The sequence below is a fragment of the Hetaerina americana genome, unplaced genomic scaffold (genome assembly GCF_022747635.1).
Source record: "Hetaerina americana unplaced genomic scaffold, ioHetAmer1.1.p SCAF_8, whole genome shotgun sequence".
In the NCBI taxonomy this organism is placed as follows: Eukaryota; Metazoa; Arthropoda; class Insecta; order Odonata; family Calopterygidae; genus Hetaerina; species Hetaerina americana.
In genome coordinates, this window is record NW_027287427.1 from 64,109,431 (window position 1) to 64,181,519 (window position 72,089).

The following is a 72,089-nucleotide window of genomic DNA, read 5'->3' on the forward strand; positions in this document are numbered from 1 at the left end:
TCACTAACTAGCAAAAAGAACATGGGTTCGATCCTCTCTACAGGCACGAATGTCATGCTCTCGCAGAATGGGTTGCTTTATTCGTATAAAGTGCAAGTTGCGTTATATACCTACTCAGCCGTGGGAACATTTTAATGTTACCACGATTTATTCTATTGAAAATGGTTCATTGATAAGTATTGATCGTAAATTTACGATTTTAAATGGTCCCTTTATATAGTTACAATTAATAGACCTTAAATAGTTTCCTTATGGAGTCTAAATTTATTAATAACGCATTGATGCATTTAATTGTCAATTCTCTTTAATTGAAGGATCAAATATGGCGGTCCTTCATTATTAAGAAGGTGTAATGAATTGAAATATCTCAATCAAAGGAATTAAGAGAAAACTGTCCGTGCGATTACGAAATAACCTTTCTATCTATAAAGGTGTTTAACAAGATGTTTATGGGTTTGAAATCACGGACAAAAAAGGATACCTAACGTTACGAGACGGTTAATCGGCTCAAGTCGAGACGTGCAGACGCCAATAACTTGTTTCTGCCGCCTTATTTACCCCAACCTCATCCCTGACCTTCTCAATAATGAGTCACTTTCCTACGAAGGGTAGTGCGCCTGTGGCGCCTGTTTTGGTTGACTAAGGAGCTCGAGTTTGGGGCAAGGAGAGAAAAAAATGACGCAGCCCTCGCGAATCGCCCACCCTAAATGCTCTAGTCAAAAAAAAATGCGTATTGATTTTTTCACCTGTTATTTCTGAATATTTTTTTTCAATTTTTAAGAAATTGCACATTAACCAAGTATATACGAGCGCCCAAATTGTAAAATGAAAAAAGGTATTTATGAGGCCATAGAAATATTAACTCAAGCATGACATACCTACTCTGAGATTTAACGATATTAGCCCTAAGGATCACGAACGGACACCAAGTAAGATATGGGCACCTAGTCACAAGTCCTTAGGTCATAGCGGGGCCTCATTTTTATTAATTAGCCAACTAAGGTTTAGCCGTGGGAGGGTGGATGAGTTTTCTAAGGTTGCGGTTAGAGGCCTTCGGCGGGAACCTGTTGACTCTCCCACCGACTTGGTGTTTTGACTGCGTACAGATCAATTGAGACATTACCTATTCGGGGTAACGGCGTACGTCCTCATATATACTATATATATAAATATATACTATATATATAAATATATACTATATATAAATATATACTATATATATAAATATATACTATGTATATATAAATATATACTATATATATAAATATATACTATATATATAAGTATATATATATATATATATATATATACTTATTTATCATTGCATCTTTTAAACTTAAAATAAGCATTATTATTACCTTTAAAAAACTGTATTAATCACATGAAGAGGAACTATCCAATTTTGTTATTCGTGGGGATAAACATTTCTAAAGGCGTTTCAAAACCTTTTAACTTTAAGACGAATGGAAGGAACCATAAGTAATTAATTAAGGAAGAAATGAGTGACAATTCTAATGGGGAGTGTAGTTTTATATGACTCGGAAACGTGATCGCTGAGGCATGAGTAAAAGCGCTAATTGGAAGCTTTTTAGACACTGGCGTGGAGAATAAAAAAGAAAAGAGTAACTTAAAGAGACGGCTGCTGTCTAAGTTCAAAGAAGGCACGACAGAGAGTGCAAGAGTAAATGATGCTGAAGGGAGAAATAGGGGGGAGACTCCCGGGAAAGCGAAGTAGTGGGAGGAAATCAATAATCATTTTAGATTTAGGGTCGTAATTCGGTAGACTACTGCTATTAACAGTACTAATTTTGAAAGGATTTTCCAGAGGCTCAAATATTTAGATCATATTTTCACTTACCTTGGGATTGAGAAGCAATTCAAAGCTGCAACCACCAGTAGTTATCCCACGAGAGCTGCCGAGCAAAGTGTCACGGGAGTTATTCCTCCTCAGCTGAATACAATCCTTCTCAGAAAACAGCAACATTGAGAAATGGCACAGCCTGACACGTTCCTGTCACCCACTGAGAATACAACTCTTTCCTCCATCCTTGAGAAGAGAACCGGGAAGTAGACTGGACTGGAATAGTGACAGAAAAGATATGTTCATCTAGCGTCTGGTACTACCCTCAACGCTAGAGAATACAAAAACGACTTGAAGGCTCTATTGAGCAGCAAGGAAGAGAGTTTTTTCAAAACTCGCAATGATTCACCAGGTTATCCACTACAGAACTTTCTGGTCTGTGCTTTTTTGGCGAAAACGAGGTTTGGTTGTCAAATATTGCCTCCTGAGTCCTTTGGCATAAAAGAGCCGGTCGGTATTTTCGGTAGAAATGCAGGTGTAACTGGTGAAAATTATCGGATGAAACTGAGGTAAGCAGCGTATTGGGTTCACCAGGCGGCAACTGAACGAAGGGGTTGGTTTCAAATGCGGGTGACTGCGCGTACCCTAGGCTTCACAGAAACTGTACGATTTAAGAGTGTCTACTCTCCCTTGGAAACCCTAGACGGCACTGGAAAAGAAACTTGCCCCATTTTACCCTGGTGTGTGGTTGCCATACACTTTCGGGCTTGATGCGAGGTACATTCAACCTTCACCAGTAAAATCACTATTCGGGTTCATTTCCGTGACTGATTTCAAACGTAATGAGAAAATAATATAAAATACAAAAATAATAATAATAATCCATGGGGATCGGTAAAGTGCGGTAGCTAATGTACTGACTTCCCACCCAGAAGGCCCGGGTATGATTCCTGTAGACGGCAGATTTGTTCAATCGTATCCCGACCCGACCGTTGAGGGGTTTTGTGGAGAGCACTTTGAGTGAGTACGCCGTCCGTCGGATGGGACGTTAGGATGCGGACCCCTTGGCGCCTTTCGTTAAGAGTAGGCTCAGGTTCTAAGTTTCTCTCCACCTTTATTTCTTTCCCATCCATCCCTAATGGCGCAAATGATCAAAACTATCGATCACTTCCACTAAAGCTACTAAAACTACTAATCCGCATCCATTAGAGATGTGTTCGAGTACTGATGTGTTGTATTTTTTTCTTGCAAACTAATCAAACCAGAAAGCTGAAACTTCTGTTTCCTCTCAACATTACATGTATCTCGCCTTACACATTTTTCAAAACATCGACGGCATGAATCCTTGATCGCTGAGATTGCTCCTGTGGGGGTATTATTTGTCCACTGGGAAAATCACTGACGGTCCATGAACATCTTGGGTTCGTTGTCACACGAGGCTCGGCCTTCTTTGACGTATCACACCCACGAACACATTTTTCACATCCATAGTACCATGACCGCATGTCTCACTCAATTAATGATGACTTTGAATGGGTTTTAAACCATGCAATTGGAGAATATCGAATACTACATTCTGTCCTTTCACACTAAGACACCATTCTATGTAAACGCTTCTCACTCCAGCGGCAGTCATACGAACCCTATGCGCTGTACGGTACAGCCATCTATGCCTTGTGTTCTTAGAATGATCACACACTTCAAGCTAATCTCATTTATCTATCAACTCTCAGTCCCAAGAAAAAACAACTGGGTGACCTTAAAACTTTCCTCGTAAAATTTTGTAATAAATGTTCTACGGTAGAAGTAATAGCACCAAGAGAAATTCTTCCAGTCTAGAGATTCTTCAACTGAACCAAAGGGAAAACTCATCAGGTGTCATCGTTATTCAACGTTTAATGGGTACTAACGGCTTAACGTTACATATGAAAAGGATTACGCTGAAATGCGATACCAGAATCACCAACCGTTAAATTGTCCGGCTCGAACATATAAACCCATTTTATGTGGTCGTTATTTCAAATGGCTATTTAAATGTACAAAATATTTCACAGGAAGCTCTATCAAACTAACAGTATACTTAAAACTTTGCATTGAGCTATGTGTGGATGTCGACCACAAATATGTAATTCAAATTTACGTGGATTTAAACACCTGACCTCTCAATAATTGGTCAGTTGTGTTAAGTTAATCAGTTATGCCACCAATCCGTCTTGTAAAGTGAAGGGAAAGAAATTGTTGTGAAAAGGATATGAGCGTACTTTCCGAAGGAAGCCCGACCAAACCTAATGCCGTATTTTGTCCTCGCATTCCTAGCAGTGAACACATCTTCCACTAGAGCCGAACGATATGAGGGTAAAATATTTGACGAGAAAATTGCCTTTTTTGTCAAAAAACTGAACACGTCATAAAGTTGGTAATCAAATCCACAGATCATTTATGTTAATCACGTATACACGCCGGTCGAAATAGTATAGTTTTAGGGGAGGCGAACAACAGCTGAGGTCATTTGCGTCATTAGGGATAGACAGGAAATGATGAATTGTGGAGAGAAACCCGGCGTCGGCATTAGCCTGCTCTTAACAAAAGGCGCCAAGGGGTCCGCAGCTTAACGTCCCATCCGACGGACGGCGTACACACTCAAAGTGCTCTCCATAAAGCACATCAAGTAGGGATCGGGATACCACTGAAAAATATCAGCCGGAATTCGAAACCGGGCCCTCTAGGTGGGAAGCAAGAACCTGTACGTTAGCCACCGCACTATCCCGATCCCCAAGCCGGTCGATTCCTTCTCAACGGGGAACTCCCATTTTTACCCTTAATATTTTAATCCTCTGAGAGTGATGGCAAAACTATAGCGTTTCTCTCTGAATTAATTGTTGTTTCTCTGACTGGTTATGAATTAACTCTCCAGTCAATCGACTTGAAAACCCGGTTGAGTGTTCACATTGTTAGTTGGAGACTGCGTAAATTAGGATACAAGATTGGAGGAAAAGTTGTTGAATGGCAGAGAGAATGATGGTGGAAAAATTTAGCAGGTATTAGTTGATACATTGGAAAAGGGTTAATAGGATAAGATAAGATAGTGTGGCTTCGTATGGAAAATATTTGATATTTTCTCTGTAAATACCGCAGTGTTTATCCTGAAAATTTACCCTGTTTGACCAATCATCCATCGTCGAATCTAAAACACGACTATGACCCATCCTTTCGTTCGTCTGGAAAACATAAAAACTCCTCACCTTATCTGCGTTCCCCATGATATTCTTCCCTATAACTTCTTGTTTCCTTCCATCACCCATTTTGATCTGGGGTAATGAAAAAAAACACAAAGAAGTTTTGTATTTATAGCATTTAGAGGTTTTTTCAAGTTCCTCTAAAAATATTCCAATTGTTTCCTCGAAACTAGGAAGTCGGGGATAATATATCCATAAAAGTACTCTAAAATCCACTGGCACTCTTTACGAATACAATACAAATGGCCGCATCGTATGTACAGCGCAAAAGGTTTGTGTAGCTGCCACCAAAGTGAGAAAAGTTTTCATTATTTAAATTACGTTCTTTAGTATAGAAGAACGTCTCATCCGTTTTCTCCGCTTGCGTGGTTTTACGTCCATCAAAATTAATCATTAATTGGATGAAGCGTGCGTTGATGGTGTTATTGATGTAAAAAATGTGCGCTCGTGGGTATGCACACCAGTTCAAAGAAAGCCAAATGTCGTCCGTTTGACAATGTATTTCGTAATTTAAAACGTGGTTGATGAGCATTAAAACTCTATAAATATCAAAACTTGTCTTCTTCCTCTTTTTGCATTGATGCCATCCGGAATTTTACAGGATGTTTACAGAATAACCGCGTTCATTCTCGATTTTGAACACAATTTCTCACTTACGTCTGGTCAGGTGCCAAACAAAATGGTCCAAAGCGTTTCATGAACAAACAATTTTTAATGGCTTAATAAAATGTATATTTGGTTTTAAGTTAATTAAAATATTTTAATTTCTTAATCTGTAATTAGTGAATTCAAATTGTATTAAACTGCTTCCCATACACGTTCCTCAGCCTAGTTGAACGTAAGGTTGGAAACGTCGTGAAAATCAATCATAAACAAGAAATTAAAAAAATGATTTTCGTGCCCATAGAATAGATGTTTTTTTTACATTCAAAGATACAAAAACCACTAAATCAATTAAGGGTAAATAATTTTATATTTCATTGTTCGCTCAGTTTGATGAGTAAGGAGATATTTGAGAAAAAGTTAAATGATTAAATATTTTATCAATACGATTGATTTTTTGGAAAACTTATCTGTAAAAAAAATTTCAAAAAATTTCATTGTCTGAATTTTGTATTGTTGCCATTCCAATTTACAATTTGAAACAATAAATATCGATGAAAAAGATAGAAAAACTACCTTTGCGCATCTTTTACGTCGATTTCAGCAAAGAGTCCACCAGATCTTCCATTAATAACTGAAATAATAAATATCCAGAAATGTGTTACTTTGAGTAAGTTTTATCTAACTGTTACGCCCATAAAAATTCCAATTGTTTACACGCAAACACATGAGAATACAAACGACAAAATGATCAAAGTTGTCTTGGACTCAAAAATGTGGATTCATAAGTTTATTTTTTTATTAAAACTGTTTTTTCCCCTTAATAAATACTTGTGAATACGAAATGGCAAAAAATTAAATTAAGTATGTATGATGCGAAAAGTTAGGTTTAATACCCATAGCCAATGATAAAAAGTTAAAATAAAACAAAATTTCTTTTAATTGGCTACAGGAATTAACCTAACTTTGTATTCACGGCCAATTGCTCACAAGTCTTCTTTCTTCATATGAGGTGATTTGCGTATTTTCTTTTTAGTATATTCAACCAGAAAAATATTGACGGAAGTGTCCTCAGCTCTACGTTACGCGGAGCGTTGGACGCGCAGCGGGCAGAGGTGACTAGGTGAGATGTGTACGCAGCGACCGTGGGACGGGAAATTCGGGAGGAATGTGCCGCGGCGAGGCGGGCCCCACCGACTCGCGCGAATGTTGCCCGAAACCGATTCAACCTTCCTCTCCCTCCACAAGAACGCAGGCGTTCGCCTTGAAGCTCGCCAAAGGCCACCCGGAAGAAGGCGTCCGGAAGGCACGAGAGGAAGACATAAGGTCCGTCCACCTTATCTTCAGCTGCATCATCTCCAGGTCCCTCCCCCCACCCCACTCCTTCCCTCCTCACACACCCGTCTGGGATTAAGCTCTTCCGTGTCCCTCCACGGCTCACCCCTGTCCCCACCCCCTATCGTGGTAACCCCACAAGGAGATACCCGATCGAAAACGTGGTTCGAGTGGGTGCGCTGGAGATTCCGGCTCAACCCGGGTTCGATATCCCGAGATTGTGTGCTTTTTTGTTTAGTATTGACGAATCCCTGAAATGTGTTGATGCCAACTTGGCCCTGGCACCCTGGCTTTCGGTTTGAACTCGTAGTAAGTAGGGTTGTCACATCCCCGGAAAAAGCAGGATTGTCCGAGTCTGAGTATTTTTGGGTTCCATAGGCCGCTTGGGGGATAAGAAGAATTGTTTTGGACCACATTGAAAATGTAAACATTGGTGACAGCTGCGAAAAGGACAAGATATGGTGAAAAAGGAGAGTGCGATGATTGCTGGCAGAGATCCATGGAGACACGAAAGGTGGATTTTGATTGGCTATGGAATAATGAAGACCGCGATAGAGGGAAGAACGTTGGGTAAGCAAGAGAGAGAGTAGGATAGGTTTATTGGACGGGGTGAAGATAGGAAGGAAGTATGAAGAATTGGGGAGGGGTTTATCGCATTATCGGATATCAAGTTTTTCCCTGTAAGGAGAGGCTGGAAAATGCACGTTTGTTCAGTTTTTGTCCATTTAAAAGCTATCTTAAATTGTAGATTACCCAATGATAATAAGCGATAGCTGATGAGATGAATATCGCCCGCCATGGGGCTTAGTTTGTGGTGAGCTTCACCCTCAACAAATGTAAACCAAGTAATGGGTTGATAACTTTTGAAATACCAATGTGCAAAGGAATCTTGTGGTTTATGACCAAACGAGAATAGGATTAGGTGGACGGATTGCTAGCACAATAATGAAACACACAATTACGTCGCAAAATTTTCGACAAGTAGTCCACCTAATTTGAACCGCAGTAATTAAAGTTAAGACATGATATTTAAAAATACGAAAACGGAAAATCAGTCATCAAAATTACCACAGTAATTGAATTGGCTCGAAAACTTTTGGCAAGCTCGGGAAAAAAAACTAAAATCAGTTTTTAATTTAATTTAATCAAAAGTACACAGGTCGTAGGTATCTGTTCTCTACCATCTAAAATATTTGGAAAGTCAATAAGCGTGTAACGTCCTGTATTCTTTGATCTCACAGACTACGGTAGGAATTAATTTAACTTGATTTACAAATTGAACCGGATTTCGTAGAGGATATGGAATCGCTGAAACAGCGATTCGGATTCAGGCCCAGGATCATTAAGTATTTTTTGATGTCGTTTTTTCGAGTCAGGTTCGATTAGAAACTTAAAAAAAAATTCCCCTGCCGCATACCCAACTGCGTGAAGCCGTGAACTTCATTCTCGGCAAGGTCAAGTCCCTCGGCAATTTTGTTCGGACCGTTCTCAAGTCCGGCTCGATCTTCGAAGTTGAATAAAAATGTTAGCCTGTGTCACGTATCAGCCAAATGCGGAAACCACGCCAGGGAATAGGGCATTGTCGCCAATTTGCTTTAGTGTTTATAGCTTCAATGTACACCACGCTGCACCGTATCAATATACATATCTTCGTAATAAATACATTTATATCACTCTATGCGAGTAGTTTCAAGGTTTTTGATAATTTGTTCAAAGGCCTTGGCGAAACAATTGAACGGATAATATATGCCTAGTGATTTTCACCAATTTTATACCATTAGCTGAATCTTATTGCTGGAATAATTTGTGATGACATTAATAGTTCACACTGTCAATTCTGACCATTTTATTTTTTTACATTGGCTCATACAAAATGAATAACAAACATTTTCGCATGATACAAGCATACTTAACATAAAATCAAAATATCACTTTAATACGGTTATCACATTGAAATTCAAAGCGCAAAATGTGGCACTTGATAAACCAGCAAAAACGATATGAATACAAATACTATTAATTTCAATCATTGAGAAATATTATCCTTAAATTAATAATATGTTGTTCATCCAGTTTTTCCTGAACCTCATTTCGAGTTCCACAAACATTGCCTTGAGATGAAGATATATTTCTACCCAAAATTTACATAACGATCTCAGGTAACCACAATTATAGCATTTCTTTCCTAAATCCTCGTACATGCAATACTTAGGGGGATCGATATGGTGCGGGGGCTAACGTACTGGCTTCCCACCCTGAGGGCGCGGGTTCAAATCCCGGCGGTGTTGAATATTCTTCAGAGGTATCTCGATCCCTACTTGAGGTGCTTTGTGGAGGGCACTTTGAGTGAGTACGCCGTCCGTCGGATGGGACGTTACACTGCGGACCCCTTGGCGCCTTTCGTTAAGAGTAGGCTAATGCCGACGCCGGGTTTCTCTCCACCCTCCTCTGTTTTCCTGTCCATCCCCTATGGTGCAAATGACCTTAGCTTTCGGTCGCCTCCCCTAAAAACTACTACTACTGCAATACTTAAATTCATTAAATGGTCGTGGGTAATGGAATAAGAATCAAAGCAAAGTATTCCGTAAAACTGATAAAATAACCTTCCAGGTCCTTTATCTAACGTTCTCAATGATTAAAAAGAGTTGACGTGACACGAAAATTGTGTAGATTTTTTGATAAATGGGAGAAGGTTGACGAAAAAGTAGTACACATGACCTGTTTCTTTCAAAGCATTTGGGCAATGAGGACCATTATTCATCTATGGAGGAGAGAGTGACGAAGAAAGCTTTCGGAGGGTATCCCTATACTATTGGAATTTTTCAAAATCCTTCGTCGAGTTCCATGAGTTTTATTTTCTACGATACGAAACGTTTTATCTTCAACTGCGTAACGGAGGAAGACAGTACCGTGCAGAGAGCTTTCGATTTGACAAAGACTGCCATAATTCCCGTGACTCTACCTTCGAACTAGACAGTATTTTAGGTGCCTATTGGTTAACTCTATGGCGTCCTCTTCGACTCATGAGAAATTCATGTATTCTCCATTTCATTATGTTGGTTTTATTTAAATGAGGTAACAGTACGAATTGTTTGTGGAAGTTCTTCAATCGCTATAGACTGCGCCAGTGACAACATATGAATAAATGAGGGTGGGGTGATCTCTAAAATCTAAATAATAGACGAGCATATTAATTAGGAGTTAAAGTAGCTATAATTAAAAAGAATTTTCTGCCGATACCCTTATATGGCATAAGGATAGTCATATTTCCGGACACCAATTCCAAACCGGTAATGGAAGACAAAATAAAATAATAACAGGATAGAGTAAGCGACTGTGGCTTCCGATTCGTATATTTATATTTCCTATTTTTTTATTATTATTGTTTTTATGTATTTGACGAAGGTTTGAATGGAAGAAGGGACCTTGTGGTCTCAATTTCGCTCGAATAAAGACGTTTATCTATCTATCTATCCGTCCAGCAACGGCTGTTTTAAATTTACACTTCCTTGGGCGTTAGGAAATTGCTAAAGCAATGATAACTGGATTTTAATCGGCAGAGTCTTTAAGTGCACACATTAACAGAAAGACTTGTAAGAAGATTATGGCCAATGGACCTGAGGTGTTATACACATATGATAATAGTGATGAAAAATACAAGTACGAACAGTGTTTTTAAATAAGAGTTCCATCGTGGAGTGAAGGGACTATAACAGTTTCCAGTACATTAAAAAAGCCAGCCTATTAATCGTCCAGCTGGTCAGATTTCACTCGAGAGAAAATTAGAGCTGCCAACAACACCTCTTTTGTAGAGTTCTGCAGAAACTTCATTAGTCGTTCCGCACTTTGACTAGAGTGTCCCATCCTAAGTTTTAGCTCCGATTCTGATATTTCAGAAGAGCATCATGTTTTGCATCAGCACCAGACATAATCATTTTGATCAGCATCAAGTTTGGCTTCATAAATTCGGTGTGTCATGGTCTCGCCATCCATCCTTCATAACTCCAGCATTCCCAATTCTCTTTCATTTAAGCCTTTCAGTTAAATCTGTCCGGAAATGATTAGATGGACGCGCCAGAGAACATTCTCTTGAAAATGTCCTCTAAATTGAATATCACTTCATATTGTTTCGCTCAACAAAATGTCTGCGATGCGGCATTTCATTCTGTGCACGTCCACATTGTCGCTGCTGTATAACTCTTCCAGCGTTACGTCAACCTTGGTGATATACTGCAAACCTTGCCGCGAAGATTTTACAATGCCCAATTTTAAGTATGCCAGACCCAATTCTAGCATGACCTCAAGTGTTTCCATACTTTCCTCCCCATACGACTCCTCGAATGCTCCCTGCACGTATGTCAAAACGTTGATCGCGTCGGTTGCCTTTCCCAAATTTACCAGCCTCTTTGCTTGCATAAATAGAGTCCGAAAGTATTGCCGCTTCTTTAGAGCTGATACGGGTTCTAAAAAGTTCATAGCTTTGTCCGTCCTACCCAATAGAAGCAATTCTATACAAATGTAAGCGTTTAGGTTCAATGTCAGCTGGTGAAACTTTCCCAAAGCTCTACGGTAATAATTGTATGATTCTTTATAGTATTGAAGCGCCTTGACATGCTTACCCAAGTAAGACAAGGAGAGTGCAAGGAGTCGAGTTATTGTTAAGAAATATACATTGCTAGCATCCAAAAATTTTGATAGACTGCAGCGCACTTCCTCCAATACATTCACTGATCGCTCAATATCATTCATACGCAAAAGGATTAGAGCGAAATCCTTTTTGATCCACTGGGAAGCAATCGCTCCTTCACCTAATGCGCTTCTGCATAAATCATAATTACGCTTAATTATCTGATATGCGTCACGGTATCTCCGCTGTTTTTTCATTATTTCGGTTATTACAAAGTGGTAAAACAATACTTTCTGAATATTTTTCACATCATTCTCGTAATCCATATTTTCTGGACCCATTCTTTCAAGAATATTTTTTAAAAACTTTTCCAACTCTTTTGATGTTTCAGTTGGTTCATATTGCATGTGTACTGATTCTCTAAGTATGATGATGTAAAGTTTTGCTAGGTTTATGATAAATTCGACATTATCTCCAAGAATTTTATGCCTATTGCTAACAATTGACTCAAAATCTTGCATAGCCTCATGGTACTTACGCATCAGAATAAGTACTAGGCCCTTTCTCATTAAATACTTAATGTCAGCAGTGTTATCCTGCCAAAAATGCTCCGCATCAAAAAGTAGCCTATTTCTTAACACATCTACCATGCCTCTATTCCTAGAGTTTTTCTTCAGCTGTTTTTCGGTGAAAATGTCTCCTAAACCAATAGCCATTTTATACAGTATTGAGATGACTGAAAAATGATCAATATTGACACAAAGAGACAAAACTTCTACTGATTTTGTCCCGAATGCAAAGGCTCTTCGATCCAAACCGTTGCGTACGAGGGCGTCCATTATTTTCATAGGAATGTGAGAAAAATCCTTCACCAGCTCTGTGTATTGCACGGAATTTGACCAAATGGTATGTAAATGGCCAACATTTATCACCAAACTCATCTCTAAAAGCTCCCGTAGGATGCTTTCCTCTCTCAATTTCTTCCTTAAAAATGTCCGTATCACCAAAGCGACTGAGCGATCAACAGTCAGTTTAGAATTTCTCAAATATATAAAAGAACATGCCTTCAAACAATCCAAGCAGGCACGACAATTCCTATTCCAAATTTTTTTCACAACGCCGACGTCAGCATTACCCGGTGACATGTAAACTATCATGTTTAAAATTTTTAACGCATCCATTCCGTGTTCCAGATTTGCAAGAAAATCTCTAGTAATTAAAATTGTCACGTATTCGGGATGAGAAGAGAAATTCTCTAGCTCATCTTCTTCATAACAATCCGCTGACTCCGACGTTTTTATTTTCAGCATATCCAAATAATCAGCAATGCTGAATTGTCCTCTTGGCTGAGTCAGATTCATCCCTTGAATGTAATAAGCTGCATGCTGCATTGCTAAAGGAATATAACGGAGTGTTTCTGCCATTTTTCTAACCTGGTTGTAGCTAAAAATCGGCGTATGACCAATGGTACTCCTGAAGAATGCTATGGATTCCTCTAGCGTAAATTTATCCAGAGCCAGTATCTCAGATCCATCATCCAAGTATTTATTTCGGGATGTTATGATCATGGAGAGGCGGGATGCCATCGAAGTCTTTGGTAAAAATCTTACCAGATCGCTGTCTCTTTCCACGCCATCGAACACAAAGAGGCAAGTCTTGCCGATAAAATAGTCATACACTTCTCTCACAGTGGACTTGAGGTCTTTGACATTTCCATCCGCGTCCTCTTTGGACACACCCAAGGTATCGAAGGCCAGCCTTTCAAACGACTCCTCTAGATGCTCCCGGAATCCCACATCAATCCACACCACGGACTTGTAATACGACAGATTTTCCTGAGCGTGTTTCCTAGCTAACTCGCTCTTGCCAACACCAGCAGGTCCCACGATGTTGACATACTTGAAGTTCCCACTATTACCACCAGAAATATCGTCCCCAACGAACATGTTTCTCAGACGGGAGAGTTCTCTCTTCCTGCCGGTGAAAGAAGACACCGGTTCTCCCAATTCGAACATAAGACAGCCTTCTATCTCCGCCCTGAGACCATCGAAGAACGTCAGGAAGTCTTCCCTATCCAAAACTCTGCCTTCCTTCTCCATCAACCAGTTTTGAATCATAGACATAAACCTGGAGAACACATTCTTCTTGTGTGCGGGGTTGAATAACTTCGATATCTCGCTCATTATCATGTCTTCCAATGAAGGGACACCAGAGTACTTAACAGCAAATACTAGTTTGTCAAGGAAAGAATCCACTTCTTCTTCCAGCGTAGCACTTTCTTCATCTAAGCGAGCAAGCAGGGACGGTATGGTGACATCAAAAACATAACCCCTGAGATCCACAATGTCCATTTTGAAAATTCTAAGCTGTTCGACAAGGCTTTTTCTGAATTCATTCATCTCCTCCGACCCTGGTGTCCCTGTAAGGAATTCTTCTCGAAATTGAAACTCGCTCCCATACCTTTCCAAGGCCCAAGCGTTCAACGCCCTTATGCTCCTGGCCATCAAACTTCCTTCATCATCCACACTGATGCGTTTACTTTGCTCGTTTCTCCTAGCAAGCTCTGCAAGTCTCTTGCCTAATTTTTTCGGATTAATGAGACAGTCCTCGGGTTTTATCGATTCCCAGTTTCCTATCACCTCTTCACTCGCCAGAAAAGAGCGTAGTGCCTCCTCACCCGCTTGCTTTTCGCCCAGATGACTCTTCAATAATCCTGTAATTACTTCACGGAAGTGCTCGGCGGTTGATGACAGATTTTTCCCATGCACGAAATCAGCTCTGAACTTGCCGCATGATGGGTCGATAACTTCCTCAACCAAGGCTCTTTCGTACCTATCATACAGCAACGGATCCAGCCCTTCACATCTCTTGTGTACGTACCTCCTTCGTTTCAGCAAGCTTAAGGCGAATTCCCGTGGAATATCGATCGAATTCTTCTTTAAGAAATGAACAATTTCCTCCCTTCCATCGAATTCCTTCTTAAACTTAACCAAAACCGTTTTCAAAATGTCATCCTCCAATTCTTCCCCACATTCTGTCGTCACCATTTCGAAAATATCCTCTTTCAATTTCAATCCACCTAATTCACTGTGGTACTTAAAGTCCATATTGGTGCATATTATCAAATCTTCAACCCTACCGTCTTCTCCCAAGAGGTTCTTATTCCTACTGATGCTTCGGAACGATTGGAAGTATTTTTTCAAGCTCATGCTGCCATTTCCTTCATCTAGCAAATTCGCGGCACTGATCTTCTTCTTCTCCGGTTCGTTGGCGTGCTTGGCTTGGAGGAAACGGAAATGCCTCCTGGTCGACGTTCTCACCTTCCCGTAAGAAAACACAGTGTCATCAACCTTGTGCGCATCACACATTTCTGTTGCTAACGAAAAATTGGAATAACCGAGGTTGAAAGCTCGAACGGCGAAGAGCATGAGCAGTTGAAATTGATAATCCATCCCATGGAAGGAGCATTTTGCCCCCCCGGCTTTGTAAACACCCCGTGGAGGAGCTTGACACGCCGACTCCTCCAATGGATGAACGCGGTCTTTGGCCATATCGCCTTCTCCCCGATCACCTTCTGCCATGCCGTTTCCCACACCTCACGCTGCGGATTACTTCGGCTGACTTCTGAAATGGTTCACAGTAAAAATAACACATGAATAATAAATAGGTTATTATGGAACAAAGAGCTTTATGAATCCGAAGTATGATATTTGAAGCAAGATAATGAGTGTAGGAAGAAATATTTTGAGCTCCTTTGCGTGTGCAATGGAGAAATTACGTAGTCAGACAAAGAGGAAAACAAACGCTGAAGTATGAGATACGGTTTTAGAGAGAGTTATTAGCGACGGGAAATACTGAAAAAACATGGAAGGTGGCTGGAGAAAATAATGATGGTAGTGGAATGTTAAGAGACATGATAGAAAGGAGATTGTTAAGTGAGGGGGTAGAGGAAGGTAGGGAAAAGGGTTTTTAGACAGCACAAATGTAGGTGGAAGTTTTTATTTATTTATTTTATTTTTATTTATTTTATTTATTCAGTATAAGTCCGAAAACAGCACATTTTTGGCCTTTACATCGAACTATTAACAACGGTCACATTTACAAACACCCAAACCCTAGGTGGAGAAAAACTCACCCAGGCGGGAATCGAACCCGCGACCCTTGGAATGGCAGACGAGGACGTTACCCCGCCGCCACCGGGGCCGGCAAGTTGAAAGAAATGAGAGACGAAGAGATGAAAGAAATAATTCAGAGTAAACCAAAAAACTTTCTCATGATATTTAAAGAAAAATACCTGTGAGGGACTATCCAAAAATTAATTTTAATGGGTAGAATACCTTGAATAAAAGAAGATTAAAAATATTTGCTGTTATGAGGCCCAGAGGTTGGCGTTTCTCTTAAATACAGGTTCTATTGACCAAGGTCATTGACCTTGCTAAACCTTTTGCTTTCTGCGACCCTTACCACGACATCCACATCATGAAATCAATCGACGAGCCAAGTTTGAAAATAAATATTACCATGGTATTAATCATCACTTGCTATGCTCTATCCTATTTTTTAATTGCGCCGCTCCCAAGAGTCGGGCGGGTGACGTGATCGTCTAATAAACCAAAGAATGCAGTTTCAAATACCATAGTGAAACATTTTTTTACAGGTAATCTACCGGTTAAGACAGGTTTTGAACGGACACACACCACCAAATATTTCTCTAGTTTCTCCTAACAAATCACAACCCAACAACCTACGCTACAAACAAACCCCACTTCATTTACGCATACTTCCTTTTTTCTCCCTTCGTTCCGTCCCGAATCCCCATCCTATTCCTGACCCTTACTCATTTGCCTAACATACTCCTCTTTATCACAGTCTTCTACATCCCACTGCTAATCAAAATACTCTCCATCCATTTTTCCTGTCTCCATATGATTTCTCCCAACAATACCCTCCCCCCCATCATGCCTACCACCTATTCATTTGCTTGTCTTTCGGTCCACTTCTCCTTCTCCATCGTTCTCCAAAACAACATTTCAAAAGCCTCCAATCTACACCTATCATCGTACTTCAGTGGACCATGCTTCCGAGCCGTACATAACTACGCTCCATATCAAGATTTTGTCAAGCCTTTTCTTAGCATCCTTACTTGAAGTCCCTGTCATGAAATCCCTCCTCCTCGTGAAAGCTACTTTACCTAACGCAATTCTTCGGCTTACGTCTCTGCTACATTTACCATTCTGGTCGTAAACACTTCCGATATACGTAAACTATTCTAACTGCTCTAGTTTTTACCTTCCTCTTTTAACTTTCAGGAAGAGGCATTTTCTAAATAATTAACTACAAGGAATGTAACTTTCTGAACTTTATATATTAACCAATGACGTTTAAGTAATACCTATCCGCTACATATTAACAAAAACAAGTCATGGTGAAACTTTCTCATACTGACTTCCTTGCACTTCTTACAAAAAGATGATCTCTAGTCCGAGTCTCCGGAGCTATGCCTTTTACAACGACCATTAAAAATTAAAACATCAATTATCCTGCGATTAAAACAAGGAAGCTGAGGGGACATTGTCCCTAGCCAATCAGTGAACAACTTTCACTGTGTTCGAGCCTAAACAAATAAATGAGCCTTTGCGAGCATCCTAACTCGCAATGTTCGCTTTTGAAACAATCATTTATGCATTAGTGCTGATTTGCTTTCTAAAATTTTCAGTTCATGTTTTCATCAGTCATCAATCATCAGTAGTTGCTATTCAATGACGCATGAAACTAAAGAAATAATATAAAATAGGCACTCTTACTGCCGTTCAAGGTAGAGCTTTTTTATCAAACATGTGTTTTAATTTTTCCGCGTTAATTGAATCTTTCAGATAGATGTGAAATCCGGGTATGAGATGACTGCAGAAATGTGTACTTTAACATTTATTATCTATCTATTACGCATTAGATCAATCAAATTTTAAAATATAACTACTGACTACTCGAGTCTCCAACATATATCCAATATATCGGTAATAAAATTACGACGAAACTGTGCCATGAGAATTAGCTTTAGAATCAGATTTCTGAGTATTCAGTATATGCCCTCTTTGAATCTATTGATATAAGTCATAGGATATATTTGAACGCCCTTTATTTTGAAAATATTAGGATCTAAAGATCTTGCCTATCAGCGATACCTTTTAGTGTAATATACAAGTATTTGCAAAAGGAATGTCCCTGGTCTTATTCGTTGATGTGGCCCTAAACGTATTGTCAATCTCAGGCATCTTCAATGATATTCATCCATATTTTTTTAAATACAGTTGAACTTGTCATGTCGGAACTCCTATGGGCAAAAGTCATTTGATCCTTGATTTCACGTTTTCTCGTGGGTCAATGATACTAATGGCTCTTTCAAAATTGTTTTCAAGTCAACATGCGTGGTATATATCTCATGCTTACTCTCAGTTGTGGGATGAAACCGTCTTCAAGAGAGAATAATGTTCATATGAACAATAAGATATCATGAATTCAATTTAGAAAGTGCTATAAAATTATTGTGTAGTACTCATGCAACTAGCGGGAAATGTAATAAATTATTCGGAAATCAACGATTTGGTAAAAAGTTTACATGTCAATTTGAGATAAACAAGATGTCATAGAGTAAATCTGAGTAAAAATTATGAGACGGCATTGATGCACCCTATGTTGTATGCCTTTCTCGTGCATTATTACTGATACTCGATCAGTAAAGCAAACTTTAAGAGATTTACCTCAGGCCAAACTAATTTTATCGGTCAAATCAATGAGATTAAAGCATAAAGAATTGTACCTGTACGTGTATCGCTTATGATTAAAGACATAATCGATTTCAATAATAACACAGGCATTAGTTGATTTTAGGTCTTTGAAATAATTTAAATGGTGGATGAGCAACTGATCACATAAAGAGGCGCGCATAAAAAAATGTAAGGGACAAAGCGCTTCAAATTCATTGAAGTCGGTGAGGAAAAATGATCTATTTTCCGTAATAATATTATCATATCGCCATAGCAGGACGTTCGACAAAATGTTAAGCCAACGAATAAGTCATGGAAATCGTAAATAATTTATCGAAAGTTTCCCTAAGTTAGGCTTTCGTTACTACTGTTTACAAAGGGTTGTGACCTAGGTCACCAATATCGAAGGGATTTCATCACGGCGGTAGCATATGCACTAATTACATTCAATTGTTGCATCCCTGATCACCGATTACTTATAATTGTAGCGGAAAATGAATTCACAGCTAGAAAAAATGAAAGGATAAGCTAAACTTTACATCTAAATAAACTAATGGATTAAGATTACACCACACCGCGTGTTCATACCCACTCATTGATGTTATAATCTTTAAGGCTGGACTTAAGATCACGTGTGACTATTTTTTTTAATTTTCATGTTAAGTGACACTCCCATCAGCTTTCAACAATCCAATTAAAACTAACTTTAAGTTTATTTTATCTTCAGAAGAATAAATAATTGGGCATTTACTTACTAATGGGTCTTCACACTGCATTCATAAAAAATATAATCCACCAACTTCCTTCACCGTCAGTTCTTCGAGCTTTGAAAAATCTCAAATTATCTGTAAAAACATTTCTTTTAGCTTTTTTTACCTCATTCTTCCTTCAAAGAAAAAGGCTCCCTTGCAAATATTTTGTGCAGTGATGTACAGACAACCTGGTAATTTTTCTTGACACGCCAATTGACTGCACATAATTATCACCTACCTAACCATTTGCTAGCTGGACGTTTGGGTAATTGACTCACCTAAAGCTGGCAAATCCTGGCACTCGGACCATTTGCCTCCAACGGTCAAAACATCGCAAAAATCGATCGTGTGCGCCGTTTATCTACTGCAAAAAGCAATCACTGCACTCTAAATGAAGGTAACTTGTATTTCATTGCCAGTGACCGCGTCGATGCCATCCGTTAGCAGTAAAAGTCGGTCCAGGTTCGGTAACATCAAGAGGGAACGGTTCCACAGTACCTCACTTAAACAAACTTCACGAACTTCGCCTATTTTAGACCAAATTCCTCAAAATCAAAAGCATTCTCGCAGAATGATGCGTCAAACAGTTAAATCCGGCAAAAACAACATGCAAGCGAGAAGCGAGTTTAATGATAAGCCAAAGACGTGTTCGGTATCCTTCTGTTGGCTACACTGCTTGTTACGCGGAACACCAAGCGTGATATCATTCCCTCGTCACTCGATGAAGGATTGACCTTGACCAGTAAGTACGATAAATTTTCCGCGAAGATAACATAGCCACCTCTCTTTACTTATGATCCACAGAAGAGTGGAAAACCGATTTTTTGCTGGATTATTTCAGCACAACATGGGAGCTGTCTCTCATTTCCCGCAGAGGAATATAAACGAATGGATTGAAGCTTTTAAAAAAAAATAAACTATCTCAGATATTTTATGCATGAATAGAGATCAGGAAATCCGTCGACGTCCTTTGCTGGTGATTAATAACTGGGAGGGAGTCAGTTTCTTGGAAAGAATCCGCATGAGTCTGCGACGACAGATGAGACCGACTTTAAGATAAACCGAAGCGCGAGTTAACCACAGACCCGCCTCGCATATCGTTCCCCACAGACTGGCCGCCCCTTTTATTCTGTGCATGATGGGTATCCGATAGTCATTGTTGATAATTATGGATCCGTACTCTCGCAAGTCGCAATTGAATCAGTTGTCGTCGGGTTAGACTTATAAATAAATATTAGTAGCTTGCTTGAATTAAAAGAATAAAAGCAAATTCCTCAAATTATATAATTTTGACACCATTTTGTTTCGAATTCAATGATATGCACCGTAAAAATTTGAAAAAAACAAAAATTTTTCTCACAGGATTTATTAATTTTATGCTTCTTGGCTGAATAATGCCCCAACTTTCGGACGCACAATCCGGCTGGGGGAAGTTAACTCTTCAAGTTAACTCAATTATGATAAGTTAGATGTTTTTTTAACTGAGCTAAGTTAAAAATTACATCTAAATTTCATTAATTACCTACAAGTTGTATAAGAATGGTTTATTATACCGTATTATCTTAACTCCCTCATGTCAAAAAATTTCCCCTGATTTGTCCATTTATTCAATTATACTACAATTAAATAAACTGATAATGTTACTTTTCTCTAAATAAGGTAGAATCATCAATTTTTTGACTGAAAGCAATTACGCTTAATCTGACTAATCACAACGTGTAAAACCCAACAATACTCGCTCGGGGATCCGCTGGATATGGTACCTAGTGAAATTTCAATATCACGGATTTATTTAGTATTTATCGAGGGGTTTACAAAAAGTAATTCACCTTAGGCGAAGTCGCAGGTGCCCAGAGACTTCACTGGAAATCAAATCCTGATCCCGGCCCGGCTCAAATCAGTAGCCAAATGCTCTATCCCGCTGGACTGCCATGTCTGAATTCTTCGCATAGGAGATTTGATAAATGCACTAATTCAAGGTTAGTCCTAATGAATCTCAATACTTAAATGCATCTTATGGACTGGGGGCACATGTGAGAAGTCAAAGGGAATCGAGGAAGTCGGACGCTACGGCCTCACACACATGAGGATATTAGACAAATGTGTTTTCAACAGTTAATATTAACATCATTTCCTTAATTTCACTAGATGTCTATGACTCAAAATTTTACCCAAGAGATAATTATTATTTCATATTTTAATTTTTTAAGTTGTCTTTTGGGACAAAATATTCGGGTATAACTCGCGTTGTTTGTTCCTCCTGCCCATTCATTTCCCTCAGTGAGAGTCCGATGTACGTGAGTACGTATGCACGTGATCATAAAAACACCCATATGTACGTGATCATAAAAAATCATAACCTAAGCGTTACTTGGAGGAAAAACAGTAACGAATTATCTCTGGTACACTTGAACGTTCACTGCTCCAATGCACAACGGAAAGGAAATCAAAACTGCATGTATGACATTGATTGAAGTACTTACGATAAATACGTAGTTTAACACGCGCTTAAAATACGTAGGTGCTTCAATAATGCCATAGTAAATCCAAAAGATGGCGCTAGAGTAACGGAAAAGGTTTTCTTTTAGTAATAATCATCTCACACTTGACTGCTGTTTAAGTTTCAGCTATATCCATCGCGGGGCTTCACTTTCATCGATTGAAGCGAGAAACTATTTTTTATTGAGAAAAATGGAAAAAAGTGAGTTTGTGCGGTGATTAAACAATTTCATTCAAGAAGTCTACCACCGAAAGAGATCAAATCCGAGTTGGATGAAGTTCAGGGCACATTTGCTTCTGTGTTTGCGACTGTTTACAATGCGGCAAATGAGTTTACATATGGCCGTACATCAAAAAATGATGAACATCTTTCGAGACGTCCAGTTGAAGTGACTTCCTCCGAAACGATTTACAAAATTCAAGATATAATTTTGAGTTATCAACGAATCAAAGTTCGCGAAGTTGTTGGGACCATATGAATATCACGAAGTACAGTGATTTCAATTTTGAACGCAAAGTGGGAATGAAAAAAATCTCTGCGGGATGAGTGCCGCGTTTGTTCTCGGAGAATAAACGCAATCACGTGGTCGATAGTGTCCGCGGCGATAAACAACTGCAGACGAAATCAGAAAAAAAGTCCTAATTTGACTAAGAAAAAAATTCTCTATCAAGACAATGCAGGGGTGAACACCAGTGCAGTTACGATGGCGAAGATTAAAATTTGAAGCATTACAACATCCTACGTATTCACCAACTTTGTCTTCCAGTGACATTCACAAACTTGAAAAAATGGTTCGAAGGAAAAAGATTACGAATTTCTACTTTTTGGACGGTTTAAAAAAGTCAGAGAAACGCTGGGAGAAGTGTATCGAGATAAATGAAAATGATTTTAAAAACAAAAAATCTAAAACCGAATATTTTTTTTCTATTTATTCCTTACGAGTTATTGAACGACCCACGCTTAAGGTGATCCAGCGCTTTCTCTGAGAAAATTTAATTTACGTTTCATTTCACACCAAGATTCAAATGGCCAGTTTTGCATTTATTACGGTCCATTACAAACTTGACCATTGCTTGCACAAATTCTGTACGGAATTTCTGCTTCATAGACACCGCAAAATATTTGCTTCAATTATATTTCACGCCTTAAAATGCTGGTTATTATGAACATAGATAAAATAATTGCACCTGCAGGGAAGTTTTCGCAAATATTATTCTCAGATAAGATATAATGTTTTAAGTTTTGTATGACTGGTTAGGCGTTTTCACTCGCCTGCACACGGACATGTTATTAATTTCGATTGCTTGGACGATTAATTTAGACATATATAAAGGAAGAGTGGTGGATTAAATCACATTTAAACGACAGTAATTTTCGTTTTAACTGATACATTACCACAAGGAAAAAGCGAGAGATCACCACACTAAGACAAATCCCCGAATTCGTATTCGGGGTTGTGGCAGAGATTTTGCAGTGAGTATGAAGATATGTCCCTCCCGTGTTGATACAACGTTTTCCATGAGTCCAACAGCTAAAACCAATTTAAAAGACCATTCACCCCGCGGCAGCCATTAACTCCCAACACCTTTTGCAGTCGTTATGGAATCGCCACTTGTTTGATGCTTGGAAAGCGTTTCAATTCCAGCAATATGCCTGTTTGATGGAATGTTAAGCAACCAGTTTTTCCGTTCCTTCCCTCGGGCATATCCAAATGTCCTTCCTCTTCCCCCGAATCCCTGCCTAACCTCAATCACTTACCCATCCCTATGGCGAATACGACAGTCTACCTCCATCCTATACATACTATAGGCGAAGCCAAAGATCACTAGCGAGTGATGAAAGTACGGGAGAGTGAACACCGAAAGAGTGAAAGAAGAGAGTTAAGGATTGATTAGGGTATTAAGGCTTGGACCTAAATGGGACGCACTCAAGACGGGAGTAGAAAATTCTGAATGGATATCGGCGAGTACTGAATCCATAAAGGAAACATACTTTATTACCATAAGTATATATTAACCTCCGTAGTATCTATGAGGAAGGAAACTGGCCAAAAGACTACGTGAGATCAGTGTTAGTTCATATTCCGAAAAAGGTAAAGGCTGCATCATGTGCGGACTACAGAACAATAAGTCCCACGCACCTAAAGTTGTTCTCACGATCATCAACACAAGGATGGAGAGCAAGGCAAATGATTACTTAGGGGATGATCAGTTTGGGTTTAGGAAGGGGAGAGGTACGCGTGATGCCGTTGCAGTAATGAGATCACTAATCGAGAGGAATATAGAATACAACCAGGACATATTTGCCTGTTTCGTAGATTTCTAAAAGGCGTTTGATAGAGTGAATTGAGAAAAACTAATGAGTATATTGCAGAAAATAGGAATAGATTGGAGAGAAAGGAGGCTAATCCGCAACCTGTACATGTCTCAGACTGCGCAGGTACGAGTGGGGAACGGGGAGTCCGGTTGGGCAGTGCTAGGAAGAGGTGTAAGGCAGGGTTGCCCATTATCACCGTTGCTGTTCAATCTGTATGCAGAGGAAATGATTAAAGAGGCATGGGAAGAACTGCAGGTAGGAATGAAAGTGGGCGGGGAATTCGTAAAATCAGTTAGGTTTGCTGATGACCAAGCTTTAGTTTGTCAGTCAGCCAAGGGGTTGCAAGCATTGCTTAGTGAATTGGAAATTCAGTGCGACAGGTACGGGATGAGAATCAATATTAATAAAACAAAGGTTATGCGATTTTCTAGAAAGAAAAAGGCTAAGCTTAAAATTAAAATAGGAGGGCAAAAACTAGAGCAGGTGGAACAGTTTACGTATCTCGGAAGTGTTCTGGACCAACACGGTCAAAGTAGTAGGGACGTAAGGAGAAGAATTGCGCTAGGCAAAGAGGCTTTCACAAGGAGGAGGGAGTTGATGACGGGGACGTTGAGTAAGGATGTTAAGAAAAGACTCGCAAAAACTTTGATATGGAGCGTAGCTATGTACGGCGCGGAAACGTGGTCATTGAAGCAGGAGGATAGACGTAGACTGGAGGCTTTTGAAATGTGGGTGTGGAGAAGAATGGAGAAGGTGAAATGGACAGAGAAGAAAACAAATGAGGAAGTACTTGGTATGGTGAGCGAAGAGAGGGGTTTTTGGGAGAAATCCTATGGAGGCAGGAAAAGTGGATGAAGGGGGTATTGACCGGCAGCAGGATGTTTAAGACTGTAACTGAGGGGAGAATGTTAGGCAAACGAGGAAAGGATAGGAACAGATTGGGATGTTGGACGGGATGAAGGGAGGAAGGAAGTGCACCGAGATGAAGACGGACTTGATGTAGAGAAGGGTGCTGGATTGCGTTTTGTTAAAGAGTCGCAAAATATTTATTTGGTAGTTGTGTCCATCCAAAACCTGCCTTAACTGGTAGATTACTATTAAAAAAATACTAACCTCCGGATATATTAATTTTCAGCCCATTTGGGAAATTTACTCCGGTTCCTCGAATAGCACTGTAATAGTCCTTACCTAGCAAAAACCATGCAATTCGGAAAGAATACGCAGGATGCCATGGTAGTTATTTTAAAGCAGCTATCATGCCTCGTAAACGACCAGTTTTATCCACAGTACGCATAGGTACTTATTCTTGTCAAAACGCCATTTCTGCAGAAAATAATTAGTGTGCCAAAGCGACGTGGGATTTTTTCTCCACTACTAGATATTAAGCACAAGATCATATTCGCCCGTCCAGGGCTGACTTAATGCATTTTCCGCCAGATCCCATTAATGGTAATTTCATTATTATGCGGATATGACTAACGGATTAGCTAAAACGACTACTTAAGTCTTACGAATATCTCAGCACTAATTTATGAAATAATAACAATGGTCTCGGGAGAAAATTTCGGTCAATGAAATCACAACAAATTATGCGCGCGTGAGGCAACGTCGAAAAAAACAAATTGCATCGCCTACGGTGATAAAGGGGTGTTATGCCCATTGTATATCTGTATGCTACCCTCAGTGGAAAAATAAACAGACGCCGGAGGGACAGTTAGTCAAATGTGTCATATAAATTAATAATATGATCTAATTTTTCATGCATGACAATTGCGGTCCTTGAAATACACCCGCGTACACACTATTCATCTTTTTCATACTACATACATTTTCCAAACATTTCAAAAGACCATGTATGCATTGATATGAAATCTTCGAAGACTAGATCGTGATCATTTTTAATTACCCAAATATATGCAAAACATGAACAAACTGCAAAAACAGAATTTTGAAAAGGCATTACGGAATCTTAGAGAAAGGACTTCGCGCCATATTTGACACATTTGAGGTAACAATTACATTTCTTGTCATTGTGCTATGGGAAGTACGAGGTATAAAAACCACGGAAAATTATTGATAAATTCATTGCATTACCAAATGAACGTTATAACTAATCTTGTTTCCCACTAACATGGATAGCAAGAGTCGCAGTTATTAGCCATTTCTGGGATTGCCCATTCCAAAAACCAAATTTCTCATACATTCATATGCAGAAAAATGCCCTGAGCCAAATTCCTTTGTTGCAGCTTAAACTTAGACGAACATGAAAAATTGCCCTACCTGACGTTCTCTGAAAATAAATATGAAGGTATGAGGCACTCAATTTGGAATAAAATTTTGCTTACCCCATCATGCTGAAAATTTAATATTTGAAATGAATGAGATGAAAAGTTAATGAAACTGAAAGCATCAAAATCCATAAGAATTGATAAGAGAATGGTAATTAAATGAGCTGGATAACATTTACTTTACTTGCCATATCAGAAAAAAACATCCTACACCAAGCCCTGACACATAAATTTCTCATTAAATAAAAATTATATCAGTGGTTCAAGGATTACATAATCTCACTACAAATGAACTTCACACTATACCTAACCCCTATTTTTTTGTGCTACCATTAATATGTATTCTGTTATAGAAACCCAGCTATATCGGAAATGATCAGGACCAAAATGGTCACAGTAGTTGGGACCTAGGACGGATAATTTCATTAGGCAAATTTCACAAGGAGGGGGAAATTGACAGGAAAATTGAGTAAAGATGTTAAGAAAAGGCTCATCAAAACCTTGATATGAGGTGTGGTTTAGGATGGTGGAGAAGCATTGTCATAGAGTTTCTTGAAATGTGTGTTAATGGAAAAGGTGAAACAGACAGATGGGAAAATAAATGAGGAAGCACTAGGCATGGCAAGGGAGGAGAGAGAATTGTTGGGAGAAATTCAAAGGAATTTGATTGTTCAAGGTTCTACTTTTTGAAAATTCATGATCACTGAATCAATAAACTTGGTATTTTTCAACAGAAAAAACTTAATAATACTAATGATTTTGATGCATAGCCATCACATCATCAGGTATGACATACCAGTAGTAATATAGCTTTTTGTGTGAAAAAATGCGAAGTTCATTTATTCAGTGAAATTCAGAGGCTGGAAAGATGGATGTAGAGTATTCCGATTGGCAATGGGGTGTTGAAGACTATGATAGAGGGGAGAATGTTGGGCAAACAAGGAAGGGGTACGAACAGGATAGGGATTTTGGATGGAATGAAAGCAGAAATAGAGTATTCAGAATTGAAGTGGGGTCTATTGCAAGGTTAAAAAGAATGAAATGAGGGTAATTTATATTTGTGAGATGCCAAAATCTTGATAAGTTCTGGTGCCATTCAAGGATTAATACATGCAATTAGAAAAATTCACAAATCAAGTTAACCTAGCATGTTAATAAATATATATAAGGCATGTAATATAAATAAGAAAAGCTTATTTTGGTGAAAAATGGAAATTACTTCACATATGAAACTGTGGCCAGAGCAGAGTGACTGTCAGTGAAATGAGCCATAATAAACAATACATCCAAGATATATGCATTTGAGATTACAAGTATACTGTCCTGGATATAAGAAAATGCTTCAAAATCCCCCCAAACAAAACTAGTCCTGTTCAGTTCTTCATTTTTTCTGTACAAGCAGTGTTTTCCTCAAAAGGGAAAACCTCTCACAGGTGAATAATCAATGAAAATCATTTGCCAACACAAAAATACTGAAAAATGTAAGGTTTTTTGAATACATTGAAAATTCCATTGCATCCACAGTTCACCCAGGTAAATAAAAATCTCCCATCAATCAGTAAGGATCCTGACAATTGTGGCTTTGTATACATAGTTGAAACAATAGTGAAAGTGATTTATTGGCAGTTGCAGTTTTAACTAAATGGCAAATTAGGTTGGCAGTGCCAACTTCAAAGGATAGGTCAATCATACAACAATACAAATGTCGTTTATGCTTTAATTATTTTTCAACTAATTTCTCTACGAAGTGAGAATTATAATTTAACATTAGTTTTACTGTTCAATGTCCTATTAAGGTATTAAAACAAAGCAAGCCTTTCTCACCAATATATTTAGAACCAGTCCCAGGGAATTGACGCCAAAAGTGAATATTAAATGTCAAGGTAACGGAAATGTCTGTCACTCCCCCTTGCTAAAAAAATAACACTGACAATAAGGCATCAATAAACAGAAAGAGAGAAAGAAGCTCAAAAAAAGAGAATTTTTTGTCCCAAGCTTTAATTTCGCTCAAGTCTCAGGAAAAACCTAGCTGAATATGATAGTCCAAGAGGTAAGATTTTTAAAGAAAGAAAACTAAAGAAGATTAAAGTCCAGCTGACACACAAAAAGGAACTCAATGTGTGACTTTAACATAGCTCTAGGCAAAATAAAAAGAGAGCTATCCTGTACCACTATGCTGGCCTTCATATTGCACTGAGTATCTGCTTAGTATGCCATGAAATAAATGTACTTCTAACTGTAGATATCTACAACAAAGACACTTATTCCTTATCATTTCAACATAGAGAAGCTCAAAGGAATGAATTATGGCCATTACTCTTTACTGGTAATCATGAAGCCATGATATTCTCTTTATATTCACATATTCCATGTCATTAATGATTAATGGCATGCAGTTAAAAATGTGCAGTGAACCAATGCATTCAAATTGAAGATGCAGTTAGTAACACAGTTAAGGTTTGCACAAAAAGCATTGGTAACAATTTCTTCCTGAGGTGTGCATTAAGTTCTGATCCAGACCATCAGTTAAGTGTGCCCATGATTACCGGTCGTATTGGTATTGCTAAGATGACTGCACACCATTATCCCTGAAATTTTGGCAACACAAAAAATCTGCCCTAAACTCATCCTGAAGATCTTGACAGACGACCAAAAGCAGAATAGAATGTCTGCTAGCGAAGTTCAGCATTGTTATCACCACACTACAATCTGACAATTTATAAAGATCTGCCAACAGGATATGTAAATATTATTACATTTTTTATAAATCAAACTTTTCAATTAACTAAAAAACTTTAATGTTCACTAAATAAATTTGACAAGCTTCACTTACAGTATTTGAAAAAACACTACATAACAATACTAATTGAACAAAGAAAGATATTACCTATTTACTTGCCAATTTTTGTAGAAATCTAAGTCTCTGATAAGAAGTAGAAAACTATGCCGTGGAGACTCTTTTTAAATATCTGTCTCAAGGGACTTAAGGAGAATGCATTTTCAAATTTGGTCCAAAGAGAGATAAATTTAAATCTACTATAATTAATTTCAATGGAGGGAAGAATTTCACATATATTGATTACTCTTTTCTCTAGCATCTATATATCCCAGGCACATACACAATATGAAGCATATATAGCAAATTTTTTATGTACTTGCATATGTAAGTATGAACTTTACCACTGTGATTCACTAACAATTACAGGAACCTCCATAGGTCCCGTCTGCACACGAAAATGTATCTGTAATCATATCACAATACTGCAGAGTTAAGTATTTTCCAGGTACAATTAACAATAAAGCTCTTATTATTTGCATGTGCTGAATTTACGCATCCAACTTAAAATTCTTTTAATCATTTTCAAAATCCACACTTCTTGACATATGCTCATGAGATAATAATTACCAATGTTTATGAGAACATAATTACCAGTATGGCTTCAAAACACACCTACAATCAAAGTAAAAATACTGGCCACTTGAAATCATATCACTGCACACGTTTAATAAATGAAGCCAAAACAAATTCAGAAAGAGAGTCATAAAACCATTTTGATGAGAGAGAGAAATAAAAAGTACTACAGACACCAACATGACTTTATACATAAGAGATAAGTTCACTGTAGAATGATTTTAAAATTTTTTGTCTCCATGGATCCTTCTTTTATAAGGAATGAGAAAAAATAAACTCCAACGGAGAAGTTGAAAAACAATCCATGATGAATACATCTTAAGGGAATCTAAAAAGTTGAAAAGATAAGTTCCCACACACCAATTAATATTGACGGCTGGCACACACAACCACGGCCATGTTGTAGAACAAAATCAACACATTGCCTACATTGTTTTTCATGTCCTTCAAAGACTGCCATCTAATGGTACTGGAAAATTTTATACAAATTCAAATGAGAATTCTTCATGTTGACAATACCTGACTACAATTTGAGACATATGGTATTCTTGTGACTAAAACTCTGGAATCAGTAAGATAAAAACTGTCAAGTTAAGTAGGAGAAATTCCAAAATTAATTCTAGTTTTGATAACAATTGCATGCTACAAAAAAATGTTCACTGTCATCCAGAGCTGCTGTGCCATATCAATCTAAATAACTGAGCCCCTTCCACATCCCAGGTTGAAGTAATTCGACATGTTCAAAAGAGTTCTTTTAAAATCTAATACCTCCAAGGAATATTATAGTTTTGGAAAGAATTTTGCAGAGAGCACAGGAGTAAGTTTTGACCAAGCCAAAGGTCATCATCTCGCAGAAGTCTTTCATAAAAATACATTAGTATTCAACTTAATTCTTTTAAATTTTTAACATAATGTAATTATTTGACCTAATTAATTAATGTTATCTTTGTATACATTCAAAGTACACACATTGAAGGAAATGGTTTTTTGGACGGTGTAATTAAAAATATAGCAAGAGTCACAATTAGTCTTGTTCTGGCAAATAAACTTATGGATCTAGAGAAAGGTTTATTTTTAGAGGGGTTAAGAAGTTGAATATGTCTCCCTTGTTCTTACAGCAGGAAATGAAAATTTAACAAACTTTTATACGTGAACTGTAGCAATATTCCTGGAAGATCAGGTTAACTGGAATTTTCAACAATAGATAGTGCCTTGAACAATGGAAATACTCCACTGGCTCAAGTATATGACACCAGAAGGTAAATATTCAAAACTAAGCTAATACGAATCTTCTGTATTTTCCTATGAATCTTTGTCTGGTACCTGGATAGAAACTGTTCTCCCTAGCCATAATATACTATATGAAGTTCACCTACACCTGAGGTAGGTATCTACTTAGTTTGAGATGAGCTCAGCCCTCAACTCTGACCAAAGGTAGTGACATAGGCACAAAATGATCTTCATTCATGGACTTGTTAATTTGAACATATTTAGGGATCAACTTTAGCAAGTAATATTTTTGAAATCATGACCAACTTGGCAAAGAGTAGCACAAACATTTTAGATAAACATAATTACCTCTTTTATTCACCCTAAAGCAACTTTTCATGAAGACTATTTTTTGGATAAAGAATGAAATCATTCAAATTATAAATTAGAACATTTTGAATTGACTTTTGAGTATGGAGATGAACTAGACATGAAATAATAGTAATTGACCAAAGATTCAAATTCTTATTTAGGGAACCAGATTTGAACTGTATTGGAAGCATATGAACACCCTCACCTTTGCTTAGGCTCCATGAATTTTTGAGTACTAGATCTTCCTGGGAAACTTTCTGCAGAATAAAGGAAAGGAACTAAATCTCCTGCCCTGATAAATGAATTTTACAAGTCATAGTAGCTTGGTATTGAGTGAGCTCCACCCTTAGTAATCCCATCTACCTTCAGGTTAATTTCTTTGTGTGAGGGGTGGATTTCAATAAAAATATTTGCTATCAATATTCTGCATAATTATCTAGCTGTTTTACCATCTTTCTAAAAAAAATGTGCACTTAAATTTAGGGGAAAAACATATTTCAGTATTTTTCCATGGCAACCTATTCATTTGTATTAAAATGGTACATAACAAAGCTATACAGCAATACATGAGAGAATCTGTGAAGAAATTTTGCCAGTTTTTTGTGAAGCAATGTTGTGTTTTAGACAATAACGAGGGCATGCCATAATTTATCTTTGCACAATGACCACATTAAAACCATTTCCCTTGAAAATCCACAACAGGACACTTGATGTCAGAAAACATATGTTGCCCAGACAATTACCCAGACATTTGCATACAAATGATATGAAGTCTATTCTTTTGTGGAGCACTGCTAAAACATCTTTTTTATGGTCTTCGGATAAAAAATTGACCAAAACATTGCCTCTTGCATGCATTACTCTTCACTGTACTCCTCACCCTACTGGATAATTTCATATCTTTGAAAAAAGAACTCTTGCCTTCATCTCTAATCTTTGACTTTTGATTCCTGTCAGTCAGCTGCTCAGAGGACACTTCAAATATTACTCCCATTCTCATCGAGGAAATGATGTATGCTGACCCTCTTTCTGAATTTAAAACAGGAGCAAACTCGAATATTTAAGTATCACTCGGATATTACAAAGGGGAATGAAATTTTTCTCAACAATAATGCATTGACTGACTAACCGGATATACCTCAATCCACACTCAGCAATTAGGTGATTAAACATGCGCACAAATTGATTAAAATTAGCCAATTAAACAGAGAGCATCACCATCATACACTATCTTGGCTGGTAATTTTATATGCACATGGGAAAATACATTCACATACACATTGAAAATCCTTTGACATAAACACTTATGTATTGACATTCTTGGATGAATCAATCTAAGAAAATTAAAGCTCTACTACAACTAGACAAAAATACAGGGCAATCAAAGCCCGACACTTACATCAGAACAATTGTAAATGTATTCATCATCTATAGTCTGGTAAATAATTATTAATTAAATAAAAATAAAATTTATCACAAGCTTATACAAGAACCCATTCAGTCCCATTTCTATAAAATTATTTAACAACATATTGTCTGTACATATCACACAACACATGACGTTAATCTTTAAAAGCACACTCAAATGTTATTGGCCACACAAGCAGTTTTGCAATGCAGTAAATCAAGCCATGAGGATGCTCTCGCACAATTATAACTTAACCCTATGCAATGGGCAGGCAATGACGATACATTCTGTGCTGTGAGAAATATTGCACTGGTCCAAAATGCATTTTGGAAGGTGCAGTACATTTTTTTCCACAGAGGTAGTTAGAAGTTAAATTACATGGGTAAATTCCTGACAGTATATTTAAAAAAGAACAGCATCAAGGGTTCACATGAACATTGAAGCAAGCCAGGCATGAATTTTTTAATGCAGTAAGAGTTACAATGTTCCCAACCCATGTATACTATTGACTCATGCTTACTTCAGCTACAATAGTAATGCAGGCAGTTCATCAAAACATAGAAGGGCATCTCAAAACACCCCTAAGAATACCCACCAATTGTAGAACATTTTGAAGTAACTTGCTTTAGTACACCATAATGACCAGTGATAACACAAGTCAGTCATACATTGTAATTTTCAAAATGGATGACAAGAATAAACACATAATGGAAGGATAATGCAAACTGATCCTAGGAATCATGATCAGTGATAATGATATTGGCAACAAAAATAATACACAAGTATTTAACATTATGGGGCATGGCTACTTAACATGTAAACAATGTCCTTGGAATGGGGCCTGCAATATATCCATGAATACCTGCATCAAAAAAAAACATGGGAGGATTAAAAGTTTAATCTCACAACTGTAAGTGATACTTCATATTCCTGTAGGCGCTATTTTTACTCCTGAAAATATGTTAGTCAACTAACAGGAAGAGTAGTGTTACCAAATGATAAATAAAGGAGATTCTAACCTTCTCTAAGGAAAAACTCTTGAAAAAATCATTAGCACTTCAAGTATCATTAGTTTCACAATTCAAAATTGAATAAATCTACTAAAGAAGCTTATTTAAAATCAGATGGAGAATATTTTGCAATTGGTTTTTAAATTTGTACACATTTTCTGAGTTGTTAGATAATGACCATCATAAAAATTATGCAATAATTCCATAAATATTCAAAAGTTCACATTCAAATTCTTACATTCAACCTTCATTTGCATATTTCAATCAGGATACCCAAGGTGGTTCTCTTTTGTGGTGATACACATGTCATTAGAGTCTTCTAATAATTCATAAAATCGGGAATTAAACAAAAATCACAACACTTGGCTTTTTTACAAAACAATAAATCCTCACTAGATGGTGCTAAGGAAGCATTAATGCCTCCCTGTGATTGACAAGAGTCATAACTCCCACCATATGGTCAAATTCTATCATGAAATCTTAACTGTATAGCATAAATTGGCAAAACTAACTAGAGCACAGTTTTAGGCAACAGAACAGAGTAAACATTTTATGCAATTTTAAGCAATGCACAATTTTGCCCACCCAAAAGGTGGCGGGGTAAAGCCCTCCCCTACTTACTCGGAGGTCACAGGTTCAATTCTCGCCTGGATGGATTTTCTTCCACCTAGGGTTTGCATGTTTGTAATTGTCTTTACTGTTTGTATGTGTAAGGGTTAGATGGAAGAAGGGACTATTAAGTCACAATCTCACATCAATATAAGTCAACAAACGAATAAATCCTAAATTTATAATAAGAGTCACTTTCATTTGATAATATCATAAAAGGAGATAGTATAATCCATTGAAATTCCTTCTCGATTTCCAGAAATATTATGTCGCTCTTTTCCAAATACGAATGGCAAAACATTTACTCTCACTTTCACACAATAAATAATATGCTCATTTTAAGAAATAAACAATTCTTTTCTTATGAGGGTAAAAGGAAACTTAACATTTCCACCAAAAAGATTTAATATTTCACGACCATGTTTCGATGCTATGTATCATCATCAATTCTTTTCCATTTTAATAGCTCTTTAATGCTTTATCCATTTCCAGCAAGCATTCTAATTTCAACACTGCCTATGCTTGTCAACCATTTGATGTAGAGGAAGCATAATAACATCCACCTCCAGCCTTACTCCTTGTTTCATCCTGCTTGATTAAATGTTTATAACAGGAATAGTGTTGAAAAAAATAGTAAATGTGCCCTCATTTTCAAAACAAAGCAAAAATATCAAGAGGAGCGGATCACGGTTTCATTGACAAATAAAGGATAGCTGCACATCCAAATTCATTTTCTGTTGACTCCAATATCTTTCATTGAAACAACAGCAGATATTTGTTTTTGCGAATTATACAAAGGATTGATTTGATGATATTAATTCAGCTTTTAAAAATTGCCAAGCATTAAGTATTAGGTGGTTCTATGTTTATTACACATTTCACAGAGTATTTTAAGGACTCGACTATCTACTTAGATCCCTTAGCAACACTAACAACCAGCACAGTCATTGAAATAAATTAACCCAGTGACTACATTATTTTCCAGTCTAACACGTACTCCGTGCATCAGGTGAAATAATAATCGAAAAAAGCTGTCAGAATGATTCAGGCATATTGGAGTGTTGACATTATCACTTATCAAGCCAAAAGTTCAAGAAACTCTCTTCGAGATATTAGCAACTGCCAGGATTTTGAATATTACATTACTTCAAGTGGTTTGCTTTGGCTTCTCCAGGAACACGGAGAAATTTAACAAAACGCAAAGTGGGAAAGTGCACGCAATTGCTGAAAACAACAGACTTGCAACTTCCAGAACATTAACAGAGTTTATCATTCTAGTGAACTTGATGCGAGTTGAATGACAGGAAAACTTTTCTTATTCCCCAGAATTAATTTTTAAAAATTGAATTGGATTTGGATAATATTACGATGATAAATGCTTCCCTTGTATTTTATGCTAAAATATGAGCTTACCCCAATATCACTTCATTTAAATTACCATAGTATAATTAGCCAAGTTGATTAAAATTAAATCTTCAAATAATCTTGGAATGAAAGTCCTTTTCAACACGTAAAAAATAAGTAAATAACTATGTAATTTTCATGCAATTATAAGCCGACTGTTCAATAATTTATATAGTTTTTATCCATTTTACATATTAATTCCCATATTTTCATTTGTTGCAAACAAAATATCCCCATATCACACTAATTCCATACACTTAGGTTTTAGTCATGGAAAAGAGAATTCCTGGTTCCTTTTGGTCCATGCAAATGACGGTTTACTCGGAAAAATTAGCAGCGAACTACACAATTGACATATATGAATCAAAAAGTCAATTTTTTCCTGCTTTTAAATGAAATTAACTATTTAATTAAGTACAGGCTATAACAACAATGCAATATTTTTTCAGAGAAATGGGCATCAGTAAGCAGGCTTTAAAATCTCATACAATCAGAGTTGGATTACCAGGAAACAGTACCAAAAGTAAGAGGATGTGGTTATCATAGGAACAATATTATCTTCATACATTGAAACGCATCCAATTTTACTTTGATCTCCTATCTTGATTAAATGCACTATTCCTTGTTAAATTCCAGAAAAAATGAATGCTAATACATGAAGTTACATCATACCAATTTGACTTTGTTCTAACAGAGCCAATTTTAAGTATCTATGTACAACAGTTTTGAGAAATTTCTGACAAAACTTAAACTTTCTTTCTCATTTCAGTTCAACACTGGCCACTGACTATTTAATACATCTGGAAATCCAGGCTGGAACATTTCTTATCATATGACAAGAATCAACACATAATAAGTCTTTGCAGGCTGATACTAAATAGCTCAGGAGAATAAGGAAAAAATGACATTCGCACTTTTGGAACTAAACCAAGCTTCTTTATAATCTAGGAATAAAATCTCAGTAGGACAAAGATCTATCATTAGAAATGCATTTTCTCCACTATTCTCAAAATCATAAGTTCAAATTTTGAGGTGTTTCAGGATGTAACTCTTTATCCCCAGGGTTAATGAAACAGCAAACACAGATCCACAAGTCACATTATTTTTGAAGCTCAAAAGCAGTAGTATATCCTCAACTCAAAATGAGTGAGCAATTCAATTACATGCAACATCAGTTAATACGACATTCAACAACACTGGTTGCTGTCAGACAATATTAACTCTCATATTATTTACATAGCATTGTCCATCATAAAATTATTCTTTCAGTCTTAGTAAAAGCAAATCAAAAGATGGTGAAGGTCATATGGCAAAATTCAATGCCATGGAATATTTGGCAACAGCATTACATTTAAATAGCATCAATAAAGATGACTAAATGCCTAAAAATGATCATAATGCATTAATCAAGCTAGTTTGCAAGCGGTCATTAACATCAAGCAACCAAAGACCATTTGTTGCAGACATTTTGCTTCTCTTCTGTAGAGAAGAGCCCATTAAAATTCAAATAAAAAACTGATAAATTACTAATAAGTGAGCACCATATGAAAAATTAATCAAATTCATAAAAAGCCTTCATTTTTATCTTATTCTTAAACATCTTCACATAATTTTCAACCTTTGCTAAAAACATCAGGCTTAATGCCCTATGAGAAATTCTGAAAATACTATTCACAGAAAACTCACCATTAAGTGTCCAAAAATTAAAATTTTATATTATTATTGAAAATCTGTCATTATTAAGTTTATTTATATATATATATATATATATATATATATATATATATATATATATATATATATATATATATATATATATATATATATATATATATATATATATATATATATATATATATATATATATATATATATATATATATATATATATATATATATATATATATATATATATATATATATATATATATATATATATATATATCCTTTTAAAAATTAGTAAATACTAAAGAATTGTAAAAATATTCTAAATTAAATGACTAGAGTTTCCTGATTTAATTCAAAGAAAATATCACTATCAACACAGATAATGACACATGCATTACGGTAGAAGCAATTACAAATGAAAATAATGGAGTGCTAATCCAATATCATTGGCACATTGCAACATTTTCACTTTGGAATGAAAATCAATTCAATTTCAAACATAAACTAGAGGAATAATCACATACATTTTTCATACTCTTTTTAAAAAATGCTAAATATTGGAATTCTTTCTGTATCCACTAGTCCTATTCATCACAAAACTCACCCACCTGCTTGAATATATGTATGTAAATATCACTGGAGGTGTACTGTTGGGTTTGGACTGGTGAAGAACAGTAAAACCTACCAAAAAATATAACTAAATGTATAGACCACAGTTCTTAGAAAATATTGATTGGAATGTGTAGCCTCGTTTAAACCTTTTCCTTCCAACAGTGCCCATCACCACATGTTCCCACAAAGTCTTTTTAAAAAAATGGAAACTTTTTTTTTTACATACACAGAGTTTAGTGAATCCTACACCTAGGATTTCTAGGATGAGCCAAATTCATTGACTCAACAATCATCTCATAGAGGTGAGTGTTCCTCTTTTCATGGATTCTCAGCCATTCCTTTTGCTCCTCAGTCTCGTCATCCAGCTCGACCTTCACTGGTTGACCCCTCTGAGTTCGTGGAGGCTGTGGGCGCTTCACACCTGGTGTGTGCACCAGGAAGGCTCGGTCCAAAATCACAAAACGGTAACCCAACAAGCACATCTGATGCATCTGGTTAAACCCAAAAAGGATATTAAGCATTTAAGTTCTTGAGTATATAAAAAAATGTTTAACCTCCACAACATACACAGTTTTATCAAAAGTATCCAAGTAAATTAAATAAATATGAACTTGGGAAGATTCGAAAATTCGGTCTTCTATGGAATAAACATGCAAAATTATGATGGCAAGAAACACGCTAATCTATTCAAGTCCTGATCCAAGAAAATTATCAAAAGCATTAAATCCAATAGTAGCAAAATATCTACTATTAAGTGGAAAGTGTGTTATCGGACCTCAAGCAGCAGTTCCACCACATCAGACCTGTTGCTGTTACATTCATGTATAAATTTCTATGACTTTTCAGAGTGGGTTAGGACTCCTAATTAGCACACTAGTGAAGCTCCATTTCAACTCAATAAGGCTCTATGCCAAAGGTGCAAAACCCATGCTCCACCACTGCCATGCACCTTATTACCACTATTGATTTTTCAACTAGACAATATTTAAAATTCACATAATATTATTTATATCCAATAATTTTACTAATATTGCCATAAAATCTCATTAAAGTGTGCGTTTATCAGTTACTTTTTCATTGTGATGTATTTCTATTATATTATGTAATGCATGGTTATAACCCCTTTATGTGTTATTTTCATACATTTGTAATTGATATTATTTCTCTAAGTAATTCTTTTTATAATTGGTCAATTTTGTTTGTAGCATACTTGTGCCTTCCATATATGACCCAATTGATGTAACCTACACACTGCCTTTTAATAATATATACTACCTACTTGTCTTTGGGCATGTAAAGATTTATTATTTATAATTATTATTATTTCTTTACATAACTACTACTTTAATTAAATAATTCAAATGTAAAAAATAATTTCTCTATTCACTAAAATTTTCTTATGCAGCACACAAGCTTGGAAAATAAATCGCCCTTACACAGGTCATTGTACACCGCCGCTCTGTGTAGTATGAGGCTTAATGGTAAAAGAGGGGAAGCTCATAGCTGACAGTGATAGGTGGATGATTTGTAGGCATTTCACATACCGACTCAAAATACCATCAGCCAATTCCACATGCTTTCCTCGCTTCATTGATTAGTAGAAAAATCAACACTGAACTGTAATAATTCTGCACATGAGCAGCATGATTAGTAGTTAAAAGCATAACATTAACATTTCCATTCTTATACCTTTTGGTATTGGCCTGGAAAAAATGTCTTAGAAGTCATAATTCTCACCTTCTACACTCATTGCACTGACACTAAGGATAAATTGACCCACCTGTGGCATATGGACTTCTTTTCCAATATGAGTAAACTAACGAATTCCACTAAGAGTACAAAGAAAACAAATCTTATTATCGTAAACTTGGGTCACTCTAAATAGGGAAAAATGCACCCAAGTACAGATTAAAGCAATTAACAAACAATATTACTACTAACCTATTACTTCCTTTGGATGAAGCAATTCATAATTTGTATTAAAACTAACTTGGTTTCATCAAGAGTTTTATATGCCTCAATTAATTTATGCCTAATGCTCAACTTGATTAGTCATCTGTAATAATTAAGCTCATTTCCTAAAAAGCTAAATGATTATATTTTTTCTATTTTGCACCATAAAGCATTCCTTATTCTCTGAATTCTTAATCTATTTTACAATGCAAGCAGTTGCAATGCATTCTCAGTTATTTTGAATTTATAAGTGTTTTGTATTGCAATCCCCCCATGGATTACCATCTAGTCATGTTGGGGAGGGGGGGGGGGCAGAGGCTACAATGATCCTGAGATTAATGCTGGTGGGAGCAAGAGCTCCTGGTAGAGCCACCCTTGCCAGTAAGGTCGAAGGTGAGGAGCAAAGCCAAGAGTAATCCAGGATGCAGCATCCGATTCATTTTGACAACAAACAGCATCTGACCAGAATGGCCGGATGAATTAAGATGGGCATCTGGTTGCCTGTGTGGAAAACAATGGGAAACTACCACACTATTATTCCCAAGAAGTTCATGGTATGATATATTCCTACAAAATTCCAAAGTTAAAGTTTACCCTCATTCAGATCTTCGGGAGAGGAATATATTAAGGCACAAGTACCAAAAGAGATAAAAATAAAGATGAATTTGAAAAGAGAAAGTACAAAGCAAGTAGTGATAAAGAAGGGATAACAATAGGAACATGAAATGCTTACAATACTTCAGGGACGCAAGTTAGAAAATTTAATGCAAGAATTAGTGGAAAATAGAGTAGACATTTTCACAACATATGAAATGAGATAAAGTGGGAGTGGAGAGCATAGGTTCGACTATTTAGGAGAGAAAATACAGACATAAAAGGAGGTGAAATAATGATAGGTAAAAGGATGAAAGATAAAAAGATTAAAGACAGAGTACATTAATGAAAGGTTAATAATGCTAAGACTGAAAGGAAAATTCAATATTTGAAAGCGATAATAACAGAATGCCCTAAGGGAAGTAGAGGAGTGAACATCAGAGGAAGATGAGTGGAATGAATCACATATGCTAAGGGCTGTAGTGGCAGATAGTAAACAGAAAGTCTTTGGGATGCTAGCAGACCTTAACGACAAATGAAAAGAATATGGAATGTGAATAAGCAAGGAAAATACTACAAGGTCTGTTCAAAAAAAGGTAAAGACTGTTTAAATAAATACTTGATTTTATTTGTTACCCTGTAATCATGCCTATTGCCTTGAAAATACAGCCCTCAGCTACCAATACAATGCTCCCTATATTATTTCCAGCTTTAAAATGCCGCCTGGATATGCTTCTTTTGGGATAGCCTTTAAGTCTGCGGTACAATTTTATTGGATGGTCATAGTTTCAAATCGGCATCCCCTCAAGGTTGATATCAACATAGGAAATAAGAGAAAGTCCACAGGAGCAAGATCTTGAGAGTAGGGTGGCTGCAGGAGCACCAGTGTGCTGTTTTTGGCCAAAAACTCGGTAACTATGAATGATATGTGCACCAATGCATTGACATGATAAAAGCATGAAGACTTGTTTTTCCATGTTTGTGGTCTCTTCCGCAACATGGCATGTCTTAACCTTCTCGTAACCACTATATAGTGTTGCCCATTCAGTGTTTGTCCTAGGAGACATATTCATAATGAATAATCCCTTTCCAATCAAAGAAAATGATCAACATCACCTTCACATCCAATCACAACATTTGAACTTTTTTGGGTCAAGGGGAAGATGGCCCCTTTCACTGTGAAGACTGGGCTTAAGCTTCTATATCATAACCATAACCCCAGGTTTCGCCACCAGTGAATGATTTTTTTTTGAGAAGTTGGACAAGAATTTGTACTGCAAGTGTATGCAAGCTCAGACAAGAATCACTGTTGTGCAGAGACAAATCGAGATGGGGCCACGAGTACAGCGGTGTTTTACTTCTCACAGATGCCACTAGAAGGTGATACCTCAATGATAGTGATCTCTCAAGCCAGGTATCTGGATTAATTTCTTTGCAAACCTGTTCAGTCTCTTCCTAGCCAACAGATTCAACTTAAGGTAGCCCAGAGCTAGTCCTTGGCAAGGGAAAACTTCTCAATAAACCACTTAGGGCTAACCAGTGCGACTGTATATTGGCGAGTTCCTGAATACAGTCCCTGGCAACAGGATTAATTTCCTAGTAAATCTAATCAGGAAATAACCCCTGAGCAAATGTGAAAGTATTAATATTTTGAATGTGTATCTGATCACTGGTGAGGGATTAACTTTCCCTGGAAATTACCACACAATCTCAATATTCCCCTCCTTTTCTATTTTTACAGTGGTGTAAAAAAACCTTTACGGTTGAAAAAAATATTATTTAATATAGTCAGTCTAAAGAGAGGCCATAAGAAGATCCATTTATCTTTTTCATCTACTAAGCAGTTAACGCTAAAAAAGACCAGTCTTATCTTTCTTTGTGCACATCTTGCAAGAGTATAAAACTAAGAGGTTAAGATGGAATGATCAGCATCACATTAGAAGATGAAATGATCGACAAATGGAGAGGTTTAGGAATTTGGGAAGCTTCATCACTGAATACATAACCTGTGCCAAGTTAATCAAATTAAGAATAGCTATGGCAAAAGAGGGATTTAATATTAATAAGAAGAAACTACTTTGCAGACCTTTGAAAAAGGAACTAAAGATAAGAATGGCAAAATGCTAGACCTGGAGTGTGATGCTGTAAAGAGCAGAAACATGGACTTTGTGGAATTATGAAGTAAAAAGAATTGAAGCCTCCAAATTGTGGATCTGGATGAGGACGGAAGGAATTAGATGGGAGGATAGAGTGAAGGTAAGGGCGTGCTATGAAGAAATGGAGAAGAGAGTCAATTGGTAAAGATAATCAAGGAAAGAAAGGCTAATTGGTTAGGGCATTGTATGAGGAAGGAGTGCCTGTTGGAGACTGCGATAGAGGGAATCATAGGAGTGAAGGGAGGACAAGGGAAAAGATATAAATGATGTTAGATTAGGAGAAAATATGAAGAAATGAAAAGAATGGCCCAAGACAGGAAGACATGGAGGTCAACCATGAGTGAACCTACCTTGCAACAATACAACCAAAGATGATAATGTGTTGCAATTATTACTATAACCTATGATTAAAATTTTATTTCATTACCTTGAATGTTACATGATTGCATTTGTAAAATGTTTACACATAAAACGTATCTATCTAAAATGTATTTTTCCCCATTAATAAAATATTCTAATCCATTCACAACACTATCACACCCCAGCCCTGATGAAAACATAGTTACACCCTTCCTTCCAATAACAGCTAACTGGAGCATAGAATATTAAAAAAATATATAACCCTCTAGCACTGAGTCATATTGACCAGAATATTATTTATTGAGAGCTGGTATTCTGAGTTCCTAGACCCTACTCCTTAATCCAACCCTATACCCCAAATCAAGGTTAAAGAATAAAGGTCTCTAACCTCTCCTTATCCCAAGGTCAAGGTCTTTATATATCATACTGTCCTTACATGGTGAAGATTATATGAGGATTTTTTTTTCAATAATTTCCAAAGCTAAATCACACACAAAGTCTTTCAAGTCCTCTTTCACTGAAAATTAGTTATTTTGAGAATACATTGTTGATACTACTTAGTTCCACTTTCCTAAAGCATAAAACTTCTTTTGGACATTATTCTGAATGAATCATAAACAATGTTGTAGAAATTCCAAGAAACTGCGGGAGATGCTGCAGCAGTAACTTTTGACAGAGTCATCCACTAATATGCATTACAATGCAACCTGAAATCTGAAATTGTTTTGTTGTAATGTTGTGCAACTTCTAGATAAAGCAATAAATGCAGTCACCTAATAAAATCATGCCAATATGGAGCAATATGTTTTAGAAGACATATCCTATTAAACAATGAAAATTAGGAGAATAAATTACTGGATAGAGACACGTCAAGCTCAATGTGAAGTGTATGGCAGTATCTACATAGACACCATAAGCAACCATGGTTAGTCCATATATTTTAAGGTTCAAACCATAACAGGCACAAAGCACAAACCTTGTATATCATGATTGCTTTTGAAATGTCATTGAACGGAGTGAATGACCCACCAGCTATTGACGTAATAAATGACACTTGATGTACTCAATCATATTCAATCAAATTAGATTAATTCGACTGTGCACACTTCTAAAGTACATAATGTTGTGAGAGTCTTACTTATGTACCAAGCACAGGAATAATTACCATTTGCACATTTCGAAAAAAAATTAGTCCAGCATTTATACAATTTAAGCAAGTGCTATTTAAGCATTTCAATAAATGATAATGATAAATGTTGGGTAGGCATAAGAGCTGAAGGAGCAAATAAGATCAATGAAGGTGCATCACATTGCTTAGTCATTCTGAAAGTCTTTCAGTATAATCCTAAAATATAACACGAGTATGTTAGCATCATGCAAATTTAAGCATGACATACCTGAGTCATTTTATCCTGCTGCCCTTCCCAAGTGAGAACTTCACTGTAAAGGGGTTCCCTGTTTGTTCCAATATAAATAGGCTCCCAACGATGATAGGGAAACTCTCTTCGAACCATCACCAAAGGCTAGAGGAAAGATATTATTTGTAAATGCATGTTAACCAAAATAATAAGATGGCAACATTCAAAAAGCATTTTAACATTCAATGCAACCAGTTAAACAATATCCCACAATTGTAATAACTTGAAAATTAAACTTAGAAGATATATGGAACTTATAATACATGTATAACATACAGCAAGTCTACTTATTTTCAATATATATATATTCACTCATGCATATACATGTGCACTGTTCAGAAAACAGTTTGCTACATAATAAATAAATACATAATATCATTCCAGTCAATTTAATATGGGCCTTTGGGGAAAATTAATGAAATATTGCCATTTATCCTAATATCACCTTTTTTATTTCACTGGTTGGTTGGCAATTTATTTTTTTTTAACAGGAGCAATTTAGTTAATTTCTGACTAGAGGCACAACATTCATAACATGAACAGGATATGATATTGGCAGATTAGTCTGAAACTATACGCTCAATGATTTGCTTTGCCCTGATGCCTCCCCCACAACTCTATTACACACTGTAGCTTTAGTGCTCCCGCAAAATACCTCCAAAGAAAAGAATGTATAATTTTGGAAAAGTCAATTGTAAAACTGATCTAAACTGTCGAGGCAGCTGGATATCAACTATTCAAAATTTCTGTCCTTCATAATATCTCTTGTATAATAATATCCACAAAAAATTAAATAAAGCTTCATATTTAATTACAGATATTATACCATTATTCTATATCTTCTATATGCAACCATTTAAACAATTGGTATTTTTCATTAAGGAAACAAGTGTCATTTTATAAAAAATACAAAATCCTGATTTAGGATAAGATAAAAACTCATTTGTTCCAATTGGGTGCCCTAGATGTCCAATTAACTCAATAAGTGACAATGGATGTGTCCATAAATTACAGAGGGCAGGAGCCAACATTAACTAAACATCCATTGCTTTTCATTGATAGGTTCCCCACATAATTCAGTGATATCATTGGATAGGCCTACATAGAGCACTTGCGTGGATCGAAGGCCTATTTCAAAAGGCTATGGCAGGCCATTCAATTTTAAGAAATTTCTTGATATCCAGGGAAATCCACATTCCCTGATAAATGACTTTTAATAAAAAGATTTCTTATGTGGTAATTTATTTATTGTAGGCATCTGAAATGACAGGGAGAAGATGGTCATCTCATTGCAATTCTACTTGAATAATGAAAACTTCGTTGCAACCTGAACCTGAAACCTGATGATGATACAGTGTATCGAAACCATGGTCGGCAATAAAGTTTTAACTGTGGAAAATTGCAACGAAGTTTTCATTATGTCTCGATTCCACAACATCACACCTGACTCTTCACTTTTCTACTTGAATACGTGAAAAATATCAAGTAGAACTCTATCAAGGTCAGAATTTCTCTTGCAATCACAAGCTACTGACTCCCCTTCCTAGGAGGAACATATATTTCCCAAAATGAAACCAATTTTATTTTTATATAAAACAGTATTAAACAATATTTAACGGCACTGTCAATTTAAAGTTGAAAATCTGGTTAATCAAGTTTCATCGTAAAAATGATTGGTACAGATGAGCTTATAATTTAAGATGGGCAAATTGGAACAAATGATGAAAAATGAAATTGAGAGTCAATTCATTCAAAATGAAAGCAGTTGTGTTTTATAATAAGAATAGGAAGAACAAAAGTAAAAGATGAATTAATGAACCCAGGTAGAACGTTTGTGAAAACTGGTAGGGTGGTATAGATTGTAAGGTGCATGAATGGCCGAAGAATGGTTTTTGTTGATATGTGAAAAATAAACAAAAAATAAAAAGTCTAACGCAGTCTGGATTGCTGTATTTCAAATAGCAGATAAAGAAACATGACGGCCAGAAAAAGAAAAGGGGATAATATGGCTAAACATTATCACCATCCTTTCATTGTAACCATATGCAGAGGAATTTTTATAAGAGGCATGGAAAGTGCTGGAGATGAAAGAATGCAGAATTTCTGGAATGGTTACTTCGACATTTTAAAAAAATGGCCAATACCTAAGGAAATGTAATTAGATGATAACTCGGGAGCTGTAATCAAAGTAGCACAATGATCAACTTTTAAGGATGAGTATCTGTCTCCTTAGTAATACCTCATAACCATAAACACAGTAATCAATCGGAAGGTCGGTTTATTAGGTGATGGTAGAGATCACCCAGTACTAAGCCCTATAGGGTGTGTGAAAATTCACACATCAGGGTAGGGGGGCCAGTTCATTTCCCTGTGCCGGTTAATGTTTCCCAGGAAGACCTGGTACCCAAAAAATCACTTTAGCTTGGGTGAAGCTGAAGGTGCCCAGAGTGCCTTGCCCGGGAATCGAACCCGGGACCCTCCGGTCAGCAATCCAACACTCTACCCACTGGACTACCGCGACCCACAGTAATGCCTCATATATTATTATTTTTTATTCAATACAAACTGATATTAAAATCCTTTCCTAACTACTCACATAAAAGAGGAAATAAACGGCATACAATTTATTCAGTGGTATTCCAGTTTTAAAAAAAAATGGAAAAGAAAGACTTATGCTGCCACTAACACACTGAGAGACTCACAACATGATTCCCATTGTAAGGATTCTCCGCAATGGTTAATTTGAAATAATAACACCATGTTCAAAGGTCATCAGTGTCGACACAGCCCATCAAATGGATTCACGTCTTAAATGAATCATGGTAAGACTGCCAATGGATGCATTTCTTGTTAAAAATCCAAAATAAGAAGTCATAATGCATAAAAATGTCAGCTTGAAATTCCTCATTACTCTAAGATTCCACCCATCAACCCTTTAATATTCATTTGATTGATGGGCACTCCCTTGATCCTATTGTATAATACAGGGCGAGGTAGCATGACACAATGGTTTTTGATAATAGTACAAACTATCGATGGGTATGGCAAAACCTGCCATTTTAAAACACAATTCAACAATGGCCATGCATTATAGACCCTGCCCAAGCTTGATCGACAGGCTGAAAGATTTTAATTAGAAATACTGCTCTAGGAAATATCTGCTTGAACACCCAACCAACTATTGGTTTAAAGATATTTTTCAACAACAAAATTATCAGTAGATAGCTTGTTCATTTAAAATATCATTGAATGACTAATCATCAAACGAGTGATTCTATTTACATTTAACAAAGATAATCAATAACAAGCTCTTGGGCTTTCATTGAATTTGGTCCTATTTGGCTAAAATTGAATATTTTCACCTCCACAATGATTTTTTAACAGGGGCTTTTCCTTAATATTTGTAGCTCTCTAGTCCCATAAATACCCTAGCCATATCTATTCTACAAAATGCAATAAATGTGTGCATGTTCTAAAAGGTGAGATGCGTATTCTAATGAGTAGAAAAGAAATGATGGCAATTTATGGTAGGTATCATCAACGTTTACAGAGAAGTAGTGAGAAAATTAAACCATGCCTAGTTGGCTCTTGAGCCATGGCTATATCTCAATTCTAAGTGTGCATCAGCAAAGATGATAATAAATACATAACTCCATTTTCCTTGGCATTACATTAAGGGCAACACAGTAAAAGAAAATGCTAAATCAAAACATCACCAACCAAACAACATCAAGAGACCACAATAGCCTTCATGCTGACAATGGAAATTATCCAAGCAGAAAAATAAAACAGCTAAATCCATTATTCTAATTTCCTATCACTACTGAATTTTCCATTAGTGCAGCCGAAAGGATTGCAGTGACAGATATAAAGCAGTTTTAAGAGTAATTTCCACAAAAATTACTTTCAGCTGTAGTACTGCAAATTGCTCATTTGCATTTTAAGAAAATTATACGTCCCCAATAGGGCAGCACTGATTTTATCACATTCTAAAAATCTGCAAATCAATTATTAACAGATGATTTTTTCTGAAGCATAAAGAAGCTTAAGTGAATAAAAAATATCTTTAATGGAAACTACGGAATGAGAACCCATTGTTTCAATGCAATTTCAAAAGAAAGAATATAAGCCAAAATATAAAAACTCCTATTTCAAACAGATGAACAAAATTGCTAAATACTTAATCAAGGCAAAGGAATTTTGATTCCAACGAAATATACAACTGCCCAAAACAAAGAGCAAGCAGGAAAATCAAAGAGATCCACAAGTGCAGCACCTGGAGTTTTCCAGGTGTACTTTTCCTCTCTTCCATCCATAAGTGGATTCCGGGAAACTTCTGACAATGCACACACTGCCACCGATGAAAATAGAAGGCACGATCTGAGGCCAAAAGTGCAAGCAGCTGCTCTTTGGTCTCGGGAACTTTCTCCCCAAGCTCCACTTCAAATACAGGCACTACAAAGGCTAGTCTCCTGGTTCCACCACTATTACTAGCAGCAGGCTGAGGCAAGGGAATTTTTAGTGGGATCTTGAGATCGGCAACCCAGTCCGCCTGAACTCCTTCAATGTCTTGTTTGCGGCTTGCTCTGCCAAGCATTGAACAAAACTGAGTTGCAAGGCCCTTACTAGGTAGTAGTTCAACGTCCGACACAAATATGTGTGGTGTCCTTGCCCCGGAGCGAGCAGAATTTCTTGCAACGTTGACAGGATATGAGAGGGCCATCTTGGTTCGATAAGTTGGATTCCCCAAAACGGCTGGGGGTCCACATTCATTTTTTTCTGATACATCAAGGCTATCAAGAGCGGAATCTGATAAAACAGGAGGGTGCTTAATATGATACACAAGCTGCACAGAAAGCCGACGAGCTTGTTGAGGAGGTAAGCAACGACAAAGTCTTGAAAGTACATAACGAGCTAGTACGGAATCTGTCCCAGGTGTAAAGACAGCCACACTTAATGGTCCTTCCCAACGACCAAGCAACTCTGCTATGTGGTATAAATACTCTGGGGTAGCATGCGTCACATATGTAATAGCTGATGGACCTATGCACCCCACATCATTACTTTTACTCTTAACACCTTCAGTCCCATCGTACACATACCCACGAATAACATCATAAACAACACGATATGGACTATTAAATCCCATTTCTGGGGTTCCGGTGGCATTTATAATATTAATCTGGGTAGGCCACATCTCATGACAGTTACTATGATTTGCAATTGGGTGAGCAGCCTCCAAGAACTTCCCTGCTACGAACTCCAAATCCCCAACATTCTTCTGCTTTGCTCGCTTACGGTGTCCTGCATTCCAATTATCCTTGGACCAAGACTTTTCACTAAATACACTAATATCCATGACGATTTTTACAACCATAAGCCCAAAAGCAAGATACAACAGCATTTTCCACGGAAGCCTTAAATAAAGCCTCCGAGGTAAAGCGAACGTTCCCCGCATTTTGTTTTTTCTTTTGTGCATTATAAATGTAAATTTACCCTGTGACACGCTTCCAAAATCCCCTTGTGTGGAAAGTTAAAGTTTAAAAAATGTATGCCACGGTGTGTGCATGCCTCACCTTCACAAGTATCCATTTGGATGGAATGCAACACAAACAATGACAACATATTAAATCATCGTTAATTCAGCTCGTATGCTTGCTCCCGACTTTTGGCTGAACACGTTAGGAGCTTTAAAATAAAATCATCCAATGCTGGAAGTTAAGTGAAGTTGGCCCACGCTAGGTCCAGCACACGAAAAAAACACTAGCACAACGCCGTTGAGTAAATGTTGAACTAATTGACATGAAATAACATCGGCGAAACGATTGAAATGTGAGGAAACAAACCGCTCGTTCAAAATGTTGCAAGCAAACAGATATTCCATTCTTTTGTCTTTTATTGTTTCCATTTAAATTCAGCAATACATTCTGTAATATTTAATTATATTAACCAAGCTGAAGTTGCTATTGTATGCAAAAAATACGTATTAGCATTTTAATATTTTAAAAATTCACATCGCGAAACCATTAGTGTGCGTCTAGCACTGATAGGAACCCCAAATGAAAGCGGAAGATATTTTCTGTAACCTTTGACTGAAATCGGAACTTAAAAATTCGTAAAACTGAAGAAACAGTACATGGTTGTTGCTGTTGCCCTGAGCGTAGTCACGATAATTAGGTACCTTAGCAACCGTTGCTTTGAATGCTTCAGGGTCCCAGGTAGCGATTTCTATTAGTTTTTCCCTACGAGATTCGCGTATAACTTTATTACAACGTAGAGAATTTCTGTGACCACCTTCCAAAATGGTAATTCAAATTAAAAAGGCTTACAAAATAAGTAGTCGGTATTACCAACATGTAGCCTTTTCGCATACATCTTTCTTCTACCTTATAATGTTCTTTTCAGTCTGGAGATGTAAAAGCAACCACAAAAAAGCCAACACGGGGCCCCAAAGAAGATAATAATAGGACTTATTTCACAAAAAATAATTTGAAATTTGTATCACGGAAAATTCCCACACTAAAAGAAATGATTGTGGAAGGGAATTACCAGCCAAGATCCAAACACGTAGGTAAATGGTTATTATCTATGCCACGTATATGTTGAGGAAATGATAAGAGAGGCATGGAGAGAGCTAGCCGATGAGATGAAAAGGGGTTGGAAACTAATGAAGTCGGTAATAATTTTGGATGATCAAGCTTTAGTTACCCATTCAATCAATGCATCATTCTGAGTGAATCACAGAATCAGTACGGTATGATAAAAAATAAATAATATTCTCAATGATTAGAAAAGCTAAGATCAAAATTAAAGATGAGCATAAACTGGAGTAGGTATAACAAACAGTTCACCTACTAAGGAAGTTCTTAGGAGGAAGATAGGAAAAGTAATAAGTATATTAAAAAGAACTGTTTTTTATAAATATGCTTTTAAAAAACAGAGGAAGACAATTAGAGAGACCGAAAATCAATGCATAAAGAAAAGACTTATGAAAACTTAATATGGAGTAGTGTTTTGAATGGCTCGAAAACTTAGTCAAGAAGGCAAAAGGATAAAGCCTTTTGTGACACAGGTGTGGAGGAGGATGGAGAAAATCAAAATGGCAGGAAGGAAATAAATGAATCAGTGCTAGGAATGGTGGATGAAGAGAGATGGCCATTGGAAGAAATTCAAAGAATGTAGGAAAGATAGATGCAGTGCATATTCACTGACAATGGAATGTTTAAGATTATAATTGACTGAGTAATTTTAAATAATTGAGGGAGATGAAGGAAGAGATTATTATTATTATTATTACTTTTTATTTGCCCAGAGATCACAATACAAAAATACCAGGTGGGTGGTTTATGTGCATTATATAAGGCACGTCAAAAAGGAGCGAAGACACAGGCTCAATTAAGATACATAAAAGAAATGATGACCATAAACCACTCAGGAATATTGTTGAGATATTCGTCAACCGAGTAGAACATATTGCGCTGTAGATATCTTTTTAATTTATGCCTGAATGCAGCAGTTCCCTTTGTATCCTTGATACTTTTGGGTAGTTTGTTATATAATCTGATGCCCATTTCATTGGGTCCTAATTTCAATGCTTTAGTTCTTATATTCCCATGATGGATGTCATTCCTTCCTCTGGTGTAAGGATGATGATAGGCAGAGTTAAGAGAATAGTTGCCAATGTTATTTTTTATATATAGAATTAAAAACATAATTTAGATGCAGATAGATAGATGCATAATTTAGAGTGGTAGCAATTTATAATTCATGGAAAATATGCATTGATGGAGCATTGTGAGGTTTCCTGGTGATGATTCTAATAGCTTTGTTTTGCATTTTAAAGATGCTTTGAGAAATTGCAGCTGATCCCCATAATATTATACTGTAGGTTATATTTGAATAAATTTCCCCATTAGGAATGAAGGATAGAATCAAAGGAGGTAGGAAATGCAAATTGGAATTGAAGAATGGTTAAGTGTATAGTGGTAAGGTGTTTGGTGTCAGTAAGTTGGGACTATGAGGTGGAGCAGTTTTTAGTTCTTTAATCCATCAAAAATCTACCTTAACTGGTACAAAACTGCTGGAAAAACTTTAAAATTTCACATAATACTCCATCAACTTAAATGCTTATGAAGGAATCACTTTACTAAATAAGGAAATAACATTGATTTTTCCTTTTTCACTTTGATATTCTGCTTCTGACCCTAAGGAATGTAAATTGCATTCTTCTTGGACAAGCATTCAGTCGCAAGATATAAATCCTGAGATCGCCAATGGTGGCAAGAAAAGCATTCTCCATGGGCAAATTCCACCCTCTACAATCAGCTTTGCTACTTTGTACAAGCCATCTCCAACATCAAAAAGGTAAAAGCAATTCAGTTAAAGAAAGCTGTTCAGTCATCTTTGCGGTATAGATAAGAAACTGATTTGAAATCATCGATAGTGATATATTGATTAATTGGAAAGCTGTTTGTGGTATGATAATTTGAATTAACTCAATATATATATCTCTTTAAGTGGTGCCTTCATTGTCAGAACTATCCAACTCAGAGGTCTCGTGAAGTCTACTCAGCTGAAGGGACTAACGATTCTAAAATTAAATAAATTTGAAGTTCGATATATATATTTTCTTCCTCGAAATAGTTAAATATTAAATGATTTAATTCCAAAACGTTGACCAAAAACTTACTAATTATGGCACGTATATATTGCCAATATTGCTATAGAATGTCTAAACTTGGTGTTTATTTGGTCAATCTGTCTATTATTAATCACTGAGCACCATAGAATTGTTACAACTCTCCAAATAAATTATACTTCACCATGGCATAACAATTTTTCCACAACTTGTGACAAAACAATCCTTACAGATTACTTGCTTTTCTCATTAGGGAAATCCTAACAGTACATGAAGCAATATAATGTATAATTGATGAAAATATATGGTTAGACAGATACACTATCGGTACCTATCTCCTAAGTTAAACACTTTGCCACATCACCTACCTCATACATAATTTTGTTGGCTACTATTCCGGTTTCCTCGTTCAGTTCTACAGCTGAAATTCACTCATAAGGGTAGGCAAGTTCCTTTCCCCATCACCTGTACTTTACCAGGAAGATATAGCACCCAAAAAATCTCAGCAAGGCATTATTCAAATTGAACTTGGGCCCTCCTGTAGCCCAGTTCTCTACCCTTATTATTGATAATCTACAGGTTGATGCAGGTTTTGTATGGATGCAATGACTATTTCCTTGCCTCTCCCGGCAAAACACAACCAACCAATCATCCAACAGTACAATAAGCCCCCCATCAATCCCACATACTTCCTTCTACCCTTCATTCCATACAACATGCCTGTCCTATTCTAACTCCATCCTCATTTGACTAAAAATTTTCATTCTGTTGGTCAGTTTTCAATATTCCATTGCCAATCAATACTCTGCATCTATCTTCCCTGCCTCCTTTGGAATTATGGAAGTTTTGACGAGACTTTTCTTAACATGATTACTCAACATCTGTGTCATCAATTTCCTCTGCCATGTAAAAGCTTCTCTGCCTAAGGCATTCTTCATCTATGTCCAAACTACTTAGACCATTTTCATCCAGAACACTTCCAAGATAGGAGAACAGTTCCATCTGCTCTAGTTTATGAATGTCTATTTCAATATTTACTTAGCCTTTCTCTTCCTAGAAATAAAATCAAAAAAAGAACAAAATACTTTAAAATATTTAAGCATAAGAGGAGTGACTGACCAGATGGGGACGGAAGAAAAAGAGGTGAGATTAGGTGTGGAAGGGGAATCCTCCCCTCTTTTATCCAAACAACCATTTAAATGATCATCTAGGAAATATTTGCAAAAGAAACACTTGGTTTTTCCACATAAAATTCAATCACGACCTAGGTTTCGACGCTCAGCGTCATCATGACCTGATGATGACGCTGAGTGTCAAAACCTAGGTTGTGATTAAATTTCATGTGGAAAAACCAAGTGTTTCTTTTGCAAATATGTATTGTTTCCACAAAGTGACGCCTGAAGTTATCTCCTTTATCTAGGAAATATATTATGACAAAAATTTTACTATATGAATAATGTGATTTTGTATGCCTGCACCAAAACCCATTCACTGGTCAGAAATAGGGATGTTCACAAGTACGACACCAAGGGTAAGGATAATTTTCATAATGGCCATTGCAGAGTAGCAGCACTACAAAAAACTTCAGAAGTTTCAGGAAGACTGCTGTTTAATTGACTTCCTGAAGAGTTAAAACGAATACTCACCCAAGAAAATAAATTTTAAAAAAAGTTGACAAATTACTTTTTAAATAATGTTTTTTACACTGTCCAAGAGTATATAGAAAGAGCCAATGTAGGGAATTCTGTTATTTTAATGTTTAATGCTCATATATTTCATGTACATTATTATTCCTATGAATTTGTTTTTTAAATGCACCTATAAATGTAATTGAATCTTAACAAAGCCCATACAATTATGTATTGTTCTATGGCGAATAAATCTATCTAACTTTTTCTTTCACGCTTACCATTTGCAGTGATTTACCTAAAACTTATGAAAAAAACCCATACCAGAGATACATTATTGCACAAAAGAGGCTAGCTGAAAAATGCCTAAATATTGAGGAAATGCAACTGGAAAGACTCGAAAAAGAAAATGAAGATGAAATTAATAAGGTAGGTCCTGCTAAGCATCATTTTCATAACATTTTTCCTTTGAATTTCAGTGCATAGAGCAGTGCTCTTTTTGAAAATATGTCTTAAAAGCCATTGGATAACAAAAAGAATTTATGTGCTTGCAAATGGTAATTTTTTCGAAAATGGATAATGAATTGCATAATTTATTGACATATGAACTCTGATACATTGGCAAAAACTAATCATCAGGGCTCATGGGATAAATATTCCATGTTTATTCCGTAAATTTTATTCACAGATTTCAGAACAATTCTGTAGGAAAGTACAGTCATGGGATGAAGTGGATACCACAGTGGCAGATGCCTTGCAATCCCTGAGTCCACTGGAGTTGGATGGGGGTAATCCCATGGAAACAGTTGCTCAGGGTACTTTGCAGCAGAATAAATTGGAAAAGTTAGTAATCACAAAGGATCTCAGCCACTTGACAAATCCTGAGTGGGTGTCAGATTTGTTCCGAATTCGCTTTGGGACACCATGGTCGAATGGCTACTCAAAAGTGCTGAAGGAACAGGAAGGGACCGATAACATTTGCAAAGGATTGGGGATATCAGTGTTGGAAATGCGTCAGCAAAGGATAAAACCTGAGAGGATTCAAGCAGACAAGGAACTTAGAAAGGAAGCTGCAAAGCCAAAGGTTGCATTTGGTCGAACTGTTCCCAGAGCAAAGGGGCTTGAGGAATATGAAAATCCTCAAAGGACTCCCAGTCAGAGACTCCAAAATATGGAGTCAAAGAAACAGCAGATCCTCCAAATGGATCTTGTCACTATGAGGGCCATCTGGGGAAACCAGCTCAACTCTCACTCCACTAGATACTATTGCAAACATCTCAGAGAACTGATCCGACAGAAAATCTCCGGAAAAACTGATCAATCTCTGGCAAATGTCACCTTACCTCAGATGAAGCCAAAGGTGAGAGGGCTTTAAATCTTATGAATTCCATTTATTGTTTCTGCCTGAAAAAACCATCCATTTAAAAAAAGTATTACTCGACAACTTTATCCGAGACTTTAAATTTTATTCCGAATTTAATGTCACAGTGATATTTTTAATTTGACTGGAATCCCTTCCTTTTGGTTAGTAATAAGATCAAGATATGGTAAAAACAGTGCTACTAGAATGCTAAATATGAGATTTTGGGGGCTCAAGATGGTGCTGTGGCTATCGTACTGGCTTCCCACCCAGAGGGCCCAGGTTCAAATCCCAGCGGTGTTGAATATTTATCAGTGGTATCTTGATCCCTACTTGAGGTGCTTTGTGGAGGGCACTTTGAGAGAGTATGCCATCATTCAGATGGGACACTAAGCTGTGGTCCCCTTGGTGCCTTTTGTTTCTCTCCACCCTTCATCCTTTCCTGTCCCTCCCCTATGGCGCAAATGACCTCAGCTGTTGGTCACCTCCCCTAAATACTACTACTATGAGATTTTGATGGCTTATTACTACGTTGTCACAAAACATATTTCAATCAAAGAAATTATTTATTCGATGTGTTTCAAGATGGGGGATTTGGTAGTCCATTGGACTGCTGACCTGATAGACGAGGCTTATTTCCCAGAGGATTCCTCTGGGTACCTTCAGCTTCTCCCAAGCTATGTGGTTTTTGGGCACCATATTATTATCTGGACAGCCTCCCCCCACCCTGATGTATTAAATTAACACACCATTAATACTAGGTGAACTGTATCCTAACCTATAAAACCAACCTTTGGGTTGATATCTACAGTGGTGGTGAACATAGAAGACATTAACCACACACCAAACTATTTTTATAAAAAGCCATTTCAGGGTTAGTGCCCTCCATTTCTAACAGTTCCCTTCTTTTCTATGCTTCCTAGGGTATATAGCACAGAGTAACTATTTTTTTGAATTGATATCACAAGGGCAATCGATAGCATATTAGAAATAGGTAACTATTTTTTGAATTTACGGGCTACTTTTTGATTTCTCCCATCTCTCTCACTTGAATGAAACCAATTTCATGTTCCTACGTTAAAAAATTATTTAAAACTGCATCCACATACCTAAAAACACCGAACTTTGATTATTTCTGCTTCCTAACACAATTAATGATTAACGATAATTAATTAAATTATGAAAAATTTAATCATATGATATTACCAGAAAGAAAGGATACATTATCATAGGAAGTATCCAATCATGCTTAAATTTTTTTTATAAATGTCAAAAAAGCTATATGCCATTGCAATTTAGACAATTAGAATTCCAAATACATACATATTTCCATTTACCATTTCAATATCCAGAGATTCTGATGCCTATCCTTATCCCACAAGTCTTCACAGCCATTCCCCTCCATAACATGTTGGCATATTATCTGGCCAGCCCTTCCATGTAAAATTTTCACCAATACTTAATGTAAAATCTTGATAAACTTAATCATAGACGAGAGAGAATTCAAAATTACATGAAAAATCGATTCCTAAATATCATTCAATGATAACAAATGTTGTAGGATTATACTATCCATTATGAAGTAGTAGTAGTACTTAGGGGAGGTGACTGACCGCTGAGGTCATTTGCGCCATAGGGGATGGACAGGAAAGGATGAAGGGTGGAGAGAACCCGGCATCGGCATTAGCCTACTCTTTACGAAAGGCGCCAAGGGTTCCACAGCTTAGCATCCCGTCCGACAGACGGCGTATTCACTCCAAGTGCCCTCCACAAAGCACCTCAAGTAGAGACCAAGATACCTCTGAAAAATATTCAACACTGCCGGGATTTGAACCCAGGCCCTCTGGGTGGGAAGCCAGTATGTTAGCCCCTGCACAATCTTGATCTCTATCCATGTTGAAATTATATTATTATTATATATACATACTATATCTATATTTTTATGCATACATATATATACTATATATATATATACATATATATGTTCAGGGCCCAAAAAAGAGCCATTCGGCTCATGACTTTTGCTTTAGACGATGCCCCTTACCATACCCTGTTTAAAAAATTGGATATATTGCCAGGGCCATATATTTTTCAAGTAGTAGTACATACAAAAAGAAATCAAAGTATGAGAAAAATTGCGATACACATAAATACTAGGCAGAATGAGCAGCTGCACGTTTCACATCTACATACAAAAAATGCAGGTGCTGGCCCAAATTTTAAGGGCCTTCAACTTTATAATAAACTCTCAGCTGAGATTAAGGCCCAAAAAAGTGTGGCTGCATTTAAAGTCAATCTACTCAGGTTCTTAAAATAAAAATGTTTTATTCAATTGCTGAATTTCTTGATAATGCCTGATATGTCTCTTGTATCCATGTATGTATTTCGTTACTTTCCCCTGACATGTCTTATATCAAGTGTAACAGTTGTAACCACTTGATCGCTAGGCAAAGAAAATGTATTATTATTTTTATATATTACTACGGAGTTCCATTTCCATAAGCATACTCTACTCGGTCATTTAATTAAATGCTTTCATATTCTCTTCAGGTTCTCTTGGATGCTGGATTACTATCCTTAGATCACCCAGAAGTTGATTCAACATTAACTACCTTCTCCTCCAGTTCTTCATTGAATTCAACGTCCCCTGCACCCATTAGAAAGAAAAAATGAGGCTTGAACAACATAACGGAATGATCATTTGTATAGAATCAATTAAAAAAAACAACGCATGCAACAATTCTGCAGTGTAATTCTGTACTGTAAAGATTCTTCCAAGGAAGAATCTTTATATTAAGACATTGCCAATCTACAGAAGACAAATTAGAAAATTTTACCAAATCGCACATTCAACAATAGCTTCTACAAGAGCACCACATTTTTAAATTTTTTTTAATTTTCTGTATTGCTCAATGTAAGCCAATAAAGATGTGATTAAATAAGTTATGGTCAATGAAATGTACAAGCAAATGCCTGGAATCAGGGTTGGTAGCATCGGCAGACATGATATTCATTAATTAATTCATGATTTTATCAAACGATTATAATTAGTTTTAGTCTTAATATATAATTTATTTTTTAGTTATCCTTGCTGTCAATTGTGCAAACTGATAATTAGGCCTATCTTTGAAACTGCCAATACCACCCATTAGCGATTAAGCATAACAAATGGAAGAATGTAAATACACAATAAGGTAAAGTAAGTACAACAAGGTAAATAATAAACTGAGGAGGGAAACTAATAGTGCTAAAGAAGTATGGTTAAGAATACAGTAAAAGGATTAGGGAGGGTTTAAGAAAGAAGTCGGAAATGCTTGCTATGTGCAGAAAGCTGAAAGCACTATGAGGAAGTTAGAGGGTATAATCTACGCATACTATTTAAGGTATAGCAGAAAAATTACTATGCACTTGAACCAGGAAAGATTCGAGAAAGATGGAAAGAATGCATGGAGAAATCTATAGTATGCAGTAAAGATAATAGTACAGCAAGTTTAGACAAAGAGGGAGAAAATGATGTAGATGGGGATAGCATAGCACCATGCATAATTGATTGTGAGATCAAAAGGGGATTCAGGAAATTGAAATGAAATAAGGCCATTGAGATGGATGGACTTCCAATGGAACTAATTAGAGAAAAAAGTGGAAAAATAGTTTATACAGGTTTTTTCATAGCATTTATGAAGAAGGAATGTGGGCAGAAGATAATATTACAGCAGTGTTAGTTCTTATCTCAGAGAAGGGAAAGACAGCTTATGTAAGGACTACAGGGTATATCCCTACCTAAGGCTGGGTTCACTAACACTTAATAGCTTGTATTTTAAGTCAATTCAGATAAAAAAATGCAACTCTCCCTCCACCTTTTCTACAGCAATCTTTACCATTTGGGTAATCGTTAAGTAATCATTACATAAATGATAGTGCATGGGTTACCTAGGCCACATAGAGATTGAAGCATACAGCATCAGCTTGTATGCATACATGGGAGGAAACAGTTCCTGTTCATAATCTATAAAGATATATGTTCCCAATGCCGAAGCACTTACCATTCTCCAGTAGGTTTCAAAAATAGTATCTTAAGGCAGACATAACTTTTTGCCTTCAAATTTGGGATAGACAAATTTTGGGGTTCTACATTATAAAAATTCCAATCTATATTAGAAACTATTATGCAAGTAAGATTACAATAATATATTATACACATAATTAGCATTGATTTATTTTCTTTGAACACAATTCCGATTCTTTGTGCCAGTTAAGTCCAGGCAAAAATTGAAAATACAACTTTTAACATATCCAATCATTTTGATTCCTGATTAATTAAAAATAGCAATTTTCCACAAAAATAAAGTTTAATGCGACCGGTTTCAATGTTACTACATCATCATCAGGTGATGTAGTAACATTGAAACCAGTCGCATTAAACTTTATTTTTGTGGAAAATTGCTATTTTTAATTAATCATGATATTCCACCATATCACGCCTGAAACGTCTCTTTTTATTGATTCCTGAATCTAGACTGATAATGTGATTCATGTAATCATTGTTTTCTGTGTTAAAAATTACAAATACTGTATCACGGGATATTCTGGAAATTTGGATAGACTACTAAGCAAGATAAGTTCCCCCAGTGAAGTGGGAATGAGGCGCATAAATGCCTTCTATAACAAGCAGGAATGACAGAGTTTTCTCAGTAAAATACTTTTATATTTGTCTAATAACAACAGTGATATCTTTTATGAAAATTTACATATTAATTAACTAAATTTCTATCAAAAGAATTTTTCCAATATTTAACTAACAACAATGCATCCATATTCTTTGCATTTCTTACCCAATTTCAATATTTTAAAAAATCAAAGCAAAATTTACAAAAAGAGAAATAAGGCACATTGACAATTGCTAATTACTTCAATTCATTATTGTCCACAGTAAAATGCTTAATCAATAATAATTTACTTAACATACATGCAATCCCCATTACATGTGTTATTGTTAAAAAAATTGATTTACGTGTAGATGATGTTATCACTATTGAAGTGACCAGAAGTGACATCAGGAATCATGGAGAAACTTATAACATATATTTCATCACTTTATAAAAATATAAAACTGATAATGTTATAATGTTATTAATCTTGCATAAACTCTTCATCCATTTTCATGAACTTTTCAGCAAGGTCTGGAGGAACTTCAACCTGATCAATGATATCCTCTCCTATTTCATCTTCAGTCCTGAAAAATTTAACAAAATATGAAACATTAACATTCACCTATTATTATTAACAAATGCACAAGGCTGTTTATGTATTTGGTGGTTTTAGGCTCTGGTTTGTGAAAATTCATGATCAATGAATGAATAAACTTCGTATTTTTTCATAAATACTTTGTCGTACTACTACCGGTTTCAACGCATTGGTGGCATCATCAGGTGTTCTGGTATCAGAGTTTATCTGATCATGTTGCCTATGCTTCAAAACCGGTAGTACCGTGATAAAGATTTTGTGAAAAAATACGAACTTCATGCAGTCAGTACACATGCATGTTATTGGTATGCATGAACTGTCACATTCATATGTTCTCACATCAAAATCCCTAGCAATGCCCTTCATACTTCCATGTAAATTTTGTATAGCATATCATATTCCTCATATTCCATTTTATATATTAACTACTGATAATAAAAAAAATCTGGGGCATAATGGGGAAGCTATATTAATTCACGATAACAATTTAAGCAGTCTAAATTAGTTACTAAATTGATTTATTCAGTAAATTTTGCTTGTCAAATCTCATTTTATTACTAATGAACTAATTATTGGTTGAATGTACATATATATTATACCAAAATATGTATATGATATCATGCTTTCACATTAGAAGTCCCAAATGAAAGGCATATTGTTTCATTCCGCTAGTTGATTCATTCTAAGCTAGCTAAGATAAAGAGTTCCACACTTTAACAGCCAAACATTATCATTAAATGGTAGAGGCAGAAGTAGATATTTGCCTATGTATTTTTAATTTCTATAATTTAATGCACCACAAATGAAACTTAACACAACATTACAAGTTTCACAGTTTTGCCATAAAATATGAGTAATGCATGCAAATATCAATGAGTTGGTATCAAATACACTAAAGGCAACTTGATACGTGGGCAATTCAATAATTCCTAAGAAAATCCAAGAGATGGCACCCATAATATCGGAAAAGGTTACTTTTAGTAAGCGTCATCTCTCACTGGATCGCTGTTTAAGTTTCAGCTATATCCATCGCATGGTTCCACTTTCATATTCAATTGAAACAAAAAACTTTTGTCAATGAAAAAAAATTTAAAAAAAATAAGTTTTGTGAGATGATTTAAAATTTTTAATTAAAAGGTTTAAAATCGAAAGATATCAAAGTTGGATAAAGTTCATGGCACACCTGCTCGTGTGTTTCGGACTGTTTACAATTGGGTAAATGAGATTAAATGTGGCCATGCATCCACAAATGATGAACATTGTTTGGGATGTCCAGTGGAAGTAACTTCCTCCGAAATGATTGACAAAATCCACGATTTGATTTGGAGTAATATTTAATACAATAATTGAGTGAACTAAAGTTCAAAAAAATGTTTAGGCCACAGTTATATCACAAGGTAGAGTATTTTCAATTTTGACCAAAAATTGAGAGTGAAAAAAATATTTGCAAGATGGGTGCCATGTTTGCTATTGGCAGAGAATAAACGCAATGGCGCGGATGATTCAGCTGCCAATTTGGCAGCAATATGATACATAACTGTGGATGAAACATGGATACTATAGAGACAAAGGAACAGTCAAAACAATGGGTTTCTACGGGCTGTGAAGAAGGTGAAATTGGCCGACAAGCTGATTGCCAATGCTTTTTAGGATGCATGTGGAATCATCTATGGTTACTCACAAAAAGGACAAACAATAAATGGAGAGTATCATGGATCATTATTGCACAAGTTCGGTGAAGAAATCAGGAAAAACCAGCCATAATTGGTAAAGAAAAAATTTTCTTCCACCAACACAATGTATAAGTGCAAACCTTCAGTTTTGATAGTGAAAATTATGGAATTTAAGTTTGAATCATAAAAACATCCACCGAATGGTGAATAACCAGATTTGGCCACCTAAGACTTTCTTTTAGTTACAAATTTAAAAAAATAGCTCAGCAGAAAATGATTCACATCATGATTTTATAAAGTTGGGGGAAATGCTGGGAAAAGTGTATCAATCAAAATGGGCAATTTGTTGAACATAAAAAAAATCTACCCAAAAACATTTGTTTTCTATTTTTTTCTAAAGACTTAGTGAATGACCCATGCAGATTTACCAAGGTGGCAGCTACCAATGTAAATACCCAGTGCAAGTATGAACCACGCGATTCATGACATTATCTGCACTATTACTACAGAATATATTTCAGTATAATTCTATTTTCATTCCTAAAACTAAGAACAATTACCTTATTAGAATATCCACTAAATTTTCACATGCTAACAGTGCTTTCCTGTCCTTCTCCCATTTATGTAACTCTCGCAGAATCACGTACGTGTTGCAATCCCTTATCTTTACACGATTTTCACGGATAGCACACAGCTAGTTTGTTGATTAAGGCAACGAATAGAAGGGTTAAAAAAATATTAGGAAAAACATTATACAACAGAATATTTACATACTTTCCACATTAAATATATTATCACATAATACTTATTAAAGACATTGGCTTAACTGTTACAAATACAAAATTAAGAGTAGAATTACAACAGAAAAAAATTATACAAATGAAAAAATTAAAATGAGTGATATACATCAGTTATCAAAACTAAAGAATATTCAGCCATTTCATTACAGATACCTTAGTTATAGCTTCTAAAAGCATTGCTCTTATGTCTGGATCAGGCTCTCGTGACTTTTCAGGTGGTAGGTACTGTAACTCAAGAGGTAGCTTGTCATTATCCTCCTCATCAAATTCTTCAGGACCAGCAAGTGGCAATAGCAAATGCGGTAAAATGTCAACCTCCTTACTCAATAACCACTCATGATCATCTACAACAAAAATTAACTCTCAGGTGGCTGACTACATAATTTTCATGTTTACAAGACACTCATCTAATTGTCCTCTTCCAAGCATTAAATGATTACATTTACCGAAATATAAAATACTAACCTCTATCAAAACAGCAATTTCTCAAAGTGCCAACAATGCCTCCTCGTCTTATAAGTGAATCCTTGTATTCGGTGAATGGTAGCAATCGCTGAATGACACAACGCTCCCTATCAAGCAAATACCTTAAACAGAGGCACCATCGAAAGAAATGATCAAATCCAACAGATATAAAGCATAAAATCACAGTTATGTAGACATTCGATATGAATATAACAATGGAATGACTAAAGAGAACACAATAAAATATTTATCATTCAAATTAGAACGAGACCTGGACAGATATCACAATAGATAAGGAGAGCAGCAATGTAAACTATGAGGTGGAAAATGGATTTACAAAGCAAATAAAAAAAGAATGTTAGAATATGAAACATTATAAACATAACCTAAGAGAAATTGTTTTGAATTGTGACACATGTCAAATCTTAAGAGTCAAAAGCACACACACTTCTGACTAAACCATTTCTGTAACTGTTGTGTAATTTTTAAAGGGATGTAGAAGCAGTTACCATGGATTGGTTGTTAGGAAATTCACTTGTCTACTGCTCTTCTTAAGTGTCCAATAACTAATTCTAAAAAGATTCTCACTATAAAAGTGGTTGAAGTAAATGAAATTACTGATAGCATACCATTATATTATGAAGATAATCAGTATTAGATATTTAGAAGCTATGAAATATATAAGATCACGGTACTTATCATTAACCTGCATCATTATATTAAGCAAAGAATTGTGGTAAAATATAAGAAAGGCTACAACAGTGATGGTAACATTTGGAAGAAACTATATACTACTTATGTATTACACAATAATGATCAGATTTCAAGGGAAAGCTTGACCATAATTAAACATTTCCTAGGGTTTCATCAGAAACTGCATAAAATGTACAAACAGAAACTTCAGGGTAGTTATCCACTGATGTACACACAAATCAAGGTATCATACGGTTGACAATCATTCACCTAGATTTGAATTTGATCTGACAATGTCCAGCTTTGTCCTTTGGCGAATTAAGCTACTAAGGAGTCCATTTCCAGGGCGTATTTAAAAGAATCTAATTGAAACTGACAGTGGATGAAATGCATTAGTAGCATAACTAGGTAAAGTACTCTGCTTAAAATTGAGGGATCCATGTCTGAATCCTCATTTACGCAAATGATTTTTTGATAGAAATTTCTTACATTAATGTTAGAACATTTTCTCAAGCTTATCAAGAGAACATACAGGTATGCATGAGAATGGGATATGGAGGGCAAAAAAACTCACTATTAATCAGAATACTCAAATATTTTTAACCTAATGCTTATATCCAAACTAAAAAAAGATTTTTCCCAGCAGAATAGGACCAAAAATGACACTTTACAGAGGGTCATTTCGCTATCTTCCCAGTTTCCATAGTTAAAACGTGAAATTTGAAAACATAAAAATTGTCAATTCCGTGTCTAGTACAAATTTTACATCACCACATTTTCCAAAAACTATTTATTTTGATAATTTTCTGTTTCAATGCACTTTTATAACATGCTTCATTTGAATAAAAAATTATGCAAATTATACAATAACATATTTATGAATAAAGCAACTCAGTAACAACTTATAATAAAATAACTATACAATCATTACATAATACAACGTATAAATATACATAACATAATAAAACATATTCTATCTCAATTATGGGTCAAACCATGTCACATAAATCAAACCATGAAACAAACCACCCACCTTAGAATTCCATGAAATTCACTGTGGATATAATGCATATTGATTACAGCGGCTCAGTTAAATTAAAGCCTCTTACATGAAAAGATTTCGGAAATATGGGTATTTAAAGTTTAGATAAAGCCCCTTTGTTGCCATTAAGTTATCAAAATATGTTTAGTATTCCATAACTCAACTTTTGTTGAATGAAAAATTCTGAAACTTGAATCCATTATAAAGCATTGAGTGGATGTCTAAGAACTATCCTTCATTTCCCACAAAGTAAATTATTACCACAGTAATAAATTAATATGTGCCAAACATTCAAAATGCATCCATTTCAATTGACAGCATATACTGAAAGAGACAATGGTGGTTTAAATTTACAATATTGCTTTTATTGATATTCAATTAATGGATCCCTAATACTAGACTACAAACTGCATGATCCCTAGAGCATTTGGAAAACCTAAAAATGTGTTGTGTAAGTTACAGAATTTTTCACTCAATGCAAGTTGAGCTTTGAGCGGAATACTAAATGCGCCATAACTGCACTTTGTGGCAAAAAATACAGTTTTATTTACACGTATTACAGCCATATTTCTGAAATAGTTCCTTGAAGGAGGCTTCAATTTTACAGTTCCTGACATTAATAAGGGTTTTGGCTACAGCTATTTCATGGAATTTTGAGTAGGGTGGTTTAATTTTGTGAAAAAATGGGTTGATTTGACATAAACTGACCTTAAAATAAAGTTTGGGTATGGCTATCATTGTCATGTTGAATGAAAGAACTTGAGCCTTGAGTAGACACAGGGCCATGACAGAAATTGCAACATTATACCAACGGAAATGTCACATTACGGGTATGCTGATTACAGGTGCCTAATGTTGTGTAATAAATTAATTTCTGAACAGGCCACATACATTCAAATTAATCATATTTTACTTGATTGAATAAGTTTTGGCTTTACAATGTCTCGTTTCCATTACATCTTTATAAAAATTAAGTTATTATTGATAATTCATAACAGTGCTCACCTTCTCATCGCAGATAACTGACTTAAATTTGAGAAAACTGGGCCCAAGTAATTAAGATTGGCCCCTTTCTTATTGTAACCTATTTGGCAAAATATTCGAACCAGGGTGTCCAAGGAAATCCCCGTTTCTTCTATCCTCTCCAGTATCTTTTCACAATACGCTGAAGGCCGGGTCATATTAGATAAAACCATACACGCAGAATCAGCAAATCCCAACGAGGAGTTGGTAATAATATTCAGTAAAATACTGATTATTTCTTGTCTCTTAATTTCACCGATGCTTTCGTTTGCTGGAGAGTCTAACGCAGCCAAGATAACAGGCACGCTGCTTTCTTCGGCTGAAATGTTCACTAGTGACAAGCACGCATCTTTCGCCACAGAATCTGATGAATCGGTACATAGTAATATAATAAGTCTCACGATTGCTGGTGAAGAGACTATAAGTCGCCGGCCGTCTTCCGTTCCTGTCAAGCCTAAAACAGTGGAGCATACGGTTGATTTTATACTACTATGCACATAATCCAATAACTTACCATTCTTATTCCAAAACTTGGCTCAATTTACCTAATATTTGCATCAATGCCACGGCTTTCAGGTCCAGTCGTGAATCTAAATTTAAAAACGTCATTAGCTCATTTAATTCCTCCATCCTGTATTTTACGTACGCGCAAGTTGCATAAAACTAAAATCCGCCGTCTCAGGCAATTCGATTAAAAGCTGGCATCGCAAAAAATTTGGTGAATAGTTACAGTGAATATTTATTTACACATGCTCCCACGCTCACGCTGCCTGTTGCGTTAACTTAACCCACAGCCGACCAAACAGTAGAACCAACAGTCACATTAGATATAATTACAGGACATACACACGCGAAAGAAAAAGTTCATGGAAAGGAGAAATGAATTCACAAAAACTGTCATATTCGATCCAATATTTTACACGAATTGTCAAAGAAAGAACCGTCCTCTAGAAAATAGCACTATCATAGAACATAAAACTCGGCATATGAGCGAAGGTAGGGAAAGAAATTACGAATGACGATCCACTGGAAAGTATACAGAAATGGCCGAGATCTCGAAACACTGAAACATTTGCTTTTAAATTTAACATTGAATATCACAGATAGAAACCGCCCCTTATTGGACCAGACTCATGTCCTTTAGAGGGACCATCAGTAGAAAATACTGTTAAGGATATGTCTGGCACAATCTTAAATCAAAGTGGTCAGTTTTCTAAACGTAGGCTTGTTCATCCGCAAATTTAACTGATGTCATAAATTCCTCCCCAGTTTCCATTCCTACCTCCAGTTTATCCCATGCATTTTCACCATTTCCTTAACACACACTTGTACGTAAAAGCATAGATGATTTTGAATAACCCTGTCCACTACCAGCCTGCGGGGGTGGCAAGAGGTGCGACGGCACCGCGGTCCGCGAAATAGGGCCCCGCGGACGTCGACTACTAATACATACTGATTTAATTCGATATTCCTCTCTATCAGCAACCTCATTACTGCCATGCCATCACGCGTGCCTCTACCCTTTCTGAACCCAAACTGATCATCCCCAAAGTAATAATTTCCGCTACTCTTATGAATTTTTCTGAGAGCCACATCATCTGCGTACGAAATCAAACTTCTTTGTTCTGTCGTACTTACATATTGCTGCCTTTCCCTTTATGGGAATAGGAACTGAAACTCAATTGAGAAAGCTCTCCCTCATAAATTCTACGAATTAGGTAATAAAAACTCTTCCTCCCACATTTTCCTAAACCTTTAAGTATTTTCGCGGGAATATTATCTACCTCCACGTCCTTATTTGATTTAAATTCCCTCAATGCCGTTTCCATCTCTCCATCGAGTAAATTTGGACCTAAGCTATCCTCATTTACGTCATATTCTCTATCTACATCAGAGCTTGCTGGCCTAATGCCTTTACCTAATACTTTTCTTATATACATTCCTTCCATATTTCTTGGATCTTTTCCGATTCAACGAACATTTTCCTGACTCATCTTTGATTGTTTGCAATGAATTTCACTTTTTAATTCCTGACTGTCCCCTCACCTTCCTGTGTTACGCACCAATTATACTCTCTCTCCGGAAACCTTTCATTGCTTTGCACTGCGCCCTCTACCCGGGTTCTTTTGCTCTATTTTCTACCTGTCTTAATGTATAATCAAACTCTTTGTACTTCCTTCTACCCAACTATGTCTTTAAATTCTTCCGTTTCCTTCTCTCGTCTATCTTAAAATCATCTCGTCCGTGATCCATAATTCCTTTGTCCTTTTCCTATTTACTATTGCTATAGTTTCTTTTACGGCTTTCAATATATCTTTTTCGATAGGTTCCCATATTCTATTTAGAGTAACCAAAACTATTCCCTCACTCATGATTTTCTCTTCAGACAATTGATACTCATAACTATTCTTTCCTTTTCAATCCTATTAGTGCTCCTGCGTTCAATTTCCAAAACCATATTCTCTGTTTTATCTCTTTTAATTGGACGCTACACTTCACAATAACTAAATTGTGATCCGAGTCCGCATCCACTGCAGGGTAACTGTGCCTAATTCCTCATACGTAATGTTCCTGAATCTGTGCCTAGCCACAATATATCCTAGCTGACATCTTTCTGAATCCCCCGGCATTTTCCATCTATACCTTCGTCTTTTGTTGGATATAAACCAAGTTTTGGTGATGATTACCTCTGTCTCCCGCAGAACTCAAGTGCTTTCTCCCAGCGGTCATTCCTCGAACCAAATGGGGAACGGGATGGTGCGGTGGCGTTCGTACAATCTTCCCACCGAGAAGCCTCGGGTTGAAATCCTGAGGATAACAATTATTTTTCAGTGTCATACCGATCTATACTTGAGGTGCTTTGTGGAGAGCGCTTTGAGTGAGTACGACGTCCGTCGGATAGGACGTTAAACTTCGGACCCCTTGGGACCTCCTTTCCCATCCATCCTTAATGGCGCAAAACTCGTCCAGAAGGTCTTAACGAACGATCCACAGCGGTAAGAAAGAAAAAAAGAAAAATTTCATCGTGACGATTCTCCAACCCCCTTACTGCCTCAACCAGCAGTTTAATTCCTATTTCCAAAATTAAAATTCACCCTGCTATCAAAGAAGCTTACACGTGTACCCCATTGCGGGAGAGGGCAGACGATGAGGGTGTAAGCCAGCGCCTGACGGCATGGTGCATTCCTAGTGGCGGCGTTCCCCAGGTGACGAAGGAGGTTGGAGCGGCGGGTCCGAGGTGTTCCGGGCTGCGGGTCGTGGCTCATATTGGCGTCAACGATGCCATCGACCGTGGATCTGAAGAGATTCTGCATTCTTTCAGGGAATTGAACTCGGAAATAAAGCGGATGGGTGGTGTCTAGGGGGTTGATGTGACGCTCTCGATCTACAGCCTTGTCCCGAGGATTGATCGTGGACCTCTGGTTTGGAGCCGAGTGGAAGGCATCAATCAGAGGTTGTGTGCTTTCAGCAGGGATATCATGGAGTCCTTCCTCGACCTTCATCTGGCGATCAAATCGTGTAGGAACCCGCTGAACCGTTCTTTCACTACGTGTACACGTTTGAGGCCGCCAGGTGTGTAGCGCGTAGGATATTGGAGCACTGCAGGGCTCTTTTAGATTGAAGTGTAGGCCATCGTGTGGGTTAATTAGTGGGTCTCTAAAGTCCTCTTTGCCAAATTATGTAGCTTTAAATGAAGTGAGGTTCAACGCCAGCAGTAGTTCATTTAACACCAATCAGATAGCATCGGACGGAACATTTTATAGGGGATTATTTTATTTTCATAGGGGATTATTTATTATTATTAATAAGAAGATGATCCTCGTCAAAAATTCAAAAAAACCGTAATGTCAAGGGAACGTTAACTATATTGGCAGTAAATTGCCGAAGTCTAGTACACCAAGTCGCAGAATATCATCACCTTATTCAAAGCACAGGCGCAGGCATTGGGACGAAAAGCTGGTTTTCCACTGATATTGTCGACGGTGAAATTTACCCGAAATCCTTTTCCATTTACAGTAATGACTGAAAATTCAAAAAAACCGTAATGTCAAGGGAACGTTAACTATATTGGCAGTAAATTGCCGAAGTCTAGTACACCAAGTCGCAGAATATCATCACCTTATTCAAAGCACAGGCGCAGGCATTGGGACGAAAAGCTGGTTTTCCACTGATATTGTCGACGGTGAAATTTACCCGAAATCCTTTTCCATTTACAGTAATGACTGAACAAAAAAGAATTGGGGGTGGTGTCTTTATTGCAGCTAATAATTCTTGCGACAGCAGGGCTGAGGTAATTCCGGGTAATGGCTTGTAAAGCGTTGGGTACTCATTTAAAAGTCCTGAATCGAAAGGATTTATGTATGCGTATTTTACAGACCGCCAGTCGACAGAGACAATTCAATACTAGAATTAGATTAGCAAATCAAAGGTTTTTTTTATCCGAACATAAGGATCGCGACGTTATAATCGGTGGAGATTTCAATGTCCCATCTATTGACTGGAACACAAATAGTTTTAAAACGGGCGGTAAAGACAAATTTATCTGTGAATCGCCTTTGAATTCTTTTACGTAGAACTCATTGAATCAACTTGTCACTTAACCAATTAGGGGTGATAATATTCTTGGTTCGTTAGCTACGAATATTCCCGAAAAATTCTTAACAATAGAAACTATGAGTATAAAAGGAATTAGTGACCACAGGGCAGTAAATGCAAAGTTTTCGCTTCATGGGGTCCGAAATAAAGGGCGGCATAAAAGGAAAATTTACTTGTTTAATTAAGGGAACTTCAATGGCCTAAAGTGCGGACTAGAGAATCAATTTAATAGTTTTAAGAAAGATAGTAGTCACCGAAATACTGAGGATTCGTGGAATCACTTCCTTGAGATTACGCGCTCAGCAGTCAACAGGTCTATTCCCAGTACATTTATAAAAGGTAGCACGGAACCTAGATGGTACAACGCGGATGATAGAAAGACATTACGACGTCAAAGGCTACGTCATGTCAACATGAAAAATATTAGGGATGATATCTGTAGTGACAAGAAGAATGAAATTACTTATGATTGCAAGCTATCTAGAGCGAACGCCAAAAATGAATTTCGGAAAGCATTAAG

General features: G+C 36.5%; 3 protein-coding genes across 4 annotated transcripts; all 3 read right to left on the reverse strand.

The window, feature by feature from the left end:
* Window positions 1-8,828: 8,828 nt before the first annotated feature.
* LOC139697785 (uncharacterized) lies at window positions 8,829-15,153 on the reverse strand. The gene has a single exon (XM_071596627.1). It carries the CDS (start codon window positions 15,151-15,153, stop codon window positions 11,095-11,097), a length of 4,059 nt encoding a protein of 1,352 aa, XP_071452728.1. The 3' UTR covers window positions 8,829-11,094.
* LOC139697786 (beta-1,4-glucuronyltransferase 1-like) lies at window positions 15,130-50,134 on the reverse strand. Of its 2 annotated transcripts, XM_071596628.1 has the most exons (4): window positions 48,684-50,134; window positions 44,387-44,512; window positions 38,153-38,417; window positions 15,130-15,226 (listed from the first exon to the last, which is right to left on the reverse strand). In XM_071596628.1, the coding sequence occupies exons 1-3, from the start codon at window positions 49,884-49,886 to the stop codon at window positions 38,160-38,162; spliced, it is 1,587 nt and encodes a 528-aa protein (XP_071452729.1). In that variant the 5' UTR covers window positions 49,887-50,134; the 3' UTR covers window positions 15,130-15,226; window positions 38,153-38,159. The 2 variants fall into 2 exon arrangements, with proteins under 2 accessions (XP_071452729.1, XP_071452730.1); XM_071596629.1 differs by lacking the exon at window positions 38,153-38,417 and having other exon boundaries at window positions 15,170-15,226.
* Window positions 50,135-60,246: 10,112 nt separating this feature from the next.
* On the reverse strand, window positions 60,247-67,738 carry LOC139697687 (protein HGH1 homolog). Its single transcript, XM_071596504.1, has 6 exons — window positions 67,519-67,738; window positions 66,956-67,427; window positions 64,216-64,337; window positions 63,904-64,094; window positions 63,511-63,644; window positions 60,247-61,266 (listed from the first exon to the last, which is right to left on the reverse strand). The coding sequence occupies exons 1-6, from the start codon at window positions 67,601-67,603 to the stop codon at window positions 61,164-61,166; spliced, it is 1,107 nt and encodes a 368-aa protein (XP_071452605.1). The 5' UTR covers window positions 67,604-67,738; the 3' UTR covers window positions 60,247-61,163.
* Between the last annotated feature and the right edge of the window lie 4,351 nt (window positions 67,739-72,089).

Coding starts and splice junctions, on each gene's coding strand:
- LOC139697785 (XM_071596627.1), bottom strand. CDS start 15,153: ATGGCCAAAGACCGCGTTCATCCATTGGAGGAGTCGGCGTGTCAAGCT.
- LOC139697786 (XM_071596628.1), bottom strand. CDS start 49,886: ATGCACAAAAGAAAAAACAAAATGCGGGGAACGTTCGCTTTACCTCGG. Junction 44,513..48,683: donor GTACACCTGGAAAACTCCAG/GTGCTGCACTTG, acceptor TCTTTCCTCTAG/CCTTTGGTGATGGTTCGAAG. Junction 38,418..44,386: donor AGCAGGATAAAATGACTCAG/GTATGTCATGCT, acceptor GGGTTTAACCAG/ATGCATCAGATGTGCTTGTT.
- LOC139697687 (XM_071596504.1), bottom strand. CDS start 67,603: ATGGAGGAATTAAATGAGCTAATGACGTTTTTAAATTTAGATTCACGA. Junction 67,428..67,518: donor GGCATTGATGCAAATATTAG/GTAAATTGAGCC, acceptor CCACTGTTTTAG/GCTTGACAGGAACGGAAGAC. Junction 64,338..66,955: donor CAGTTATCTGCGATGAGAAG/GTGAGCACTGTT, acceptor CCTCTGTTTAAG/GTATTTGCTTGATAGGGAGC.